Source organism: Populus nigra, chromosome 17 (assembly GCF_951802175.1).
Source record: "Populus nigra chromosome 17, ddPopNigr1.1, whole genome shotgun sequence".
NCBI classification, from domain to species: domain Eukaryota; kingdom Viridiplantae; phylum Streptophyta; class Magnoliopsida; order Malpighiales; family Salicaceae; genus Populus; species Populus nigra.
The window spans coordinates 3,852,984-3,925,072 of NC_084868.1; the positions used below are offsets into that span (position 1 = coordinate 3,852,984).

Here is a 72,089-nt window from a genome sequence, read left to right on the forward strand (position 1 = left end):
CATGAAAGTTCTAGGAAATTGTCTCATCTTTCCAGGGTAAAAATTTGAGATCATTTGGACTTCTAGAACTTGAGATATGGGCTGAAAACTGAACAGTGTCTGGGCTGTAGGACAGATTCGGACTTCTTCTTTGTTGCTACAATTTGGACTTGAAAACGGCCTTATTAAATCTTGGGCTCCACATGAAAGTTGTAGGCCTATGTCTTATCTGTCCATCCATATAAAATGGACCTAAATCCAAGATCTACAGCTCCAGATATGACCCAATTACCGAACTGTATTCCAATTTGGACTGCACCAGCATCTCTTTGGCCATCTTTTTGTCCTTTCAATTTCAGTACTTCAACTCATCAATCAATTCTTTCATTTATTTGATAGGCCTGCATTTAAGATGAACATTTACCATAAATTAAAGGTATCTTATATAATTAGAGATGTTATTATAAAACATGCTTTAGTTAAGGAGTTATTGATACTTCAAGTGCAAAATGATGATATAAAACCTTGATAAAAATGCACTTTTAAGTACTAATCAGGTATGATTGGGCTCATAATTCCATAAATTTTTTTAGGTTAATTCTTATATATATATATATATATATATATATATGAAACCTTTCTTAGCATGCCTTTTCAAATTGTCAGTCTTGTTATTATTGCATTTATTTTTTTAAATTTTTAATTTGAAAGGAAAATGGTAAATTTGGGGGAAGAACCTAAAATAGATTATGGTATGTGATACAGATGTTTTTGAGTAAATGAAAAAAATTAGAATCATGAAATAACTTGATTGACACCTAAATATGCCAAATCACACTTTACTACACTAGTCAAATTGATTTCAACAGTAGTAAAGTAAGTTTTAATAGTTGACACAAATCTAGAACCTAAACCAAACAATGTTGAAATGACCTCAAATTTGATATATAATTTGATTAGACTCCAAATAAACAGAATATCAATTTTTATGTAATTTCAATATTGCTTGATCTAATTTCACCTTATTTTAGTTTCTATAACAGAATCTATAACGTCTTTGTATGAATGACTTTTATCTCTTTTATTTTACTCTTTATGTTACTAATACATGTTGTGACAATAATGAAATAAGATAACACTTATTTTTATTTGAGTAGTTGTTGTCACAAATCAAGAAGAATAGATGAAGATTAGAAATAATGAGTTTCAACACGGAGAATAAGAAAAAAAATAGAAAAGGATATAACCTAAAAAATAGAGCCAAGCTTTATTACCACCTAATGTGAAACTCATGATCAATCACATAACCCACATGCAAGAAAGACAAATCCTGAAAAGCTAAAGAATTAGGTTTGATAGGAGTGTGATATAAAAATTATTTGAACTAAAGCACCATCACTATTAGAATAAATCTCTACCCAATAAATACAAATTCACAAACAGAAAGTATAATGAATATGCCAAAAAAATAGTTATTATTTGATAAGTCAAATTAGTTCTTTAGAGAACCAAAGAATGCGAGAATACCTCTCACATACAAGCACTATTATTTTAAAATCAAAGTTTATAAAAAAAACCCCCTAAATACAAGCTAAATAACCTTATTTATAATAGGTAAAAAAACATCCTAAATAATTATGGAAAAATAATAAAATAGTTCTAAATAAAACAAGAAAAAAAAATCCTAAATCAATAAGGAAACCAATATAAGTTTCATACAGTAGATTCTAGACCTTATTTTAAGACATTTTCAATGTTAGATTGACCTGAAATTCTAACCGTATATAAAATAAAACCTCTAGAAACTTCTGTAAAATTTCAGTTTGATCCAATGATCAGATTAGAAATTATACTTGTTTGCGTAAAATTATGCATTAGAAAAAATAGGTCCAAAACCACCTTTAACTCTCCTAAATAAGCTTGAAATCATTGTAATGGCTGATGCCCCTTAGTTTCCTTGTAGAATATGAAAAATCCTAAAACATTATGCCAAAATATCCTTGTAATGTTAGGATTAATTGTACAAACAAGGTTGTCATCATGATACCAGCCCTAAGCCAATGTTATGGAAGAATTAGACCTTTCTTGCACTTGAATTAGATTGATTATAGGCTGACCCATATGTGTTATAGCCTCTTTAAAGTCATTCTTGTCCTAAATAAGTTGAACAAGCCCATTTAATGTCTCATTTAACTCCTTGACCTTATGATTAGCCCAATTGACACCTCTAATGGATTCTTTGTATTAGTGGACTAGTTCGTATCTTATAGACTCCACTTGTATTTGTTGGGATAGTTGTTGGAGACCTAACAAGATTGGAGTCCCTATGGTAGAGAGATCAATTATTCTCCCTTGTCCTAGAGATTCATTAGTTATGAAAAGTATTTTTCATGAGGAGTGAAGGGAAAGAACTAGTTTTTTATTTTGTTTCCTACATACAGTGCCATTGATAAAGTCTTGAAAAACTTCTCATAAAAAAAAAGATGGGCTACGACTCTATACCAAGATGTGTTGGCTTGAATATAAGCTTGATTATCTTTTAAAAAATAAGTCTTTCTTGGAATGAAGAATTTTTCAATGCTTAACTTAGAAGGTCCATGAGAAAAATAACATACAAGAAGATTAAGAGAAAATTTAAGTGTAAAGAAGTGCTGAGTTTAAGAAAATTATGACTTATAAGAACCTGTCTTATTTATCTGGTGATCCAATGTATTTATAGATTTTGATTATATCATCTCACCTCGAGTGGGTAGCCATTTAAGCCAAGAATGAATGGTTAAAAAAGGTGGGTGCCTATTTGTGCTTTGGCTAAAGTAGCCACATAAAAGGTTAGTGGTTGTTTGGGTCAAAGCCTAAACAACCATTGATATGTTTTTTTACGTCTGACACGTGCACTACACGAGCTAGGTGAATGGACACATTGTCTTTTTTAGATGGCACGTGCAACCCCCTCTAGCTATTTTTGCTTGTCTTCTAAGATGTTTCTGGGATTATCTCGTCAAGTTTTTTCTAATGTTGTTGGTGGTGTAAAAAAGAGAGCTCTAGTTTATCCTTAGTGACTTGTTTTTTTTTTCTTTTTTTTTCTCTCATCTCTCATTTTCCATACCAAGTCAACCTTATGTTGAACATTCAAGCTTCAGGTTCATAATCTTTACTTTCAGCATATATATTTTTCAGAATATTTCTCTCTAAAATATTATTGTCTTTTCTCTTTTAAAATATATTTAATTAAGCATCTGAGAGTCCTTAAATTTATTAAATGAAAATTTTTACATATACTAGCTACAAGTCATTTTGACCTTCTAGGTATAAATATTGACTACTAATTACTTTAACAAGAGAAAATAGATTTGAATAAAGAAAATTAATTAATTATCCAACAAATAAATATAGGGAGAATTGTTGCATAGGTGAAAATGTTTATGCGTCGGTGTGAAAGTGGAGAAGCTACTTGTGATTTTGTTTTCATTTCACTCTCTTTGGAACATGGCCACACATACTGAATTTATATACTGGTTTTTTTTTTAAACATGCACAATAAAGAAGTAACTTTGAGAGTGATGAATCTTATCTCGATTATCAATCTCAAATATTTTGAATCCTTAATCTAATCAAGTTGATAAATTTTTTAATCCTAAGCCTTTTTCGTTCAACATGCTCTTGTGGACTGTCTTGTTTATGAATTCTCAATTTCCTGTGGAAAACTCTTGCAGCCACGGCCTAACCTTTCATTTTCATATATATAGTTGCACATAAATTTCTAATAGCAGGATTTGAAGTACCAAAGCTGAGAAGCTCTTTTAGCCATTTGATTATCTGAATTAGATGTCTCGAAAAGAAATTTTCTAAACATGAAATTGAAAAAGGAAAAAGCAGCAATAAAGATTCATAGAGAACTCAAAATGATCACGAGGATTTGAAGGACACTGTCTCTTATTCGTCATCCAAATAGGTACATATGACCTACGCCTAAGGTAAACAGAAGCAACAATAGAGGACACAGATCCACATGATGTTATTACAAAGAAAGAAGAACATGGATCATATCATAAACTCACACGGCTAACATTGCCCTTCAGTGATCAATTCTAATACTTCCAGGAGGAAGCACTTAAGCGGGGTTGCAGAAAAGCTATCAGTTTATCTCTAGGAGGAAGATTTTCTTTGACGACGCTACAGTTAACATACTCATCAATCCATTTGCAAAGTACGGGAAACCTCTCTTTATTCACCAACTCCATCCCAGTAGCTTCTTGAGCGGCTCCCAACCAGAAGCCTATGAAATTGGCAACAATATCTACCAGCCCTATTGTCTCTCCTCCAAAGAATGTCTTGTCTTTGAGCTCATTTTCCAAAGTTTTCAGGTGCTGAATTGCTTCTTCTATGGCCTTCTCACGTTCATTCTCTTTAGACCACATGATTTGCCATATTGCAGGCATACACTATAGAAAGGGAAATTAAAAACCGAATTTCAGTTGTATTTTTTTCTTCATCCTCCTTTTTTATTTCATGAAGCATGTGGAAAATGAAGTACCGAAGTAACGTAAACAAGTATTTCTGGCGAGGAGGTCAGCTTAATAGTATTTTAATTAAAGAAAAACTGAAGAAATTAATGGTCTTACCTTCTCGTCGATGAATTTAGCCCAGAATCGAGCCATGGCTTTGTCATAAGGATCTTCAGGCAAGATGGGGTTGCTTTTCCAAGTTTCATCTATGTACTCAAGAATAACAAGCGACTCTGCCATTGTTTTTCCGTTGTGGATGAGGACAGGGACTTTCTTGTGAATGGGGTTGTATTTGAGAAGCAAAGGGCTCTTATTAGCTAAATCTTCTTCAATGTATTCATATTCAACACCTTTCAATTTAAGAGCCATCTCCACTCTGCGACTAAAAGGGCTTCCCCATGCTCCAAGCAGCTTCACTTCAGCCATATCACAAGTATTTATCACTTCTGCCTGTTTGCTCTGTTGAATATTTGTAAGCAACTTTAAAGTGCTGTGCTGCTTCCAGGTTCTCTGCATGCCTATTTATCGAGTTATGGGGATCAAGATTACTTAATCAGAAAGGAAGTACCCAATTTCTTACTCTTTGAGTTTTGACATTTTCATGGTATTTGATAATAGTAAACGGTGGTGGGTAGAAGTGCTTTTAATACCTCACTGAATGCATCACTGAATGCATTTTATATTGGTTTTCAAATTCAATAATCTGGCATTTTTGTTTGGTTTTTGTTTCAAATGGAAAAAATTTAGTTTTTTATTTTAAATTAATTTTTTATTTTTAAATTATTTTAATGTACTAATATCAAAAATAAATTAAAAAAATATTATTTTAATATATTTTTAAATAAAAAATACTATAAAAAAACAACCAACATCATTATATTAAACATTATCGATCTTAGTGTTGTAAGCTAATTAATTTGACTGAAGATTAGAAAATTTATTTGACTTATTATTTTATCTTAATTTCCACTCTTTCTCTCTCCTAAGCCAACCTAACCTAGATGTATGTATATTGGAGCTAGTAAATTTCCTTAATCTCCTTTGAGACTAATACATTTTATAAAAGATCCAATTATTGGCCATAAGTTCAGGGATAGATACTTGTCTGCCAAACTTTAGAATTTGATAGTAAAAATACTTCAAAAGGTACTAGAATTCATTAACTATAACTTGTTTTAGTACAATATGAAAATATAGATAAATAAGCTTGGAACAACCTTCCAAGAATAAGAAAAGCCACAATAAACACACCAGCTAAATTCATGACCAAATTTGATGTTTGGAACAAAACTCCAAGTATAGAAAACCCAAGTAGAAAAAAAAATTGAATAAAGAAACTTAGAAAACCTAAACAAAATTAAATGTAAACTTTAAACTAGATTCAATCCATATTAAGGTCTAAATGTTTTAATTTAGCAACAAGATGCAATCAGGTTCATATCCATCATTGGGCTAAAAACATTTTCCATTATGTGATGAATATTCAAAGCTTTTTATACTTAGTTTGAACTCAATCCACCATTATCATTAAATCAGTAAATTGTACGAGGGAGGGAAAGAATGTATAACTAAGAAAGCGAGAGTTTAAAAGTATATTTATTTGAATATTATGTGTAGTTGTGTTCTTGTTACCTGGTAACATAAGGTATTCATATACCTTGATCACATGAAATTACCTCGTGGAGCGTGGAGTAATGATGAAGAACAATTATCTATGCGCATGTAAGGTATTGCAACTATTTTTATATATTGACTAAAAAGTTAAGCATGATTTTTTTCTTGTTTTCTTTTCAACTAAAAACATCGTCTTAAAAATTATTAAAGATCAAAACTCAAGCTATTTGGTGAACTTGTAGTGAACTTGTAAAAAAAAGCATTGCTAAGCAATAAGAGTGGCAACACAACACCAAATCATCAAGACAATATTGGACTAATTAATATTGTTGTGTAGTGATGTATTTTTATTATTATGTTATGTTATATATGCTGTGTTATTTTGTGTTGTCTCATAAAGTATTTTGTTATATGATAAAAGTTGGTGATGATTTATTGTATTGTGTTTATAAATGCAGTAACTAAAATAATGCTAGATTAGATTCAATTGTTGAGCTTCTAAAACTTAAAAATGAATAATAAAGACTAGAACATATTTAAAACATCATAGCATATATATTTTATTTATATCAAATGACTTATAACCTTTTAATATGTCTCATGTATGTATATTTTATTTTATAATTTTTAAATGAAAAATAAATAAAAAAAGTAAAATTGTGTAACATACACACTATTTTAATTAAAAAAATTAAAAACTCAATGCAATCAATGACATAGAAAAAAGATTTAATTTAAAATTGAGTTATGTAAAATACTAGCATCTTTTAGGTGTATACAAGTTTAAAAAAGTAATTAATAAAGAAAATTATCATTGTAATTAGAAAATAAACTCAGATAAATGCTCATGCTTTTCATTAAAAGCAAAGGATATCATATTTTGTTTAAGAACAAGTATTAATTTTTTAAAATGACAACAGTACGAGATGAACACATCATTAGACACTCAAAGCCTATGATACATCATGAAAAAATTAAAAATTATTTTAATGTATTTTTAAACAAAAATTATTTTAAAAAATAATTATTATTATACTTTCAAATACCACCATAATCAAAGCTATAATGTACTAGTTGTGATGGTCCAAATATCCCACAAATTCCCACACTTGTAAATATTAAAAATGAACAGAGGATATATTTATCCCCCAATTATCTCCCAAATCTTCAATTGAAGCCCCCCAAACAAATCACAATCCGACCCTTCATGTAACTAATGTTGCCCAATTAGCCATTAGCTTTAATATTTTTCATTAAAATCATAAAACAAAAGGATTTATTTGCCTTAAAATAACATCACCTTTTTCATTAGTTTTAATGATGGGTTTGAGGCCCAACGTCGATAATTCTTTTTTTAGTAATTTAATTGAAAATCATGCTATGTTAGGGTGTGTTTTTTTTTTCAGAAAATACTTTTTTTTTTTTTTTATTTTTTTGAGTTTTTTTAAATATTTGTAGATTATTTTAAAATATTAATATTAAAAATAAATTTTGTAAAAATAAAAAAATATTATTTTAATATATTTTTAAATAAATTTTTTTTTAAAAGGCATGGTAAAAGTAATTCCTGCCATCTCCGAAGCAACAGAAGTGAGGAAATAGTTTTATGGGCTTAGGGATGTAATCGCGAGAAGTGGTTGGCCTTGCTGAGACCGATCTGATGGCCCAAATTATGCCTACTTCCAGTAACTGCAGTCTAATATTAAGGGAGTATTTGAAAATGACTGCATGTATTTTTAAAAAAATTAATTTTTTTTTTAAAAATAATATTTTTTATATTTTAAATTATTTTAATACATTAATTTTAAAATATTTTAAAAAACAATCACAATCACACACCTCCAAACCGCTCTAAAAATTTACTATTTGCAAATCAGTTGCTGGATTTGACATCAGCATCATATTGCGCAGCTGCTTGCTACTCATTCAAGTCTTACCACCTTGCTTGGCAAACAGACATGATAACGCTTACGAGTGGAAATATTGTTATCATGCATTTACGAGCTTCATACGCAATGGCGAGATGCTGTAGAAATAGCAGTGTCCTTCATGATTATCAAACCCGGTGCAGATTCGGTTAAGGGGTCATTTCTTAAGTTATAGAGGTCGATTTGAATTAATTTTGATCAATTTAAATTAATTCACAAAATTTTTAAAAATATTTAAAATTTTAATATTTTATATAAAAAATAAAGAAACAATTTATATGAAAATAAACTATACATGTTATAAATTATAAAATTTAAAAGATTATTTAATTTTTTTTATCTCACGTTAAACAAATATTATCTTATTATTTTAAGTTGAAGTATTTAAATCAAAAAACATTTTATTGCATATTGAAAACATATAAATTTTTTTCTTGTGAACATAGAATATATATACTAAAAGATTTTAAATCTCACATTAAAAAAATAAAATATTCTTTTAATATTTATATAATAAACTTTGAAATGGATTAATAACCAACTGAAAAATATGAAAAAAATCTATAACTAGGAGAGAAAACACATTTGAAAAAAAAAAAGTCTCTACCAGGTTTTGTCTGATTATTCAGGTTCCGGGTTAACTAGTGAGTCAAATAATTTTCTTTATGCTAATTACTGGCCCGATTTTTGAATGAAACAAACTCGGTTAAAACCTCGGGTCAACTAAGTCCTAAATTGATCTGCTGAGTCAGGCCAGGTCTTATAACTATAGTATCATTTGACCCAAGTCACCTTTCTTATTTACATGAGTTTTAAAAACTATGTAGAAATCTATCGGTTAAATTCAAACATCTCAATTAATTAATTCATAATTAAAATTTAGTTTATTTTTTTAAAATAATATTATTTTAACTTGAAAAAATAAATTAAAACATTAACCAACGTCATGGCCATGTCGGGTTTCATAATAGGAGGTCACATTTCAGGCATTCAAATTTCAAAAACTGGTGGAGCCTCTCATTCACTTCTTTCACGTATTGGGGCAAGTGTACATTGAGTAATGAAGACACAAACGTGTAATGTCCTGCATTTTTTACCAAGCATTTATAGGCAATATTTAGGTACAATATTCCGTTAGAAATGTACCTTTTAAGCCTTGTTCTGCTTTTGAGAGGGACATATTTCAATTAACCAAGTTTTCCAGCATGAGCCAAACATCCGAAAAGTGGGAAAAACATATTCGTTCTCACAGATGGAGCCCAGAATAATTGCATGGGACTCCATTTTTCTACAAGAAGCAGATGGAGCATCCAGATAGGGAAAAGAGACAGACATGGTAGAATAAGCTTTACTAAAAGTGATGGACCATATATTGCTTTACTATAATTAACTCAGAACATCTTGGCATAAAGCCATCCCTTTCCCTCCAAGGTTGTTTTCAAACTAGCAGTCAACATCAGCCGAACAACTCTCTGTAGTAGCTGTTCGAAGGAGCCTTTCTTCACACATTTCAGGTGGAACAACCAGCAATATGACCATGAAAAGTTTAAGAAATGTGAAGGACTTAAAGTCTTGCAAGGAAAGTCACAAAGAAAGAAAGAAAGTGGGGGATATTGCAGAGGCTTTAGAACTAGTTTTCTTTGTGTATGGTGGTGTTTTAATTAGTACATAAGATCTCAACCACAACTCTAATGTCATTTTCGCCATCATTCCTAGCGTTAGTTATAATAGAAATATTCTGATTTGTTTGTTGCTTTTACACCTATATGGTCATATACTTCAAGTGAGTTCTTGTATTGAAATACAAGTTTTTTTTTTCTGAAAGTGTATTTAGGCTAAAAAAGAAAAGAATCAATTTCATGTTTTTTGGATTTTTTTTATTTTATATATGATTTTGATATATTCCTAACAAAACCTTTTAAATATGAAGAATGTAAACTTTATTTCGTAGCCTAACCTGATGAGTTAACTTGATGATCTATTGACTTAAAGCTTGGTTTAGGTTAGACCAATGAAAAAATCAGGGTCTTTTATGAAAAAAAAAGTTGTTTTTAAGCCTTCTTTCTTAAGAAAAAATAAGTCATAAGCTTTTAAAACAAATTATTACCCGAATCATGTCTTATAACTATAAAATAAGGTGATTATTTATTCAAATATTAAAACAAAAAAATTAATAGAAATTAAGGAAAAAATTGTTAAAAACTTAAAGAGTGTCAATATTGTATTACCAAAATACCCTCAAATTACCAAATACCCTAAAAAGGTCCTAGTGCAACTAGAATCGACAAAAACAAATATAAATATAACAGCAATGGCATGCCCTTTAAACCCTATGCCATATAATAAAATGAAAACTCATGTCCAATTTGTTTAAAAACTAACCATATATTTAATAGAAAATTTCAAGACTTACATGTAAATTAGTGAATGTCAATCTCTTAGTGTGGAATGTGTCGTCAATATATTTATACATTGGATAGAAAAGGCCAAGCTGATGCGAACTCGGAAGGTAAAAACCCTTGAAACTACATGCAAGAAAAAGAACAAACCCAAAAAAACTAAAATCTGATTTGGTTAATAAAAGCTTGACATAACAATTACCTAAAATTAAGCATTGGAACTATTAGAATGAAAACCCCCCACCAACAATTATAAAGAATTACGAACGAGAAGTAGTATTATAATTATTAAGAAATTAGCAGCGCCCTTTTTTTTCTGTCTAATTTGACGGGGATGCCGATGAGTTCTTACGTTTTCATGTCTACAACTCAGTTCATCCTATTACTACAGGGATGAACCCAAGCCAGAATAGTAGCCATAAAAGAAAATATATATTAAACCGATCAAGGAATACTAGTTACAATACCTCTTATCTAAAGAGGAATCCTTCCAATAGTATCGGTCATTTATCTCACTTCTCTCCATATTTAATCAAGTGGTCTTGCTAGAGACATGGACAATCATAGATAATTATGTGATGATATCCTTCTAACGAGATAAGATAATTTCTGCTCTTATTTATTATTTTAATACTCTTTTTTCCTTTTTTAATTTATTATTATTATTAATTAAAGAATATTAATTAAATTAATTAATTAGAAAATAAAAGAGCAAGTACAAAAATAAGTAATAAAAGGAAGAATTCCACAAAGACATTTGATCTTTGATAAGTTCAAGAAAAGTTCTTAAAGAATCTAGAAGCATGAGTTTTCCTCTCCAACACATAAATATTTCTGAATAAACCATCTAAAAAGAAAAAAAACCTAATTACAAGCTAAATAACTCTATTTATACTAAAATATCATAAACAAGGTTAAAAAAATATTAAAATATTACTAATCTAATTAGAAAAAATATCATAAATCAACTAAGAAAATATTGTAATCCCCATACAATAGCTTTTGGATCTTATCCAAGACCTTTTCAATGTCCGATTGCTTCAAAATTTTAAACCCATATGACTTGAATAAAATAAGAAACCTTTATTCCAAGCCAAATTTGCCAATAATGGAAAATTGCATTAAATATAAGGAAGTAAGGCACTCATCTAGTGATTGTAGAAGACACAAATTGGTCAACATAATTGAAAGTTAGTATGAGCTAGAACTTTTTAAAGTTCAGGGAAAACTTTGTGAACCTGATGGAGGCTATGAGGTAGATTTGCATACGTATGATGATGATGATGATGGGAAAATCTATGTTTTTAGAAAGATACCGCTAACACCTAAGGTTGCTAAGGATTCATAGTGAAATATGTTATTTTATTCTCGATGCACCATAAATAATAAATAATAATTTGTTTGATCTTGATTATTGATAGGGAAAGCTATGAAAATATTATTTGTAAATATACTACTAATAAATTGAGATTGTTATTAGAACCATATCCTAAACCATACAAAACTAGGTGGATTAAGTTAGTATGAGTGATAATGGTAACCTAAGGCTATAAAGTACCTTTTTCTATTGGAAAGTATAGGGATGCGATTTATTATGACATGGTAGATATGGATTCATACAGTTTGATATTTGGTAGGCTTTGACAATATGATGTAGATGTTAGATACTTAGATACAAATAATTTATATAAGCTTAATAAGGATTATGTGAATTCTACCCTTGTGACTTTGAAAGAGGAATGTAAACCTAAGGCTTCCAAAGTAAAGGGAAAGGTTTTCTTTACCATAGAAAATTCAAAACATGAGATCTAATCAAATGTAAAAGACATTAGACAGATTTATGCATTGGTTATTAAGGTGTTGGTTGATGGGGGGGTAAAAGGGGAAAATGTAGACATTTCTAACGCAATTAAAATTTTTCTTGTTGATTTTAAAAAGATTTTACCTGATAAGTTGTGGGATTAATTACTATTGATGAGATAGATTTGACATTGGATTGATTTGGTGCTAAGATCTAGCTTTTCAAACCTTCCACATTATTGAATGAATCCTAAGGGTGAGATATTGAAGGAAAAGTTTATCATAATTGATTTCAGCTAAAAGTTCAAGAGAACATTAATCTTTGTGCAATTCCAACTTTGTTGACTGCAAAAAATAATCATAGTTGATGTAAATATATGGATAGTTACACTGTCAATAAAATAACAATTGGTTATAAATTTTTTCTTCCTCAATTACATGAGATGCTTGATCAATTATATGAAGTATTAATTTTTACGAAGATTGATTTAAGAAGTGATTATCATCATTTATTTCAACTAAGGGATAAGTTGAAGATGACTTTCAAGACAAGAGAGGGATTATATAAATGGTTGGATATGCCTTTTAGATTGTCTAATGTGCTGGGCACTTTTATAAGATTGATGAATCAGGTTTTATATTTTTTTATAGAAAAAAATTATGGTTGTCTATTTTGATTTATAGAAAATCTAAAATTGACCATGCGAGACATTTGAGAAAAGTGTTTAAGGTTTTATTAGAGAACAAACTATATATGAACCTAAAAAATATAGTTTTATGACTAATAGACTATTGTCTTTAGGCTTTATTATTAATCTAAATAACATACATATTGATGAGAAAAAGGTTAGAGCTATTAGATATTAGCATGTCCCTTAAATAATTTGAGAAGCGTAGTTTCCATGGATTTTCTATATTTTATTGACGAATCATATAAAATTTTAGTAACATAGTTGTATTAATTATTAAATACACAAAGAAAAGGAAGTTCAATTGAGAAGAAAGGTAGAAAGAGCTTTGCTTTTAGCAAATAAAAAATAAGCATTACTCTATTTTTTGTACTTCTAAATTTTAACAAACTATTTGAGGTAAAATGTGATGGTTATGGTGTACTATACTAAGAGAAGAGATTTGTGATGTTCTTTCATGCGAAGTTGAGTGAGTCCATATCAAATTGATCCACATATAAAAAGGAGTTTTATATAATTTTTCAGACTTTGAAGAAGTAGTAGCAATATCTAATAGGTAAGGAATTTATGTTTTATTAAGATTATAAGCCATTGAAATTCTTACAAAGTCAAAAGAAAATTTATAATGACATGCATGCGAAATGAGTAACTTACTTGCAACAATTCTCAATAAGAATTGTGTACAAAACTAGGGTTCATAATAAAACTGTTGATGCTTTGAGTTGAAAGGTAGCCTTATTGGTTACTTTAAAATGAGAGATCACTAATTTAATTGTGTTAAAAGAGATATATGAGCATGATGATGATTTTTGTAAGCTATGAGAGAAGGATTAAAGTCAAAACTTGTCGTTGGTGACTTTTATATTTTTGATGGATTCTTCATAAGAGGTAATCAACTTTGCATTCATTGTTCTTCATTATGAGAGATTGTGATTTAGAATTTGGATGGAGAAGGTTTGGCTAATCATTTAGATTGAAAGGAGACTACTAATGTTATCACTGAAATATAACATTAGTCTTACTTATAAAATATTGGTAAGTTTGTGTAGAAATACTATTTTTGTCAAATTGCCAAAGGGTAAGCATATAATATAGGTTTATATGTACCTTTGTCTATTCCTAAAAATATATAGGAGAACTTTTCTATGAATTTTATACTTGTTTTACATCATACACAATAGAGAGTGAATTTTTTATTTGTTAAATTTGACAGATTCTCAAAGATGGCGTGTTTTATCTCTTGCAAGAAGACGATGCTTTTACAATTGCTTGAATTTTCTTTTGAAAGACGGTTTGTTTGCATGAGGTGATGAAGACAATCATTTCTGATTGAGATAGTAAGTTCTTTAATTATTTTTAGTGAATGTTGTGGAGGATATATGATTCATCATTACAGTTTAGTAGTACAACACATCCATAGATGGATGGGCAAATAGAGTTGCTAAATTGAACAATTAGAAACTTGATTCAAAACATTTGTGTTGATAAGAAAAAGTGGTGGGATTGTTCCCTTACACAAGAAGAATTCACATACAATATTGTTAAGCATAGTGCCACTAATAAATCATCATTCGAGAATGTATATTTGCAATGTCCTAGGTATATGTTAGATTTGGTACCAATTCAGAAAAGTGCTAGATATAACATTGTTGGTGAGAAGATGATTGTAGATGCTCAGTCTAAGATGACGACGTGAGGCAGAACTTGCTGAAAACCAACGCTAAATATAAGGAGACTATTGATCGATATCTTCATGCTAAGATATTCAAAGAAAGAGATAAGGTAATGATATTTCTAAGCAAACAGAGATTCTTGATGGGGATGTATAGAAAGCTGTAGTAAAATAAATATGGTCCTTACATCATAACAAAAAAATTAATAATTAACAATATTGGTATTTCCAAAACCCTTGATGTTTATGATATTTATCTTTATTATGATGATAAGTCCTTATATCCAGAGTTTAGAGATGACTCAAGGTTGAGTCTTTCACTAATAGAGAGAACTGATTTGAAACGTGTTGGGAATATATTTATAAATCGTATAAACAAGGTCAAATCCATAAAGAAGCTAAGATGCGTTAAATATGTAACTTGATAAAAATTATCATAATTTTATTTGACCATTAGATCTAAATAGAATTTTGAGAAAAGATTTTATAGCCTATAGGTTATTATTCATGATTATTTATAATTTTATTATGTATTGAATTTTTTTATTTAGATTAAAACTTTTAATTTAATTAAGATTTTACTAATTAAAATGTTTTTTTTATATGTAAATAATCTTGTAGACTATTTTTTCAGATTGGGTTATTGAATTACAAACTTTTTTTCTATCAATTAAAAACTCTAATTTTTATTCGCGCTATACATCTCGCAATCAGCCTTGAAGGCATAATATATCCGATTTTTTTAACACCATGAAGCTGTGGTTGCCATTAGCGGGCACAAATTTAGTTTTTGTTCGTTTTGGTGCCAACGATGGAGATTTGCAGAGAAAAACTAGCATTCGCAAACTACATTTGCATTAAATAGTTCAATCTTGTGTTGTGCTTGCTTAGAGGAGTCCTGTGTGTTCACTGGGCCATAAGACAGTTCTATATTTGGAAACAAACAATGACTTTGCCTAACGAACAATTTTCACATTTTACAGTGTGGTAATCCACACGTAACATTATAACATCGCCAAGATATACACATGTATTGCTTTCTTCTACAAAATATTCGAGTTCCATTTCTTGAAGTCGTGGTCTTCAGCAAATGGTAAATTAACGATAGCTAAATTAATATTGCTACATATATTCTCTTTCTTGAAAGGATGACGAGCTCGGATTTTTTAACTGAAAGAACGAGAGGATATTCCTGTCCTTGATTACCTAAATTAGGAGACCATCATTGACTGATCCGTTGCTTGCACGGCTCCCATGGCCATACTTTATTATATTTTTCAAACCCAACTGTCGGAATTATTAATGCACTTATCATTTTTAACCCTTGTTCAAGCAAGCCAAAGCCAGGCCAAGACAAGAAGCGTTTTTTATTGTGTTCTTCAAAACAAAAAAAATTGAGTTAAAAATAATGGAATCATCACCATGAAGGATGAGCCTTTTCCTGTCTCTTTCATGTCATGTGTTGGAGCAAGTTTCAGTAATCATAACTAGCTTCACCCCACACAGGACACATAGTTTATATAGGAAGCTCCCTCACATTTCCAAATCAATAACCAAAGATTTTTTTTTTGTTTTTTTGTTTCCATGTTCTAACTTCTGCCCCACTGAAGAAGAAATGGTTAAGACCTTATGGATAGAGCTTTCACCCACCAGAAAGAAAGAGAAACAGCTCACCAACAAGAAGAGCAACATTGTCATTACCGTCTCAAGCTGTGTGCGCCTGTAGTAGTGAAGCTAAGAAGCTCCAATAACCTGAAATCGTTTTCTCTATTGGGCTTCTGGGTCTCAAAATCTCTTAGAAACTTATATTGCAAAGCTAGGTTCTCAAATGGGTGTTGCTTGAAAAGACTACAGTTTAATGGTATGGTAGTGAACAACTCTGCTTTTTGTGATTCACCTGGGGTGGTTCAGAAAGAAGAGAAAGGAGAAATGGAGGGTTTGATTGAGAAGAGTAATGAATGTAACAGAGAGAAAGATACGAACTTTGGTGAAAAGAAAGGTGAAGTCCAGACATTTGGCGATTTGATTGAAGACAAGGGCAGAGAAAGCAGTTCAAGTTCTGAATTTTTAACTTCTGAGAACACAGGGCATGGGGAGCATAGTCATAGCAGCTCTGAAGAGGACTCATCTTCTCCTCGTACATTGGGTTGGCCTGTACAGAAAGATGAAGTATCTGACTGCACAAGTACCAATAGTGCAACTGATGATGAAGAAAAATCCCATTTCGATGATAGGAAGTTGGAGAAACAAGGGTCTTCAATTTCAGGTATTGATTGGTTTTTTCTTCCTCTTCTATATTTACTCTTTGAAGTTCGTGATAACGTGTTTAATGTTATGAGTATGGTTTACGGTGTGATAGAGACTGAGATGATGAAGGAAAGGTTTTCAAAGTTGCTACTCGGAGAAGATATGTCTGGTTGTGGAAATGGGGTTTGCACAGCTTTGGCTATATCAAATGCCATTACTAATCTATGTGGTAAGTTTTTTGAGCGTGTGTGTGGTTATTTTGGTATTATTGATCAGTTTACTTTCTTACAGTACGCATTGGCTTTTATTTTGATGGTTATTGCCCTTTCTCTCCTCAATTTTGCAGCTACCTTGTTCGGGCAACTATGGAGGTTGGAGCCTCTAGCACCAGAGAAGAAAGCAATGTGGCGAAGAGAGATGGAATGGTTTCTTTGTGTGAGTGATCACGTTGTGGAGTTGATGCCTTCTTGGCAGACATTTCCAGATGGGAGCAAGCTCGAGGTATAACTGTGAATGTGTGTGGTTGTATTTTTATTTTTCTGAATAGACACATTTCCTAGTCCATTTCATTTGTTACGGACCCTGGTTAATGTGGCCAGCCATGAATTTCTTTCAATTTTCTCTTTTGTGCAATGCTGCAAGTCTTTGCAAATCTGACAAATTCGAATATTGAGCATCTGTTTTGAATTAGACTGTTGGTTTAACAGATTGATAATTGTTCAGAATGGAATTCATTATGGTTTGTTGGGAAACTATAACCAATAGAAGCAAACTTCAAAAGAATAGATTTGAGTAATTAAGGCTATACCATTAATTGCAGTAATGTTCTAATGACCCCATATTTTGTTTTTCCTGGTGATTAATGGACTTGTAATTTGAATCCTATTGTCAAACATGGAAAAATCTCATTCCCATGGATGCTTAAAAGTGAACAGCTCCTTGGGACAATAGAACGAGTGACAAATTTTTTTTATTGTTATTGGGGGCAAAAGGCTGGAGAGAGGAATTCTCTTTAGAGCTCAAATGGTTAAGTGATTTCTGGTATTTGTTCTCTCGGTTTTTTTATTAATGCTGTGAACTTGTGATCCAGGTTATGACCTGCAGGCCTAGATCGGATCTTTACATAAATCTTCCAGCTCTGCGCAAATTGGATAACATGCTTCTTGTAAGATTCATCAACACTAGTTAGTTCATAAATGCTAGTATTTTCACGAGTTCATTCTGAATGTGAATTTCTTATGCAGGATATCTTAGATAGTTTTGACAATACTGAGTTCTGGTACATAGACCAAGGGATCCTGGCCCCTGATGCTGATGGATCAGCTTCTTTCCGAAGAACCCTGCAGCGCCAAGAAGAGAAGTGGTGGCTACCTGTGCCTAGGGTGCCTCCTGGAGGCCTCCATGAAAATTCAAGAAAGCAGTTGCAGCACAAACGTGATTCTACAAACCAAATATTGAAAGCTGCTATGGCTATCAACAGCATCACTATATCTGATATGGAAATCCCTGAATCATATATGGATGCTCTTCCAAAGGTATAATCACCTTAGATCAATGAATCAATTTTTGACATCAGAAAGACATTTTTCTTAAAAATTGTTACCCCAAACTTTGTTTCAGAATGGAAAATCCAGTTTAGGAGACCTCATCTATCGATGTATCTCTTCGGATCAATTTTATCCAGAATGTCTCCTTGATTGCCTAGATTTGTCTTCCGAACATTTAGCTATAGAACTTGCGAACCGAGTGGAAGCCTCAATCTACATGTGGCGCAAAAAGACCAACTCTAAACCTGTCAATAGTACAAATCGCTCCAGTTCAAAGTCATCCTGGGAATTGATGAAGGAGCTGATGATTGATGTAGACAAGAGGGATTTGCTTGCTGATCGAGCAGAAAGCCTCCTGCTTTGCCTGAAGCAGCGATTCCCTGGTCTTCCACAGACAACTTTAGATATGAGCAAAATCCAATACAACAAGGTTTTGATTTCTTAGCCCAATAAAACATTTTTATCATCGTGAATGTCTGTTAATATCAATTTCATAATCAGTTCACTTGGTTTCTTAGGATGTTGGGAAATCCATTTTGGAGAGCTACTCAAGAGTTCTGGAGAGCTTGGCATTTAATATTGTGGCACGAATTGATGACCTGCTCTACGTGGATGATTTGACAAAACATTCGGATCATTTCTCTTCAATCTCTAAAGTCAGTGTGATTGCTCACAAAAGTGTAACAATTCCATACTCAGTCCCAGCCTCAAACAGTCCATATAAAACAGCTTTCACCACACCAAGCTTTTCACCTGGGCAACGAATAAGCCCTGTAAAGGGAGACCGATCACCCTTCATGACCAGTGGAAAAATTCCTCAGCATGGTTTAGGCGTGAAAAAGGTCTTGACAGATTATCTCAGTATTGATACAAAAGGCAGGGATGGTGGCATTACAATCGAGGGAACAGACAATGTGATTCGAAACACCCCAGCTTCTCAAATTGGAATTGAATCTTTTGGGTCTATATTAGAAACAATCAGCACACCCGAGAACAGATTTTCTGATATCTGTTAAAATCAGTTGCTGCTAGCTCTTTTGTGCATGTCTTCTTCTTCTTCTTTTTTTTTTCCCATAGATGGTGTTATTTAAATCTTAGTAGCAACGAGATCTCTGTATTGATAATGAGTTGAGTGCTTCATTCATGCTGCTCAAGCCTTGTGATGAACTTCTTGTTTGTTGTTGAACTTTCCTTCATTGACCCAGCCCCAACTGAGCAGCACATTTACTGGTCCGGAACACGCACAAAAAAAAAAGGCAAATTTTAATTGATTTAAAAGAGTGGTTCAGGGGCATTCCGAGAATTGAACTCGGGACCTCTCGCACCCTAAGCGAGAATCATACCACTAGACCAAATGCCCTACATGTTTTTCTTTGTGAATTACCTTACTTTTAAAGTGCTGTTGTTTTACTGAAGAACTTCAAAATTAATGTGCCCATCCATGCTTTTAAAGATTTTAATTTTTTTTTATATTGTTGCCGATATTAAAAGAAATATTATTTTAATTTAAAAAAAAAATAATATTTTAAAAAATAATTTATACTACCATCTCAATCTCAAATATTATTTAAAAAGTTGGACAGAATACTCAATAATATATTTTTTCTGTTTGGTACATAATTTGATCCACGCTAATAAAAAATCTTAAATCTCCAGCCTTTCTACTCCGCAAACTAGAAAACCAATCCCTTAATCTTGTAGTAATTGCATGGAACTCAACGATCAAATACACGGCAAAAATCCAAGCATAAGTCCTGGAATAGAATTAAATTCTCTGTATGGTTAAAATTGTAAGGGTAATCTTTCACCTCCTTTCCCCCTATTTAAATTATTTTCCTTCTCAACTATAATGTATTAAATAATTTAATGCATTATTAATACATTATAGTTTGAGAAGGAGAATAATTGAGATCGAGTAACATTTAACCTCAAGGAAGGGTCAAGTGTTATCTCCCAGCCGTGGAGGGTATTAAATTATTTTTTTGTTTTTAACATTTATTTATATATGTGTACTCCATCTTATATCATTTTTAATCCTATTTTTAATTCTTAATGGGTCCACTTTAAGGTGTGGGATCCTTTATATTATTTATGGATATAATTTATTAAATGTGAGTACCACTCTTTCTCATGATTTTTAAATTAATAATAATATAGTGTTTGATATTGTGGTAATAGTTATTTTTTAAAGTGTTTTTTATTTGGAAATGCAATAAAATAATTTATTTATTTATTTTTTAAATTTATTTTTAATATCGGCACATTAAATAAATTTAAAATTAAAAAAATAATTTAAATAAAAAAATTAATTTTTTTAAAAAAGCACAACATAATTGCAAAGAGTAAGGAAACTAAATATTATAACACTTCACCCTTTAACCCCTTTTAAACGCTTAAAACTTCACCCCCTTCGCCAAACATGAACTTAACATTTCTCCTTCATTAATTTTTTAACCTCCTATATAACAAGTGCAACCTAAGGTCTAATATTATTTTTTTCCCTTTTAAACATTATGTATCAACTTGTATATTGTAATTGCAATTCAGTATTTGGTTAAATCTTTAAAATAAAAATTCCTAGCAATTTTTTCTAATTATATTTGATTCATCATTGAAAAGATTCACGAGACAAATGAGCAGGTTTACTATTTTGCTTTTAAATAGTATCTAATTTGACAATATATAAGATATATACACACGTATTATCTTTGTTTAAAACTAACATGTTGAAATCAATAATAAATTTAATTTATAAGATTCTATTACCAAGTCAAATAACATATCTTCTAACAAATTAAATAACAAACATATTGGTTATCTAAAGAAAATACACATAATCTAAACTATTTGTTTTATTATTGAGAAAAACAAGGTTATATGTTGGTGTTTATACCAGTAAGAATAATTATTGTTTATATAAAAAATAAACATTTACATGTTAGCCAAATAAAAACAATAATTATTCATATTTAAATATGAAAACAAAAGTTAAAATCGATCATGAGCATTGAAACCAACCAAGCTTAAAGAGTTTTGATCGACCAAGAAAACTAGATCATAGTAAACTAGACGATTAAAAGAGAGTTCTGATTGACCAAGAAAACTATATCATAGTAAACTAGACGATTAAAAGTCATGATCAACCAAGAAAAAATGATCAACCATAGGAGTTTGTGCTCATGCCAATTACCAGAAGGCTCATTCGTACTTAGAGAAGGAATGCCAAATTAAACTAACAAAGTTATTTAGTTTAATTAGGACTTCATATGATCATCAACAAAGGAGAAGTTTAGCTTACGTCATAATTTTATACAATACTAAAAAAATTTCATGATCAACCAAGAAAAAATGATCAACCGTACGAGTTTGTGTTTATACAAATAACTAGAAGGGTCTACTCAGAGTGGGAATGACAAATTAAACTAACAAAGTGATTTAGCTTAACTAGGACTTCACATGATTATCAACAAATGAGAAGTTTAGTTTACATTAGGATTTTGTACAATATCAGAAAATTATCAAATACAAACAAAAATACCGACGAAAAAAAACTTGTCAATAAATTACTGTGACATTTACCGATTGAATATTTCCTCGCTATTTTCATTTGTATTCATCGATTAAATTTTCTTTCAATGAATAATAAGGGAATTACAGTTGGAAATGAAGGAACGAAAAAAATGACGTGTCATTATTACAAATAGAATTACTGAGAAAATATGCATGTTGCTAATATCCATCGGTGAATCTGTCTTTAATATTTAATTTATAACATGACAAACTACCCCTCTCTCCCCTCCCCCATTTCTTCTTCTTCTTCTTCTTTATTCTGCAGAAAATAGCACATAACACCCCCGTATTTTGTCACAAATTAAGCTTTTATAATCACAAATTCGGCCACCCTAACACTAAGTCTGTTAACAACCCTATTCTGTGTTTTTTTTTTTAAATATTCATCACATCAAATAAGCAAAACTACCTTTTTTTTGTTGTATCCCATTTTCAAAATGTTAATTTTTTTTTTGTATTTTTATGTAGTATATGTAGTTTGTTTGTGTGTTTACTTGTTTTATAGCTTTTTTCTATAGAAATTTGTTGTATGAATATATGATTTTTTACATGTTAGTGTTTGTTTGAAATTTTGAAAAATTGTATTTGTTTGTCATTTGATGAAATTTAGTTTAATTTTGTCACTTAGGTGTTTTTTAATGAAATAAATAGTGACTTATTCAATGTATATGTTTCACATTTTATCAATTTTAGTGTTAAGTTGAAAATTTCAGTCAATTTGGAGAAAATTGATAATGATTTAAAGGTACTATTAAAAGTAGATTGAATAAGTTTATTACAAATTATGAATTAATATTTCTTTTCATCAATATTCCATGTAGGTTTCATATAAGTAATGAATGATCATTCTAAGATGTATTGAGTTTCACCCAAAAGGTTGTGCATGATGGATTATTGTAATGGAGTTAAGGGTTTTTATTAATTATGTACTATCTAATCTAATTTTTTTTTAATAGAGGCAACATTAGACGTCCATGTAAGAGGTGTAAAAATAGAATGTTTTTCGATCCAGATGTTGTTATAATACTTTTTCTACAAAAAAGGTTCATGGAAAAATATTTGTGTTGTTTTGCGCACGGAGAACTATATGTACCTTAAGAGATTATTGTAGAAAGGATGGTTGGGTCAACTTCTAGTTCTAGCAATGTGCATAAAGTTCTAGATGATAATAGTAAAGGTTATAGGAGTATGATTATAAATGCAATAGGAATTAATCAGAGAGTTGGAGATGGATGTTTAATCGTGGATGAGGAACCAAATGCAAATGCAACAGGTTTTTTTGATCTTTCAAAAAATTTCGATGAACCATTATAGGATGGGTGTACAAATCACTGTAAATTATCGGTTGTTGCACATGTGTTCACCATTAAGTTAGATCATAGGCTGAGTGAGGTTGGTTATGAAAGAGTTATCGAATATGCAAGAAGCATATTACTCGGAGGGAATAAGTTGAAAGGGAAATTATATACTACTAAATGCAGTATGACATTCCTTGGTCTAGGATACTAGAAAATTAACACTTGTGTCCAAACTTTACATACTGTACTATCTAAAAAAATACAAATTTGACAGAGTATAGAACTTGTGGGCATTCTTGGTATAAACCTAGAACTGGCAGGAGAAGAACTTTTGTTACATATAGAAAACTTTGATATTTTCCAATTACTCCTAAACTGCAAAGGTTATTCATGTCTCCAAAAACTACTACGAATAGACATGGCACCATTCACTTAATACATTGGATGGAGTAATGGCGTACCTTTTTGATGTTGAAGCTTGGAAGCAGTTTAATAGGGTGAATCCTTAGTATTCAATGGAACCACGAATTGTATAGACATATTCAATCCATTTAGGTCTTTCAAGCTAGGAAGACATGGTTGTGGGAAGGGATTTTAGACCTCTGCACATCTTAGAGCTTATCTAAGAAGCTTATATCTAGCACGTGATGTTTGAAAATTTTGTATAGCAGTTGCAGTCTAGTGCAAAGAACCAAAACATGGAGATTCATGATTGAATTACCATACACACTAATGGATCCATTTTATTCGTTTCACATGCGAAGCGGATAGTAAGATTATGTTTTATCACATACATATTTTTTAAAAAAAGTATATGAAAATGTATAACTAACAATAACTTCATTTTTTAGTTTACGATTCTTAGACACAATCCAAATCAATGGAGCTTTTTGTAGAAACTCATATGTGAAATGAGGACCGTCAAAAAATGTGCAGTAGCTTATAGATAGCCAAGCTTAAAAGTTCTTGGTGAGTTGGATTTCAATAAATTTTTTCTTAAGTTATTATTATTTTTTAAAAAAATTTACTAATTATTTTTTTTATGAAACATATAACACACAATTACAGGAAAAATACAGGGACGATCATTTGACCCATCCGTGAATTGATCCGAATTTGTGGTTCGATCATTCAGTGGAGCTTATAAAAATCAGATTTACCGTATCTCAAATACTATGGTTGAGGATATGCGTATAAGATGTAGTATATCAACTATTGGTTCCTCGTCATTGGGTTCAAGCTCTCAATCTTCGGCCATACAATCAATTATGTGAGAATAAGTTGAAACTCAGACAACCTAACTTAGCATTGAGATGGCCCAGCTTTAGGTCTGAGATGAGTGAACTTAAGCGATTATACAAGGAGTTGTTGTCAAATCTTGGTGGTACATGTTGTCTACCTCATCGTCCACTAGGTCTCGACTAAAAATCCGGCTCCTCCTCCTCCTCCTCCTCCTCATTTAGCTCTTATCTTCTAGATAAGTTGTATTAAAGTTGATATTTTTAAAAATTAATAATAAATATTTTGTTTTTTTTATTTTAGTTTCTTTTCTTTTAATTTTTTTTTATGTTTTGTTTATTTTAATTTTTTTTTCTATTTTGTTTAGTTTATCTTTTAATAAAATATGAAATACAATATTGATGAAATTACTGATTGAATGTTAATCATATATGGAATGACAGACAAAATAAGCCCATCAGAAAGTTTTAGAGAGTTGGAAAACATTACTAGAATTTCCATTAAAAATATTTAAATCACTGGCGAGTTAATTCTATCGGTAATATGAATTCAATCACCAATAAAATTACAAATAGTCTTTTCTATCGGTGATATGTCATACTCACTGATGAAATTACTGATGAAATGATGTCGATAAATTTTTTTGACACGCTTTTTTCATCTGTAACTCCATCGGTAATTATATTACCGACAGAATGATCGACATAATAGAAATGATAGATGATAAGTTTTTTCAACAACCAATTAGTAAATGTTTTTTTTTAATAGAATTAGTGTTTAAATATTGATGGAGTATTCTGTCGGTTTTATGGAAAATAGTTGTTGTTGATATAGGTTATTTGTATAATATTATAAGATTAAAATTAAATATTTAGATTGAATTCAAACATTATATCGATATAAACAGGTTATTCGGTAGTTGAAATTTATTTTTTCAATTTGTATTTCTTTTTTTTTTCTCAATTTACCTTTGCTTACAACTTTATTTATACCTTTATTTATCTTCTTTCTTTTAATTTCTTCTTATTTTATTTTCTTCTTAAATGGTGTTTCTTGGGATAGATATACCTTTAATTTTAAAATTTTGAAATCTTGGAACACCCATATTTTGTTTGATTTTGAGAAGCTATTACTTGCATCAGTATAGAATTAAATTCTCAGATGTAATTTCTCCTTGTCGAGATGATGAAATGAAGAACCGATAGCATAATCAATCAGAAGATTGATAATTATTCGAAATAATTATTCGAAAAATCAATGCATGATTATATGTCGGATCAATAAACAATCAATTTAATGTAAAAAATTAAGGGGTACTTAAGTAAATAATAATAATAATAATAATAATAATAATAATAATAATAATAATGAATGCCTTACCATCTAAAATTCCCTATTTTTAGAAGACTCACATTCCAAGCTTCATGAATAATCTAATGTTCAATGACATCTGATATTTTAAATAATTCAAGAATTCTCAACAATACAAGAATCTTTGGCATCTCAAGATATTTTTCCTAAGTAAGCTCTAATATCCTCGTACAAAACATCCTTTAAGGTATTTATTAGGTCGAAAATAGTTATGTCTTATTAATCTTCATGTGCATTGGTGAGTATTTCGGCCTTCCAGGCAGGTGACCCTGGTTCGTCCCCCAGCAACGGCGTCAGTTTTAATTTTAATTTTTTTTAAGTTTTCTTGATTCTTGGCGCATGCTTTTGGGTGGAAGGAACGCGGTGTTGCGAAAGGTAATGGCCATTAATATATTGGCCAACATAATGGCATGTCTGTGTTGCGGTAGTTGGCTCAAAGGGGAGCTTTGTGGTGGTGGTAATATTGGAGTTCTAGCCTTCTAGAGACCCACTGAGATGGCTGGATAATGAGCTTTGAAGGTTTTGCGCTGCATTAAAATGGTAACATCTGGATATATGCAATGGAATGGGATGATATGGCACCCAAATCACCAACCTTTGATTGGACTGGAAAGAACTATAATTTACAACACTAATTTTCTAAAGCCAAGTGCTGCAATAATATCAATTAGTCTCTTGTTGTAGTGCTAGCCCCATTTTGATTAGTGGACTGGGCATCGAGTTGAGGTTCATCTTGCAGTATAAAAGCTGTCCATAGGAGTAGGAGCATTGCATTCCCATACAGCTAGAAAATCAATTTGTTCATATATATAGTTGAGATCCAGAAATATGGAGGCTCCTCTTAAATTCATCGGTCTTCTGGGATTGCTTGTGCTTTTGAGTGTTGCTGGAGGGGTTGAGGCTGCGGGGGAATGTGGAAAATCTTCCCCAGACAATGAAGCAATGAAGCTGGCTCCTTGTGCAGAAGCAGCACAAGATGAGAAAGCTGCTGTGTCAGACAGTTGCTGCCTTCAGGTGAAGAGAATGGGCCAGAAACCAAGTTGTCTTTGTGCTGTAATGCTTTCAGACACTGCTAAGGCATCTGGAGTCAAGATTGAAACTGCCATTACCATCCCCAAACGTTGCAACATTGCCAACCGTCCAGTGGGATACAAGTGTGGAGGTTAGTCAGCTCATTCCTAGATGTAAACATTTGATTTCTTCGTTATTTTCTTGCCTCTTTAAGTTATAAGCATCCACTCGTTACTCACTCATCGTAAGGTAAACATTGCTGTTCTTGTAGGTTATACACTTCCATGATGGGATAGCACATCAGAATTGAAGACCATAGCTAGCGACCATGAACTTAAAAGTACTTAAAAGCTGGTAGCTACTTCTGTAACTAGCAACTACGTAGCTTTACTTCTCCTTCCAATGAATAAAAGCTAGCAGGTGGAATGTATCTAATCTAAATAATGTATGCAGAATCAGTATATGTTATGCTTTGAACATTGGCTGACTTGTGTTTTGTTTTTTTCCTTCTTTATTCTTCCCTCAAAAAACTAGCAACAAGTTGCCAAGAACACAGCGCTCCAAATTAACCCCAATTGATTGAATATGTATGGGCAAAAAGGAAATGACAGAAAAATGTGGGTCTTCCGAGACCCTAGATTCCACATCATATTCAGATTTCATTAATACCAAAATGTGGCTGTAGGATCTGTCCTCAGCTTAGAAAATCTTGTTCACAACCATAACTTTAACGAACCTTTGGAAAGATATGGCCCCCGTAAACTTGAGTTTTTTTCCACATTACCACTGTGGAAAAAAAAATAATTTCCCGGAAAAATAATTTACATTTTTAGTACACAAACAATGGTTTTGCATATACTACATGTGCCATATATTAAATGCACAAACTTATAAGTAGTGCATTTACTATATGCGTAACCTATTAAAATACCAACTGCTCTCGATCTCAACCATTTCAGCTCCGTGCCAAGCAAAAACACAATTTTACATAGTCACAAAAACAACAACAATAGTTCAAGCCAACATTTCACATAATCACAAAAACAATAATAATAGCCAACAACCAACAAAATCACTTAATTTTCATAATAGATAAATTTATAAATAAAAAAAATTAATCTTAACATCAAAATAATTCATTATAATAAAAAAATATCAATTCAATTACAAATTAATTAAATTACATCGTTAAACATCTAACAAATTAACCTGTTGATAGGCATGCACCATTAGAAGCACGAGCATGTTATTGTCGTGCATGATAAACACGATCATCCTCTTTTATTGCATTATCCAAATGCTGAGCCTCCCCAAACTCTTCAAGTGAATAACAACACGATGAGAAGCAAGTATTGAAAGCACCACACATGATATCGTTGGTAGCATAACAAATTGCGACCATAGCTCTCCGACCCTCGCGTATTAAAAAATTCACATAATATATTAGAGAAGATTATATTATTATTTTTAAGATATAAATAAGAATTTTATTACATGTTAAAAAAACTAATTCATACATACCAATATATTACATCTTGATGCACGAGGCTCATAATTATCTAGATTACGTGTTGGCTGATACAGAGTGTCATGTGGATGTCTCGTAACACATTTCTATGAAGGTGTTATGAATCACCTTATTATGTTCATTTACTAAGACATGTAAAGATGTAACTCAATAGCCAGATACAACTTTGTAAATATACGATATCTTTACATGCCTCAAATTGACAAATTGTGCATGAACCATTGACTAATAATCTTTTCCTTTACCTCAATGAATAACATCATTTAGGTCATCAAGTGTGTCAAAATCATCAGGTATGTATTGATGAAATCCAAACTAACACATTATGTAAGGCCTGACCTAAGGTTATGTACCAACTAATTTAATATGCCCTGACTCTAAACATTTTTTTCTTGATATGGGATGTTACACATTACCTGATCAGGGCAATGTACTTTAATTATGACAAAATAATACATAGGGATCACTAATAGCTAGGGGTGTTCACGGTCCGGTCCGGTCCGGTTCGGTTTGAACTTAAAAATTCAACCGAACCGGAAAATAATATTCCTTATCAATATGACCCGAACCGAACCGAGAACCGGTTCAGACCGAACTAATTTTGTGCGGTTCGGGTCGGTTTTTTACTATTAAAAGCAGGAAAAACCGGAAACCAATTAAATAGGCTTTTTCTTTTACAGCTGTTGTTATACCAAAGCCTTGTAATTCCTTCATTTCACAATGAATCAAAGATCAAATAGATGCTTAGATCTGCAAATGCATGTGGAGCCATTATAACCACCAAAAAAGGTGCAATCCCTGCTCTTCCAACACTAGATAAAGTTCACAAACACAAATTTCTATTACTTTCCACTCAATAAAATAGGACTCCATTCAGATGAAAAGATCTAGATGAAGCTTGAAAAACTGAAACCGGTTCTTGATGTGTTGGTTGTTGTCGGTGGTTGTTGATTGGAGAAAAGTGAAGGTTGTGGACGACACTGCTATATGGAAGACGATCTAGATCGGGCCTGAAAAACTGAAACCGGTTCTTGATGTGTGGGTTGTTGTCTGTGGTTAATGATAAGAGTAAAGTGAAGGTTTTGGATGACGCTACCATATGGAAGACCAGAGAGTGATGGTAGGAGGAGGTGAGAAGCTCTGGTGTAAAACTTTCAAAAAGAGGATTTAATGTTAGGTTAACAGGAGAGAAAATGAGAGAGAGGAGAAGAGAGGAGAAGAGAGGAGAGGGAGGCGGCTGGAAAGTGATGAAATGAATTAGGGTTAGGGATGTTTGCTTTTATACCTTGTTTTTTAAGTTTTTCAGATTCAATTGAACCGGTCCGGTTCGGTCCGGTTCAATCGGCTTAAGTTTTTTGAAACCGAAACCGAACCGGACCGAGTGGTTTTGAGTATTTTTTAATCGGTTTATTCGGTTTTTTCTATCGGTTCGGTATTTTCGGTTAATTTTTTCTCGGTTTTTTCGGTTTAATCGGTTGGTCGGTTTTTTTGAACACCCCTACTAATAGCCATAAATCACTTCCTTCGATGCATAAAAATGATATATATATAATTTCAAGCGAGCCTACCTATGAGTAGTTTTAGCATGAAGTTGTCGTTCTTGTATTTCTAACACAAATAGATGCATGTTGTCTACGCCATGACGATCACCAAAACATCAAATAAAAAATTGAACTTCGATTAAATTAGAGAAGATAACTTGTAGAATTTAGTACTCATACTCACGCATTAATTTTCATATCACATATTACATGCTTATAATAATTTTTTTATTTTTTAACTAAATAGTAAGGGTTTTTCCAAATTAGTTTTTTCAAATTGAGATTTATTTTTTTCTAATCAATTATGTATTCAAATTTAAATTATCAAAATATTTCTTTAAAAAATTACTTTCATATGGTTTATTCTAATATTTTTTATCCTAGATAATAATATAACATTAAATTCACTTATCAATCGAAACTAAACATGCTTGAACTAAACATTCAAGCTAGCATACTTTATAAGGACATGGAAGAATTGAGTTTACTTATGTAGAATATGACTAGATCAATTACCAATTAGTTAAAGATGTGAATAGGGATGGCAATGGGTATCTACATGTTGGGTTTTGTTATATTCATACAATATTCATCGGGTTTCAAGTATCCATGTAATGACCTGGCTTTTTCAGAGCCAAAATCAATGGAATTTTTTTTTCCGTCTGGTTCTAGAATTTTTCACCATATCATTCTGCAAATTTATAATTGCATTTCATTCATTAACAAGGCACAATCCACATAGGATAATGTAAATTAACATTTTCATAAAACATATTCTCAATACATATGCCTATAATATTTCATTTTCATACTCGTAGGTTTACATTATATCATATAAATTTACATTCCTGTTCTAGTCTCGTTATCATCACAAGTTCATACGAGAGTGCCGAACAACAAGTTACACAACTAGTACTTTTGTTATCCTGACCTTATGTAATTTCACAACATGACATTCTCATAAGAAGAATACCACATATGTATATGCATACACATCATATCTACATGATCGCACATTCACATCCGTGTTCCATTTCATTTTGTCATTACAAGTCTTTACAAAAGGGGTTGGATAAATAATTGAGCGATTTATATGTCTGTTCATACAGAACTCATATTACCCATAACATGCGAATATATAATTCTTTTCAAATGAGTGAGGCATGAAATGGATTTCCATACGCACCATGTTGGTATGATGTCCCTGTTACAACACAAGGCAATTTCAGGCATTATAGGCAATTTAGAAAAAAAACTTAATAAAGCAATTTAATGTTACATTTCACTTATGAACCAAAAAAGCATAATTCTTTCATTTCTCCTTACTTATGTAAATACCACCCTTAATGATTCGTCAATTACTGAGGCTAATTACAATACTCAAACCTGGTCATCCATCTCGAAAATCGTTAACCGAACTAATTTTATTCTTTGTTTAAAGCATAACAATCGTAATTCTTTGATATACTTGGTATATACAAAACATAGTACCCACGAACGCATCAACTCTTGAAACTAACTTATAACTCTCAAATCCGGCAATCCACTTATGATGTCATTAGCCGAAGCTAATCATTTGTTCATCCAGGTCATCTACTTAGGATGCCATGAGCCGAAGCTATTTATTTATCAAACCCGGTCATCCACTTAGGATGTCATTAGCCGAAACTAATCATTTGTCAGTCCTGGTCATCTAATTAGGATGCCATTAGCCGAAGTTAATCATTTTTCAATCCTGATCATCCACTTAGGATATCAATAGCCGAAGTTAATCATTAACTCATCAAACATTTCAGAGGCAGTTTATGTAATCACTATAACAAGATATTATATCCTTTTGTAATACACCAACAAACATTCCATAACAGTTTAGCATTCAGTATAACACAACAATAAACCCTTTATATTTTTCATCCAACCACTCATGACGGTTAATGTTTAATACAATAAAACAATATATCCCTCGTCATACCCATACAAAAATTCATCACAATTATATTCAATAAAATACAATGGTAGAGCCTTCATAATACTCATACAATCATTCGTCACAATTACATTCCATAAAAATACAACAGTAGATTCTTCGTAATACTCATATAACTATTCGTCACAATTACTTTCAATAAACTACAATAGTAGATCCTTCGTAATACTCAAACAATCATTCATCAGCAACCCAAATTCATAATAGTCCAATCAACATGTCATAGTCGGTTTAATATTCATCGCCACACGAAAATATATCCACCTTGAACAGGTCATTTCAGAACATTAACATTTTTTTCATTGTTTCAACATTCATCAAGAACTCGATCGACATTTCATAGTCATTTCGACAATCATTCAGAATTCAATCAAACACTTCATTGTCGTTTCATCATTTATCAAGGATTTAATAATATATCATTATAAGTAAATCATTTCAAAACACAAACATCATATGAGAAAAAGGTGGGAACCACCTACCTATTCCATCTATGGTTTATCCTTGTCCTGATAATGGTCCGATCCCAGCCGCACCACCTAAGACATCAATGCCACAAATCAGTATTTTCGCATCCTTAAATCACAATCATCACCATACTTATTTCAAGAATCCATATGTTCACATTCAAATGTCCCACATCTTACACTATCATATAATGAAATTGTTGCAAGCATTTAAGTCATTTCTGATCGGGAAGTCTATTATAGAAAATCGACAACGAAAACTGGTTCGCTGCTAGTCACACAATTTGACAGCGAAATTGATTTGCTACAAGCCACAAAATTCGACAGCGAAAATTGTTTCGCTGTAGGCATTTCAATTTCGGCAGTGAATGCTACTTCACTGAAGCCAACACACTTTCAACAATGAATGCTAATTCGCAGTAGGCAACTCAATTTCGACAGCAAATCACAATTTCTCTATAGTCAATACACTTTCGGCTGCAAATGCTAATTCATTGCAGCCAACATACTCTTGGCAGCAAGTGCTAATTCATAGCAAACAACTCAATTTGGCAGCGAACGCCGATTCAATACAGAAAATTCAGTTTTGGCTGCAAATCACAAATTCGCTAAAGACAACACACTTTCAGCAGCGGACGCTGATTTGCTGCAGCCAATACAATTTCGATAGTGAATGCTAATTCATCGCAGACAACTCAATTTTGGCAATGAATCACAAATTCCCTATAGACAACACACTTTCAGTAGTGAATGCTGATTCGCTGCAGACAACATAACTTCATCAACAAATGTTGATTCGTTGTAGACAACACACTTTCGGTATCGAATGCTAATTCATGGCAAACAACTTAATTTTAGCAATGAATGCTAATTCGTTGCAGACAACTCAATTTTAGCATCGAAAGCTAATCCGCTGCAGACAACTTAATTTTGAAAGCGAATCACAAATTCGCAGCAGAACACACACTTTCAGTAGCAAATGCTAATTTGTTGTAGACAACTTAATTTCGACAGCGAATCAGATATTCGCACCATAACACACACTTTTGGAAGCAAACGCTGATTCGTTTTAGACAACTTAATTTCGACAGTGAATCATATATTCACAGCAGAACACACATTTCAGTAGCGAACACTGATTCACTATAGACACATAATTTCAGCAGCAAGCACAAATTCATTGTAGAAAATGTAATTTCGGCAACGAATGCTGATTCATTGTAGACAACATGATTTGGCAATGAAAACTGATTCGTTGTAAGCAACACCATTTGGTAGCAAAACCTAATTCGCTACAAACAACATAATTCGACAACAAAAATTCCATCACTGTAGATAACACAAATCAACAGCGAATCTAATTCGCTGCAGACCACTTAATTCAGCAGCAAAACTAATTTGCTGCATTCAACACAATTCGACAGCGAAACTGGTTCACTATAGGCAACACAAATCGACAAGGAAACTAATTCTCTGCAAACACTCCAAATCTGTAAACACAAAAACAAGTAAATTAAAGCCGAAAATGACTCCATTGTCACTGCCAATTTCTGAATCAACAGCGACAAAGTTTTTTTAGCTGTTGTTTTCTAAATCGGCATCGGCAAAGCTTTTGGTTGTCAATTTTTGAATCGGCAGCGACGCAATTATTGGATGTCGATTTTTGAGTCAACAGCAACAAAGTTTTTGGATGTCAATGTCTGAATCGGCAGCGCCAAAGTTTTTGGCTGTCGATTTTTTAATCGACAGTGCCACAGTTATTGGCTGCTGATTTCTGAATTGTCAACGACACAATTTGACTATCAATTTCTGATTCGACGACGACACTGTAAAGCCTAACAAAAATTTATGTTGGACTAGCTTATCCTAGGGGAGTATGGGAATAGAAACCAGCCTAAGATAACCCTAAAGAGGGGTAAGTACAGTGTTGGTCAAGTGCCCAAACACCCCAGCACACTTATAAGGGCTATAAATATAAGGAGAGAGAAACGGTGACTCTTCCTCTCCCCTTGAAACAGTTGCAACTGAACCTCTCTCCCCCCCAAGAAAAACCGACCAGACCACCTACATGCAAACCCTCTTGAGTGAAGAATGTGTAGAGAGTTGAGAAGAAGAGAGAAGGTGACCCTTCTCTTCCCAAAACCAACCCTAATAGTTGCAGCAGACCCTTCCCTCTATCTAGAGAAAAACTCACAACCCAATTGCATGTTCACTTCACTACATGTGCAAGCAAAGGGAGAGCTAGAGGGTAGGATGGGGGTGAAATTTATTTTAAAATAAATGGATTTTCAGGCCCCCAATGGCTAATGATATACACGCATAAATATTAGAGAGCTTAGAAGTCAAAGGTTGTGTGTGTGTGTGTGTGTGTGTGTGTATGTGTGTGTAAAAATAAATTTAAAAATAATATTTTTAGTTGTTATCAGTTAAATTAAAATATAACTTTGGTTAAAACTGCAATTGATATTGCAATTAAATAAAAAATAATTAAAAAATATTTTTTTGAGGGGGGCGATAGCTTTTTATGGTAGTGGTTTTAAAAAAATAAATTTAAAAATAATATTTTTAGTTGTTATCTGTTAAATTAAAATATATGTTTGGTTAAAACTGTGATTGAAATTGTAATTAATTAAAAAATAATATATTTCATAATGTAGGGAGAGGGGCTGTGATAGAAAGCTGAACAGAAGAAGAAATGGGAGGAAAACTGAACAAAAAAAGAGGAAAAAAAAACCATTAAATCCTTTCCTAAAACCACTTAAAATCATAAGGTATGAACTAGAACCTTTCTTCTCTTGTTGTTATGAGCTTAGGACCAAAAGGGAGAAGGAAACCCCAAGTAAATAGCCTAGGATTCTTGCACTAGCTATTAAGGAAAAACTAGACTAAGAAGAGGGACGAAAATGGGATTGAATGGGGGTGAAATTTTAGAATACTTAAGAAAGGAAATGAACAAATTTTAAATTCATGAACTTGGAAAGATGACCGGCCATAGTGGGGGGGCTGAACAGAACATATTGTGTGATGAAATGCATGTGTTCATGCTTGAAATTGTGTGATTGTACTAGGTTGTATGAACAAATGTAATGCTGGAACTGAAATGCATGTGTTCATGCTTGAAATTGTGTGATTCAACTGGGTTCTATGAACAAATTTAATGCTGGAATTGAAATTCATGTGTTCATGTTGAATTGTCTGCAGCAAATGAAGATTCATTGCCAAAAATGTGTAGGTTGCAACGAATCAAAGTTCGTTGTTGAAAGGGTGTTGTCTGCAGCGAATCTGTGTTTCGCTGCCAAAATCATATTATCTGCAATGAATTTATGATTCAATACTGAAATTGAGTTGTCTACAACGAATTAACATTCGTTGCACAAAAGTGTGTTTGCTGCAGCGAATTAGCATTCGCTGCTAAAAGTGTGTTCTGCAGCGAATGTGTGATTCGCTGCTGAAATTGAGTTGTTTGCAGTGAATTAGCATTCGCCATTGATTTGTGTTGCCTGCAGTGAACCAGTTTCATTGTCGAATTGTGTTGAATGCAACGAATTAGTTTCGCTGCTGAATTAAATGGTCTGCAGTGATGGAATTTTTCCTGTTGAATTGTGTTGTCTACAGCGAATAAGGTTTTGCTGCCGAATGGTGTTGCCTACAACGAATCAATTTTCATTGCCAAATCATGTTGTCTATAGCGAATCAACATTCGCTGCTAAATTTGCATTGTCTACAGCAAATCCATGTTCGCTGTTGAAAGTGTGTTATGCAGCGAATCTGTGATTCGTTGCTGAAATTATGTGTTATGCACCGAATCTGTGATTCGTTACAAAAGATATACCATTGTATTATACTAAATTTTAATTATCACAAATGGTTGTATGAGTATTACGAGGGATCTATTTTTGTATTGTATTGAACATTAGTTGTCATGAATGGTTGGATGAGTAATATGAATGGTGTATTGTTGTGTTACTGAATGCTAAACTGTTATGGAATGTTTGATTGTGTATTATAAATGATCTGTTATCTTGTTTTCTGAATGTTAAACTATTATGAAACGTCTGTACGAGTATCACGAAGGGTTTGCTATTATATTGCAGTGAATGTCAAGTCGTTATGAATCATTTGAATGGGCAATTCAAAGGATATTACCATGTTATAGTGATTTCATAAACCGCCTCTAGAATGTTTGATTGGTTAATGATTAACTTCAGCTAATGGCATCCGATTGGATGACTGTGATAAATGATTGATTATCTTCAGCTAATAGCATCCGAATGGATGAACGGGATAAATGATTGATTAGTTTCGGCTAATGGCATCCGAATAGATGACCGGGATAAATGATTGATTAGCTTCGGCTAATAACATCCTAAGTGGGTGGTCGAGATGAGTAAATGATTAGCTTCGGTTAATGACATCCTAAGTGGATGACCAAGATGAATAAATGATTAGCTTCAGCTAATAACATCCTAAGTGGATGATCGAGATGAATAAATGATTGGCTTCGGCTAATGGTATCCTAAGAGGATAGCCAGATTTGAGATTTATGAGTTAGTTTCAAGAATTGATGCATTCATGTACACTATGTTTTGTATACTAAGTATTTGAAAGAACTATGATTATTATGCTTTAAACAGAGAATAACGCTAGTTTGGTTAATGGTATTCGAGATGATTGATTGGGTTTGAGTATTGTGATTAGCCTTGGTAATTGATGAATTATCAACGGTGGTATTTACAGAAGTAAAGAGAAATGATAGAATTATGCTCGTTTGGTCCATGAATGAAATGTAACGTTAATATTGTTTTATTATGCTTCCTTAAATTGCCTATAATGCTTGAAATTATCTTGTGCTATAACAGGGACATCATACCAACATGGTGCGTAGGGAAATCCGTTTCGCAACTCACATATTTTGAAAAGAACTATATATTCGCATGTTATGAGTGATATGAGTTCTATTTGAACGGACATGTTAATCACTAAATTAGTTGTCCAACCCCTTTTGTAAAGATTAGTAATGAAAAATTGAAATAGGACAAGGAGGTGAATGTGCGAACAAGTTGATATGATGTGTATAAATATACATATGAGGTATTCATCTAATGAGGATGTCATGTTATGAAATTACATGAGGTTAGGATAATAACAATACTAGTTGTGTAACTTGTTATTCGACACTCTTGTATGATCTCGTGATGTTAACAAGACTAGAACAAGAATGTTAATTTATGAGCATGTCAACATGATGTAATGTAAACCTATGAGTATGGAAATATAATATTATGGACACGTGTATTGAGAATCTGTTTTATGAGAATGTTGATTTACGTTATCCTACATAGATTGTGCCTTGTTAATGAACAAAATGCAATGATAAATCTAAAGAATGATATGGTGAAAAACATTCAGAAACCAGACGATAAAAAAAATTCATCAATTTTGGCCTTGAAAAAGTCGAGTCGTTACAAAATTGGCAGCGAAACTAATTCACTGCAGACAACACCCTTGATATTAAAACTAATTTGTTTTAGGCAACACAATTCGGCAACAAAATTTCCTTCGTTGCAGATAACACAAATCAACAGCGAAACTAATTCTCTACATACCACACAATTTGGCAGCGAACTAATTCACTACAAACAACATAACTCTACACATAACATCATCTTAACATATTATTCTACAATTTCATCAAACACAAGCAGAAATTTATGTCATTAACACCAACATAGTTCCAGCTTTGTTTCAACAGGGTCAAGGTCCCAATGACTACATAATTTTGTACATAACCCTTTCTAACACAAGTTCTTTTATCATACATGCAAGCATCAAGATAATAACACCATCATGCATTCTGTTTTAGTTCAAGTATGTCCTTAAGAGTTCAACAAGATCATAATTTTTGCATTTCTTCATCTCATTCTACATTTCATTCAAGTTCATCAATCATTCCACTTAGATCTTCCATTTAATTATTTTTGAAACTATGAGTGCATGCATATTAAACCTTCTACTTTGGGGTTTTCATCCCTTCCTTGTTCTGAAATCGTGAGGCAACAACCAGCCAAGAAAGAATACTTCTTTTACCTCACATTTTTTACAACTTTTGAGCAGCTTTTGGTGACATGGTTCTTTCCTCAACTTCAGTTTTTCCTTCTCTTCCATCTATGTTGTATAGCGGGTCTGTCACACTCCCTCTCCTCTCATGGTTTCAGTCATTAACGTAATTCCCTAGCTCTCTTCTTCTTCAAACACTCAAGGCATGGGACATACAACTAGTGTAAGTGGGTCTTCTTCTTGGAGAGGGTGGTTGTTGTTGCAATCATAACTGTTGGCCGATTATGAGGAAGGGGTTTGGACTCCTTCTTCTTCCATGGCTTCGGCCACTTTTGTCTTTCCCTTAGTCATCCTTTTTTTCTAGCATTTAAAGGTGGTACATGCAACTGGGTATGCAACTGTTGCAGGCAGATTTTTAGGGAGAGGAAGAAGGCAAGAGCATGCAGCTCGTTTTGGAAAGAGTGCCTCTTTCTCTCTCCTTAATGCATTTATACCCCTCTTAAATGCAAAGAGGTGTTTGGATATTGGACCAAGATTGTCCTTATCCCCCTTTTGGGTTATCCTTGGGTTGGTTTCTATTCCCATTCTCCCCTAGGGTAGGCCGGTCCAACATAATTTTTTTTTTAAGTTTTATAGTGTCGCTGCCGATTTTTAAATCGGCAGCGAGAACTGTGCCACTACCGATTCATAAATCGATAGCCAAACAGTGCCACTATCGATTCAGAAATCAGTAGCCAATAACTACATCGTTTTCGATTCATAAATCGATAGCAAAATTGTGTCGCTACCAATTCAGAAATGGGCAGCCAGTTATGCCGCTGCCGAATCGACAGCCAAAAACTGTTTCACTGTCGATTCAGAAATGGGTAACCAAAAACTTTACCACTGTCAATTCAAAAATTAGCAGCCAATTATGCCGCTACTAAATCAAAAATCGGCAGCCAAAGACATATTTGCACTGTGCCGCTACCGATTTCTAAAATCGGCAGCGATGGTGGAGTCATTTCAACTTTACTTCTCTCTCTTTTTGGATGTTTACAATCCATTATTCAATTATTATTCAATAAAGAATCATATTGCACTAAAGTATCATTAAATTCTCTAACTATAACATGTTTTATAATAACAAGTCTGATAATATAATATATCTTTAATTGATGGTAAATGCTTGTTTTGAATGCAGGTGTGTCTCACAATTCAAAGGATTGATTGATGTGATTAACTATTGAAATTAAGAAGACAAAGAAAGGACTAAGAGAAGAGATGCTGGTTCAAACTTGAACATCATTCTGTTATTGGATCATAACTAGAGTTGTAGACCTTGGATTTAGGTCTGCTTTATATGGATGGAAAGCTAAGACATAAATCTAAAAATTTCATGGGAGTTCAAGAATCAATTCTACCATTTTCAAGTTCAAATCTTAGCAACAACGGAGAAGCCAAAATATGTCCTGCAACTCAGACACTGTTCGGTATTCAGCTCATATCTTGAGTTCTAGAAGTCCAAATGAGCTCTGATTTTTTTTTTGTTAGAAAGCTGAGACAATTGTCCACAACTTTCATAAATACAATGGGCTCTAATTCTGATGTTAGCAATGATGTTTTGGCCAGCCAACAATATCAATAACCAGTAGCCAACAATGTCAAAAACCAGCTACCAAATCAATGGTTGGCCACCAACTAAATAGTTTGTCAACCAATCAATAGTTCCAAATTTTAACCTATAAAAGTAAGCATTTGCCATTTATTTAGTCATCCTATTTTTCAGATCAAAAACATCTTCTTGCTTTCTCTCTTTGTAATGTTCAAGTTTTCTTTCTTGCTATATTAATTTCTTATTTATGCTTTTTTCATTTCCTTTTCTATACTTAGTTAACTTATATCATGTATATGTTCTTATATTGTTTATTTATGTTTTTCTTCTTCATTATTTTTAGCTAAGTTAATTATGTCAAGGTGAAAAGGTTTCACTAGTGGTGTTAGATTAGGTATAATATAAACTCAACATGGATTTTAATGTTTATATCCAAGAAAGATTGTTATTAACATGTTTTATCTTTTTATCTTACTAATTCTTAATACCTTGCTTGTTAAATGGTTAGTCTAGATTTATGTTGTATAATACTTAGTACATCAAATGCTTCATCCTTCATAGTCTTCGGCCGATATCGTTATTATGATCGGAACTTGATTTGTTATTAACATAAGCTAACAACATGAATGCCTGATGATATTTATAAGTATGGTGTTACTTAGATAAGATGATTAATATGATCATGTTAATAATTTATAATGAGCTAATAACGATAAATCATCCGATTGGAATCTCCTTTGTGTGTGGTTTCTAGTTGAGTAATAAAAAGAGTTTATATTATATTTATTTGAAATATCATTAATGAATCCTCTAACCTTGACATCTATTTTATCATTGTTTAATCCTTACACCAATATCACATCCCAAAACTCTCTTCAACTCCTTTTCTGTTATTATTCTCTTCAAATCTTTCTCTTTATTTGTAATTTATATAGTTGACCTCCTGCGGTTCGACCCCGGTCTTGCCGGGTTATTTATTACTTTGACACTCCTGTATTTGAGATACGACATCAACTCTTTGATCATGTCACTACTCATATGGTTAATTAGATAAAAACAATATCAGTTATCAGTTACCACTAATGTCATTAGTCTCCACATCATGAAAGATTAATCAAACAATATCAATTATTAGCAACCCTTTTGTCTAGGACTTTATGCCTATAAAAAAAACTTGTAATTCAGCATTATTAATAAGCATAAAAATAGAGAGAATACCTAAGAGAGCTTAGAGAGAAACACTTAATAAAAATATACCTTCCTCTCAATCTTCTTCTTATTATTGAGTTCTTGACCTTTCATTGTTGTGTTGATCTTATTCCACACCTATACCTCTTCCAACAAATGGTATCAGAGTTTAAGTTTGATTATTTGACAAAGTCAATCCAAACTTTCTACTCAATGTCCTAGGTTGACAAAAGACAACTATGAAACTTGGTGTATTCTAGTAAAAACTTGGCTAAGTTCCCAAGATGCATGAGAGATAGTTGAAAAAGGCTTTGAGGAGCCTATAGATGGAGCAATGTTGACTTTAGCCTAAAAAAGACCATGCAAAATGCATAAAGAAAAGATCAACAAGCACTAAAATCATCCAACAATGTTTGGATGATACCACTTTCAAGATAGTGGCCAATGTAACCACCTGCCAAGCAAGCATGAGAAGTTTTGTAAGAATCAAACCAAGGAGCTGACAATGTGAGAAAGGTATATCTACAGAAGCTATGTGGTTACTTTAAAAAGTTACAAATGCTTGAATCAGAGAATTTTTCAAAATACTTTGCAAGAGTAATGGTCATATACAATAAAATAAAGAGATATGGAGAGAAGATAAAAGAGACACATGTGGTAAAGAAGATCCTATGCTCAATGCAAAAGAAGTTTCATTATATGGTTGTATGATAGAGGAATCGTGAAATATGGATGTCCTTTTAATACAAGGTCTCATAAGAAAATTATAAGCCCATGAGAAAATAGTCAATGAGATTCAAGAGGATATGAGTGCACAAGCACTTTTTTCAAAGCAAAATAGTTTTGGATATTCCCATAGGGGTAGAGGACATGGACAAAGTAAAGGAAGAGGAGCAAGAGACAGATTTAGAAGAGGAGGCCAAGTAGCCTCAACAGGTAAACCGGTCAACCACATGAAGCAAATTGGTCGACCGATTATCCTAACAGTAGCAATTTGATATCTAGGTTTGACAAATCAAAAGTTAAATGCTATAATTGTCAAAAGACAAGTCATTATTCTATGGATTATTGGATTTCAACCATGAAGGTTGAGGAGAATGCAAATCTTATGATAGAAAAGGAGAAGGAAGCTACCTTACTAAGGTCATAGAGAGAATGCAAGACAAAGAGAACATGTGATATCTAGATAATGGAGCCAAAACCACATGTGTGGAGATAAAGACAAGTTCATAGAACTTGATGAAGCAATTAAAGGTAATGTCACCAAGGTTGTTAAAATTGCGAGTTAACTCGTAAAATTGTATGATTTTATGAGTCAGTATATGTTTAACGTGTGAAATTGTTTTAAAAACTCAAAAATGGTTAAAATCAGGTGAAATCGTGTAAAAAAACAATTTAAAGATTGTTTTAACGATTTCAACAAAAAAAATAAACTGCAGTTATTGTTTCCTCCAGGCTCTAATTTTCCAATTGCTATTGGTTATTAGGTAAATGTTCTTCACTTCTTTTTATTAGCTAATACACACACACATAGAGAGAACATAAGTTATAGAACATTTACCCTAAATCCCTAATCTCTTTCTCTATTAACAGCTCATAGCTTCCTCTTCAATCTTCATCAATAATAGTAGGCTGCAACGCTCTCCTTTTTTCCCATCATTAACGGCTCGCGGCTTCCTCTTCATCAACAGCGGCAATGCTCTCTTTTTTTCCCCATCATCAATGGCTCATGACTTCCTCTTTATCAACAGCGACAAAATGTCTATTGAGTCAAAATGTGAAAATAAAGAGTCATGGTACTGAAGATTGAATTATCTATGAATCTATAGAATATTGATGGATAGTGGTTTTCTCTTAATTCAACTGCCTAATTATATGTGAATCTATAGAATATTGCTAGATTTGTTTTGTTCAATAAAGGGGGCTATATTTAACTTGATGGGCTGAATTTGATGTTCTGCATCATAGGTGGTGTTCTCCATATCTTTAGTTACTGCTTATCTGGTTCTGCTATGTGAATAAGTTATAATTGATGGAACTGAATTTGCAGTTTATGGCTAATTGGCTTTGTGGATAGTTTATTGCTTAAACTATAGTCTAAGTGTTAAATTATATTGTTTATAGTTGAGCTTATTGACTGGAGAGGATATCTTCTTTTTCTTGCCTAGATGTTGGTGGTGCAACAAACTTTAATTCAATGAGATAGCTCATATGGGATGTTTAATGTCTAGATGCACTCTGCTTAAGGGATTTATATTCCTGGTCATGATTATAGTTTTCTAAATTGTCACTACAATTTTCATAATTGTCTTCGAATTCAAATGGTTTTGGAAATTGTTGAAGTTGTATATGGATAAAAATGTTGATTCTCTATGATTTAAAGTTTATTTGTTTTAACCTTACAAATGTCCCCATTACTGGCTGCATTATTGTTCTAACACATGTATTATGGTACTTCTTTTTTAACAAAAATTTAATTACAATCATAAAATATTTGGATTGATTACAGGGATGATTTGAGTTGATTCTTAAATTGTTGAACTTATGGCATCTAGAAAAAATTCTTCTAGTAATAGGCTTGATGTGGGATGGCAATATAGTATAGATATTGATAAGAATTCTAGAAAAGTTCAATGCAAGTATTGCAAAAACAATTATCAGTTGAGGTATTTTTCGTTTCAAACAATATTTGGTTTGCACTCATAAGGATGTTGAGCCATGTCAACAAGTACCAGAAAATGTTAAACAGATGATTTTGGGTGTTTTGGTGAAAAATCTAGAAGCAACTGAAAAGAGGCTCATCAATATATTGGAAATGATAATGATGATGAAATAAAAGAAATTAGCTCCAAAGACAAAGGAAAGAGAGCAGCTAGTGGTAGTGGAAGTACACAAACAACCCTAAATCAATTGCTAAAAAAGGATATTAGAAAAGAAGCATGTCGATAATTTGCAAGGTTTTTCTACACTAGTGCAATTCCATTTAATTGTGTAAAAAACCTTGAGTTTCTTAAGGCACTTAAATTGGTTGCAAAGTATAGGCCAGGTTTCAAGCCTCCATCCTACCATGATATTAAAGAGAAGTATTTGAAGCAAGAAGTGGATCAAACAATGAACTTGCTTAAGGAGTACAAGCTATAATGGAAAAAAAAAATAGATTGTTCAATAATGTCTAATGGATTGGCAGATAAAAAAAGACATTGTATTTGTAACTTTTTGGTTAATAATCCTAAAGGACAATTTTTTTGTCATCGGTGGATACTTCTAATATGTCCAACACTGCTGATAAGGTATTTGAGATGTTAGATGCCATTGTGGAAAGGATTAGGGAGGAAAATGTTGTCCTAGTCACCGATAATGCTGTAAATTATAAGGCAATAGGACAATTATTGATGGAAAAAAGAAAGAGTTTGTTTTGGACACCATATGTTGCCTATTATATTGACTTGATATTGGAAGATTTTGAGAAGAAGTTAGAGGTGCATCAAGTAACTATTGCTAAGGGGAGGAGAATCACCTGTTATTGCATATTTGACTCTAGGATGTTTGAATGATCATAAAATATAGTTGATGACTATGTTTACTTCCAAACAGTGGAGTTCATGTAGGTTTGCAAAAATAGAAGAAGGGAAACGAATTCAAAATTATATTTTGGACAACAGGTTTTCACATGATGTCACTATATGTATTAAGGCAGCATATCCTTTAATTAAAGTTCTTCGATTAGTTGATTCAGATGAGAAATCAGCTATGGATTTTATATATAAAGCAATTGATCAAGCAAAAGAGAAGATACAAGTGAATTTTGGTTCTGTGAAAAAAAAAGGTATATGTTTTGCTAATTTTGTATTTCAAATGTTGTCATCTAGTAATATGAATGTCTTTAGAGATACTTCCAATTGAGATATTCCTCGATTGTAATAATATTTTTATTGTTTTTTTTTATAGTTATATACCTATATGGAATATTGTTGATATAAGATGGGAACTTCAACTCCACAGACCTTTACATGCAGCAACTTATTATTTGAATCCTTATTATCATTATAATCCCAATTTTAAGGTTAATGCCAACATTAAAATTGGATTATATTAATGCTTAGAAAGGATGGTGTCTGATGCAATTGAAAGGTGCAAAATCGACCAACAACTTGAATCATTCAAGGATGCAAATGGGTTGTTTGGCATTGAAACTGCCAAGACAACAAGATATAAAAAAAAAACCTCCAGCTCAATGGTGGGATTCTTATGGGGATGAATGTCCAGAATTACAAAGGTTTGCAATCTGAGTTCTAAGCTTGACTTGTACTTCATCTAGATGTGAGCGTAACTGGAGTACATTTGAAATGGTGAGTTTTTTTATTTTTTTATTTTAAATGTTGAAATATTTGATAAAAATCTTATAAATTTGAATTGTTTATTTAAGTTCATATAAACCGAAGCAATTGTTTGGATCATAGAAAAATGAATGACTTGGTATTTGTAATGTGCAATCTGAAATTGAATGATAACCAAGTCAAAAGGCAAGTTGATGATTTTGGTGTAGTAGATGCTCTTTCATTTGATGATTATTGGATAATCGAAGAAAAAAAACATTCAAACTTTGATTTGCTTGGTGCTATTAACAGTGCAACATGAAGAAAAAATGGTAAAGAAGATGAAAGTGATGAAGAAGAAATTCCTAATGATGCTAAAATGGAGAATAATGATACTTAAGATGATTTGGAGATTCAAATTGATGACAATTTAGAGAATTCAAGGGGTTTTAAGTTAAATAACATTGATAATATTTGTATTGGTACTAGTAGTAGCACTAATGTTCATAATATTGGTGTTGGTGTACTAGTAGTGACACTAATAATCCTCTTGATGATAATGATATTGATGAATGTCTGAGGAATAATGAGCAAGATGAAGGCAATGAAGCTAATTTTCGTTTACATGACACGCCAGCATATTGTTTGTTTTAAGTTTGTTACTTGTTAGTTAATGAAAAGTTACTTAAATTATGTATGAATTTTTATTTGAACCATGTATTTTAAGATGTTTGAACTATGTATAAATTTTTATTTGAAGCATGTATTTTAAGGTGCTTGAACTATGTATGAAAAAAAAATTCTTTATGATTTTATGATTTTACGATCCATTTTTACAATCCGAGTTTATTTTACATTTTCCGTGCCGTGTCAAAAATACGTTTTTGACAACCTTGAATGTCACCTTTACAGATCATTCAAAGGTTGCCATCAAAAGAAAAGGTACGATTTTGATGAAACTAAAAGATGGACATCATCAATTTATTGGTGATGTCTATTATATACCAACGATAAAAAAAAAAAACAACATATTGAGTTTAGGACAATTGTTAGAAAAGAGGTATGAGATTAAGATGAAAAATCATACTTTGACATTACTTGACACTAAAGAAGTTATAATTGCAAAAGTAGCCATAACAAAGAATAAATGTTCTTGCTAAACATAGAGATGGATGTGCCTAAATGCATGTGTGAATGATGAAACTTAGCTTTGGCATATGAGATTTGGGCATATAAACTTTGATAGATTGAATATGATAACATAAAAGGATATGTTGAAGGGTCTACCATCCATTATACATCTAAATTAGTTGTGTGAAAGATTTTTAGTGGGCAAACAATTTTGCAAGAGCTTTTTGAAGGAGTCTACATCAAGAGCAAGTCAACCCCTATAAGAAATACATGTTGATGTTTATGTTCCTATCAAATCATGTTTGTTTGGTAAAAATCTATATTTTCTACTTTTTATTGATGATTATAGTAGAAAAAATTGGGTATGGTTCTTAAAAGAAAAATCTAACGTATTTAGTTACTTTAAGAAATTTAAGGCATTAGTTGAAAAAAAAGTGATGATTCTATAAAATCACTTAGGACGGATAAAGGGGTGAATTTTGTTCTAATGGTTTTAATGAGCTTTGGTGAAGATCATGGTATAACGAGACTCCTAACGATGTTTACATCCCCATAACAAAATGGGATGGTGGAGAGAAAAAATATAATCATCCTTAATATGGCAAAAAGCATGCTTGAAACCAAGAAGATACCTAAAGAGTTTTGGGCCAAATTTGTAGATTATGCTATCTACTGGTTAAATAGATGTCCTATCAAAGGCTTTGATAACATAACTCCACAAGAAGCATAGAGTAAAATAAAGTTATGTGTTTCTTACTTGAAAGTTTTTTAGAGCATTGGCTATGTGCATATAGATTATCAAGTAAGGAGCAAGCTAGATGACAAGAGCAAAAAGATGATCTTTTTGGGCTATGATCAAAAGTCCAAATGATACAAACTTTACAACCCTAACGAAGAAAAAATAGTGATTAATAGAGATGTTGAGTTTAATGAAGAAGGAGCATGGGATTGGAAGCTAAATGATGGTGAGAAATATTACTTCCTATTAGTTCTTAATGAAGAGGAAGAAAGATATGAAGATCATCAAGAACCTATAGTTACACCTTCATCTATACTAATGAGCTTAACTTCTCATTCTCTTTCTCCTTCTCTTTCTCCTTCTTCTTCTTCTAGTGAAAGGTTAAGTAGTGGCACTCCATCAAGTCCACCAAAAAAGATGAGGAGCCTTGATGAATTATATGAGGTAACTAATCCTATTGATAATGTAACATTATATTGTCACTTTACTACATGTGATCTTATAGTGTTTGAAGAAGCAATAAAAAATGCAAAATAAAGAATTGTTATGGATGAGAAGATTGCATCAATTGAGAAGAATGACACATGAAAATTGGTTTCTAAACCAAATGGAAAGAAGCCAAGAGGTGTCAAGTGGATCTATAAATAAAATAAGAATGCTAAAAGAAAAAAGCAAATAGGTGTCAAAAGCATATGATTGACTATGATGAGGTTTTTGCTCCCGTTGCTAGATTAGAGACCATTCAATTAATAATTGTCATTATTGCCTAATATAGATGAAGAATCTATCAAATGGATATCAAATTAGCCTTTCTTAATGGTTTTCTTGAGGAAGAGGTCTGCATTGAGCAACTTATGGGTTATGAAGTAAAAAGACATAAAGACAAGGTTTTAAACTTGAATAAAGTCTTGTATGGATTGAAACAAGCCCCAAGGGCTTGGTATAATTGCATTAATGGCTATTTCTTAGAAAATTAATTTGTTAAATCCTTTCATGAATATGTTATCTATATAAAGATCAAAAAGAGTAGTGATACTCTCATTGTATGTTTGTATATGGAAGACTTAATCTTTATAAGAAATAATCCAAAGATGTCTGAAGACTTCATGCAAGCAATGACCAAGGAGTTCAAGATTACGGATATTGGTCTCATGTCCTACTACTTAGGGATTAAGATCATACAAGGAGAAGATGGAATCTTTGTGAATCAAGAGAAGTTTATAAAGGGGTTCTCAAGAAGTTCAAGATTAATGATTACTCAAAAGTGAATACTCCAATTAAGTGTGGAGTGAAGATGTCTAAGAATGATAAAGGGGAGAGAATAAACTCTACAACATTTAAGAGATTAGTTGTAAGTTTGAGATATTTTTTATACACTCGTCTGAATATTCCTTTTAGAGTGGAACTTGTGAGTAGATTTATGGAGACACCTACTATGACCCACTTCAAAGTTTTAAAGCGAATTATTCGGCATATCAAAGGTACTATTGATTTTGGCTTATTTTATTGTTGTTCTAATAGCTTTGAATTTTTGGGTTATAGTGATAGTGATTAGGTTAAAGAAATGGATGATAGAAAGAGCACTACAGGTTTTGTTTTCTATATGGGAGACAAAACATTCATATGGAGTTCAAAGAAGCAATCTATATATATTCACTTTTTCAACATATGAAGCTGAATATGTAGCTACAATATCATGTGTTTGTCATTCCATATGGCTAAGGAGATTATTGAAGGAATTGTGAATACCACAAGAGAAGTCTACTGAAATATATATGGAAAACTCATCAGTCATTGCATTATCAAAGAATCCAGTATTTCATGATACAAGTAGGTATATTCACACAGGATTTCATTACTTGTAAGACTGCATTACAAAAAAGAAGTTAAAAGTCAAGTATGTAAAGACACAAGACCAAGTCACAGATATATTCGTAAAGCCACTCAAATATGATTTTTTTTTAATCAAAATGAGAGATGTGTTGGGAGTTATGAAAAAATAAAGTTTAAGGGGGGGTTTGAAAATAAATCAGATTTTAGATTCTAAAAAATCAGAAATGATCGACCGATTTAGTCGACATAATACAATTCTTGTTTAGATGAGGATTACCTTATATTAGTTTAATTCCTTAATTATTTAGAACTTTATGCTTATAAAAATACTTGTAATTCAGAATTATTAATAAACATAAAAATAAAGAGAGTAGCTAAGAAAACTTAGAGAGAAACACTTAATAAAAGTATATCTTCCTCTCAATCTGTTTTTTAGTCTTGAATTCTTAACCTTGCATTGTTGTGTTGATCTTATACCATATTTGTCTTACTTCCAACACTTCCAACAGGATTCAAATTATATTATGTCTTGAGTGAAGCTAAGCATAAAAATTCTATGTAGTCTTTAATATGTCTGTCGACCAAATCAAGCTTGTCATGTTAGGATCATTTTATGAAGCTAGAACTTGGCCAAGCTGGAAGCTGAACGCCTCTACTTTGTTACAGTATTTTAAAATGCAAAATTTTATGTATAATCGATCGAGTATGACTAAATATATCTACAACAACCGCTAAGAAGAGAAGCACAAGGAAATCACGGATTAGTGTAGTCTATATCTTCCAGGGAAGGCATTGGAGATCATGGCATGAACCCGTCCAAGTAGTTGCGCATTCAGGTCCTGTTGAATCACAGCACTTGCAAACAACTCCCAGCGTCGGAAAAATCTTGGAATATTCTACAAATCGCATGCTCATGGTAAGTAAGAGAACAATCGATCAATTTATAATCAACGTTTGAGAGACATGATCTTAAGTGTAAAATTGCGATATATATGTACGTACTTACTTTGTTGAGGTAGGGATGAAAGTGCCCTTGCTTCTATGGTTCTTTGTTTCTGGGATGCAGATGCAGTGACTATTAGCAGAAACAGAAGCAAAAATGGCTTAGGCATACCCATGTTTGATCCTTTTGTTTTCCGACAGCTAAACATGGACTTATATATAAACACACATACCCGCGCATGAATCATGGAGTTGAGAAGTTCAGCTGTATTTTCCGACCTCCAGAAATAATAATCACAGAGGCAAGTGGGGTGGCTTCAATTTGAAAGAAACGTCATCATGTCATATTATATAGACAGAATGAGCGATCGTGGATTGGTTTAATAATTGTGGAAAAATTGATCCAAGTTGGTAAGTTTTGTCTAGAAGCTGGGCTGGCTCTTTCTGTTTGAATTTGTTTACATGGGATTTAAGTGGGCTTCTAGATCAAACACTAGGATCGTGCCACACGTTTCCAAATTGCTTAATTTTCCACACAAGGGCCAAGGAATTGGGTGGAAACTTCCACCTTCATGTCACGGTTTAATTGATATTGACATTTAATAGACCTTCAATATTTGACATATCTGGGCCTTTGTCTGGTTTTATTGCTTGTCTGTGATTTTAATTTAAACTTTTAAAGAGGTCTATATCAGATCACACAGTGAAATCAGCCTTTACCGTCTACAATCTCTGCACTAAAAAGCTTTTTTCTATGTAGACTTTGTCGTGTGGTTCGGAATCTTGATCCAGAAAATGTCTCACGAGCATAGAATGGTAGCTAGGCTAGAAGTTGTTCGAGTTGTGTGTGACTTTGACGTGAGGTCTCAAAATTAATCTTATATACACTTAATTATCATAATCTTATATTACACAGGGTCTATGAGCATATCTGATATGAATGTCTTCTATACGCATCAGGTAATATCATACCAGTTTCCAAGCTTATTAACAAGTCTCATTGATTCCCAGATCATTGATGAAACTGTAAATCTTTTTAACTAAAGTAGATAGCTATAACAATGGATCTGCTAATAGAAGCATTCCTAAAGTATTGAGTTGCCTTTTTTTTTGGGCAAGGGACAGAGCATTATCGTAGGACATGTCTAGCTATCGTACAAAAATAGGAATAGATCCAGTTGATTTTGCCTACAAGTTAATGTACTCGTATTTATCTTCATGACGCATTAAAAACAATTTTGTTTAATGGAATGGTAAACATTTTAGTGTATAGTTGTTTTAGTCAATCAATTAGTTATATATGTTACTGACTTTGTTTATATAAAATAATATTTATTATTATTAAAAGTTTTTTATTTTTAATATTCATTTATATTTGATTATTGAATCTAGAATAAAGATAAAGTAATTGAGATAAAAATATTTTGTAAATAAAATTATAAAGTAGTTATAATTATGATATTAATATTGCATCAAAGTATTGTTTCTAAATATTTATAATCGACACTATATTAAAACTAGACATTAATTAGAGTTGTTGAAACCGATATATATCATGTTCTTTTCCTATATAAATAAAAATAATTATTCTCATAAACTGATGTATAATGGATATCTAAAACTAATATGTTGGATCTTGTCAGATGACATGTACACTAAACTGACCCGTTTGAGGATTGTCTATAGGGAGATCACATGTATCTATAGAAAAATTCATGTGATAGTTATGTAAGTGATTCCTAAACTTGAGATCACTACGTTATCTTATATAAAAAGATAACATTTGGATATGTCTTCGGATAGAAGAGACTAAGATGGTGGAGATAGATGAGACAAAACATAAAAGAGACAAAGATAGAATTATGTGTAGTAGTGGTATACAAGACAAATTAATTATTTTTGTATCATGTATGGTTATGGTGGACAAAATAGAATAAAATATGAAAAACTCTATTTTACCCTTAATCTATATTACTATCAAACATACATATTTTTTTCTTTAGTTTATATTGAGTTGAAATTAATAATATTATAATAACCCTAATTATAAAACCAGAACTGACTTGGCTGGTTGACTCGAAAAACAGCCAACTTAGGGTCTGGATTAGTCCAAGTTTAAGAAAAAATAGAAGAATGATTGACTCAACTTGACTCGATCAAAAACCCAAGTGGTCCTGAGATTAAAAAAAGAACATGTTAAAAACAAGGTTGCTTTAATTATTTAAAAAAAATTAGGGTCAAATGGGTTGACCCTCCCAAACTGTGGCATGAACCTTAGCTCAAGTCGACTCTTGAATCGAGTTTTAAAACGATGATAATAATCATTTTTATCTATAAGTTGACTCAGGTCAACTTAGGTTAACCCTCTCGACCCGTAAACCAAGCCTTGCCCTTGTTGACCTCCGAGTCAGGTTTTAAAACTATGATAATTATAACATTTATCCTTATATTTACCCGAGCCAACTAGGGTTGACCCTCCCCGTAACACCCCGTACTTTAAATATGATTTTCATCTTTCTAAATTATCCTACACGTGAAAATTAGGGATATTGTTTTTATACAACCATAAGAACTACTTTAACTCCACATCTAAAAATTTCATTAAAAAATACACGATTACTTTCCAATTTATTTACATGAGATTTATTTACAAATATTCATTAGATAATACTAGAACATATTCAATTTATAAAGAATAATTAACTCGATAATATTTCATGAGGAGTCGGGATATCCTAAAAATACTTGTAAAATATACAAAATTATAAAACTCATAATGAATATTTGTTTCATCAGGATTATCAACAATTATCAACGATACAAGTAAAAGCAATTTCACTAACTTTGTTTAATACATTTCCATCAATCATTGATGAACTTTATTTCATCATAGTATTCATTTAACAATCACAGTCACATCATAATAACTCTTGTTCACAACATGTTTGACTCATACTTTGATTCACTTTCTCAAATACACTTAACTTGTACTATTGTATATATACCTTTCTAGTTCACACTATTATTTCAATCCCTAATACATTTACTTTATGACATTTTTTGTTTTACAAACATATTTATGTTCTTTTGGCTTTTCAAGTATTCAATTTGTTACAACCAATACTCATGTTATTTTAACTCATTATATATCATTCTAGCTTCCTCTTATGATTCATTTCAAATATACATTCATTTCTCTTAACACATAATTTGTCATTTGAACTTTTTGTGCGATTATTTGCCTAGTTCAATCTCATGCAGTCCGTATTCCTCATCATCATGGTTCATCATTTCATTTCCTTTTCACATAGACCATGCTATTATCTTTCACATTATTTTTGACTTATTTTTCAAAAAGATTTAAGGCTTGCACTTTACCTCGACTTATTACTTTCAAATATAAACTTTCTCAATTTAATGAAATTTTAAGCCTTTGACAGTGTCTCCCCTAAAAATTAAGTGATCCCAAATGTCAACATCAACAATCCACAAACATTCCAAACAAATCTATGGTCCTTCCATCCTGGACCTCTACCATTATATTACTAATCTTGAATAGAATTGAGCAATAATATAACAAACCATATACTCTGCTATTTTATTTCATTAAACCACAATTAACACTTTAACACAAATACATCATTTTATTTTATTAGCCAGCTACGTTATTCCTTCTAATAACCCACTAATAACCTGCCAATACAATTGTATTGATGCCACCAACTTCATTCTGAGCAACTTAGTCAATCAAGTATCTTGAGAATCAATACCAATGACACCACTAGCTCAACTTCGGACAGTTAGTCAATTAAATACATTGGTCATCAACCTTGCTGATGCCACGACCCTCAAACCAGTCAACTAGTCAAATTCAATATGTTGGTCATTAACCTTGTTGGTGCCACCAGCCTAAAACAGGTCATCTAGTCAAATCAAATATGTTGGTCATTAACCTTGTTGATGTCACTATCCACAAACAGGTCAACTAGTCAAGTTCAATATGTTGGTCATCAACCTCGTTGATGCCACTTCCAAATAGGCTGGCTAGTTAAGTTTAATATGTCGATCATTAACCTTGTTGATTTAACTAGCTCTAAACTTGTCATCTAGTCAAATTAAACATGCTGGTCATCAACCTTGTTAATACCACCAGCCCAAAACAGGTCGGCTAGTCAAATTAAATATGTCGGCCATCAACCTAGTTGATGCCACTAACCCCAAACAGGTCGACTATTCAAATTAAATATTTATTCAATTAATTTTAATTTACATAGAGATATCCATTATTATGATTGATCACAAATCATCTACACACACACACACAAAAAAATTTTCCAGCCTCATATGCATATTCGCATCACAATATTTTTTTTTCCTACTCGTAGTCATATTCACATCACAATATATATTTTTTTCTACTCCTAGAAAATATTCATACAATAATAATATTTTTCTTGCCCGTAGGAAATATTTACATAACAATATTTATCATGCCCGTATCATGTTATAGGCAATATTCACATAACAATATTTCTCATGCCCATGAGCAATATTCACATAACAATATCTTTCCTACTTGTAGGCAGCATTCACACGATAACAATAGTTCACTTGCTTGTAAGCAATATTCGTATAACAATATTCATCATGTCATAAGCAATACTCATATAACAATATTTGTCATACTCATAGGCAATAATTTTCTTGATACATAATAATACAAAATATATATAATTTATATTGTATTCTAGCATTTTAAAAATTTAAACATTTAAAAAAGCAAGGGGGAAACCTTTTTCCTTGAAATCCTATTATTCACATTCTTAAGAAGTCAAATCTTAAGTTCAAACGTTTCTCCTACATTCAATAAAACATTCAGAATCAATATTCAAACCTTTCTAGTCCATTAATCACATTTACTAATTCACATTATCAAATACTTTCATAAACAGCTCATGAATATACTATTTTTTTTAATCATTTCAATTCAATTGCATTAGCATCTTCTTACAATGACATTTAATGTCTGAATGACTCTATTTTTCATTGATAATTTTCAAAGTCTAAATGACTCGGTTTTTCATCGATAATTTTTTATGTTCAAATGACTTAGTTTTTCGTTGATAAATTCTACATAATAATTCAAGCCAGGTTCGATATAGTCCATACTACCTTTTTCAAGTTAATCTTTCCTTTTACAATATTCATAATTTTTTCCATGTAAGCTTTTGCCTATTTTAAATTTTTTATCAATTAAATATCTCACTTTAAGCATTATTTAACATACTTATCAACCAACAATACTTAGAGTAAGATATACCCAATAAGTGTTCAATTTTGTTTAAACCCTTTTTAAATTTCATATTATCCACTGACTTGGAATAATGAACCAGCTAATCGAACTGTAACAGTAAATGAGTTGAAACAATGACTAACGAGTTGGAACAATGACTCAACGAGTTGGAATAGTGAATTAGCGAGTCTAGGAGCAGTATATTCAAATAGCTATAACTCAGTGTACACTCAAAGCCAGCACAATCCCAACGGTGAAGTTGTGGACCATCATATCATACACAACATATCCGAAATTCAATTCCATCCAACGATTAAATGACCAAATATAGGCAAAGCTCCAAACTAACCTGGAAAATGACAAGTTACAATTTAAGAAGAACAAGTTTTTGCTAGGATATTTGTTTACAATCTCCACTGACTAGAAGGAAGAAAACACTTAGGGGAACCTCCTCATGCAAATTTCAAGCGAATCCAATGATGGAAAGAGCAAAAACAAGCTGGTGACCGTGATTAAGTCGGTGTGGGTTTTGTAAAATATACTCGCCTATCATATCTCTCAAATGAATGTTGATACTCTCAATCCCTCAAGTACAATTATAGAGGGTAATGATGTGCACACCTTATCTAAAACTTAGTTTAATCCGACGGTGAATAGTGGAGATATGGCTTCCAGAGCGCCAACCCTGTTTTCTTTTCTCTCTAGCCTTCGTTACTCAATATTCTGGTAGTGCATAAAGAGTGAGGGGGTGTTTGTATTTATTTACAAAAATTCTACTAATTAGTTATCTGTTATTTTCTATCTTTTTATCTAAATATTAGTATCTTTTTAAGATTTTATTGAACTCTGATTGACTTAAAATTTTAATTTAAAATAAAATAATAAGCATATAGACTTCTTATAAAATTTCATCTTAATTGATGAATCAGATTAAAAGATATTTTAATATTATAAAATTAAATAGTAAAATGTTTTATACAAAAAATCTGAATTTTGCTAATTAAATGTGTGTGTGTAAATTTATACATCTATATTCAAGTTTCATACCATGGCAAACCAAGCTAACATCCCTAATCCCCCTTTTTTTTTTTCTACCTTGGTCGAATGGCCATTAAAATTGTTCATGGTTGCCTTTTCCAATTTTTTTTTATTTATGTTTCATCTTCAACTTAACACAATTAGTTTCAAAAACACATTTACATTATAATTACAAATATATTTTATATCAATATCCTTCCCCCTTTTATGGCTATTTTGGCCGACTATGTCTAAAAAGGACCATTAGTTTTATTATACTCCAATACCATAAAATCATTACAACGAAGGCTATCAAGTATGACTGAAGTGGGTCACAAACTCACACGTACTATGGAAAGGCAAAGGATTCACCTAGAGAGTGTGGCTCATTCTGATTATCATTAGTGATTTTTTTTTTATATTGTTAGATTTATTTTATTGAAATCTTTTTAATAGTATTAATGGTGTAATAATCAGAGTTTCGATATACCTTTAAGGTCTTTTTTTTTTTTCTTTTTGTCTTTCCTTTCTACTCATTGTAATTTCTCACTTGTTTTTGGATGGAGAGTGCAACTAACTTTCATAACTATTTATGGCCTTTCTTGTTGTCGTTATATTCATCTTATAAAGATTTTTTTAATTATACTGGCAATGTTGTAATCAGAGTTTTAATATGCTTTCAGGGTCTTTTTCTTTTTTTCTTTATTTTTCTCTCTTCTCTCTTCTTATTTTAATTTGTGTGAGTCCATATAAGAATTTCTTTGAAATATCACACTTTCCATTAGCGATATCTTAAGATGTCACGTTTCCAAATTACCACTTGTAACGAAGTTATTATTTTACCAAAACTTTTGTAAACTATGTTATTTTGCTATTTTTTTAAATAGTACTAATTTTAAGAAAAGAAATCTTTATTTTTAATAAAATCTTACATTAGCCCTTTTAAAAGTGAACGCATTCCACTGAGTCGTCATTCATTCAATAACTTGGCCCTATAAATTTGTCCACCCATAAATTCATTCAATAACTTATGGTAATTGGTAGGATATGTTTTAAAATTTATTTATAATTAAAAGAATCCTAAAAGTGGTGGTGAATCATTGTTTATCACTTCACAAAATATTGTGGATTTTAATAGTTTTTGTTTTTAATATTTTCCTGCTATAATCATCGATCTTTTTTATCAATTTCATTCTTCCGCATTTCATTGACTTAGGATTGAACTTCATAATTTTTTTCGAATTGTTTTCTATCAAATTGTCATGGTCTCAAAAAACAATCTCGGTATTGGATTGATGCTTGATTTTGAATGAAAAAATATAGTTTTGTTGCTTATGAAAAAATAAAAATTCAAGGATCAAAATTGTTGATGGAGTAAAAAAGAGTTTTTTCTTTTTGGGTACTATTCATCCAAATTTTTTTTAAGAAAATTGCCTATGGAATTTTTTCAATTTCATTTTTGGTCCTTTAGTTTAGATCTTTTATGTTTTGATCAAAAACTTTATTGTGTTCATATTTCAATTCTTGAATTTAAGAGAGGAGAGAGTCGCCGCGAAATGATGAAGAAGAGAAAAAAGTGATTCTTTACCCACATTTCATGAGGAAAAAAATTAAATTTAGTGTCAATGTGCTTCTTTTGACAAGAGAAGTGTCATTGATGTCTTTTTATGCACTATGAAAAAAAATGTGAATATGATATTAAAATTACTGTTATATTTTTCCATAGTTCGTCAATAATAGTGTAGGTTTTTATTGGAGTGTTAACAATTTTGTTCTATTATTGTGTGCCCAATATATGCAATAAAAAAAATGATTGCTCATGAATATTTAATCAAAATAAAATTACTTTTTAAAATTTTTTGATGAAATGTTTACATTGTTTTATCACATTTATTAGTGTTTTTTCCTTCAATCACATACAAAATATTGAGAAATTGTCTTAATTTTTTTAAAACTAGCTTTTTAAATAATGATATGTTCTTATTCAAAACACAATGCTTACAATTGAAAAAAAAAACGTGCATCCAAACAATCAAAAGATGAATTGATAAGGAAATAAACTTTAAGATGAAGAAATACATTTCTCCTTAATAAGTTTTTCATTGTCTTTCCTATAAATATCTATTTTTATAATTATTTGAATAAAAAAAATAGATTCTGAAAAACATTGTTATTAAACTCAGTTTCATGAATTGAACCGGTTAACCTCGTTCAATCGGAATCACTCCAATACATTATTATTCCAATATTTTTTTATATAAAAAAATAAATCAGTGCTTTAGTTTTTTCAAAAAAAAATCAAATTGAGTTATGACTAGGTGAGTTGTGTTACCAAATCATACTAGATGAACTCTTAAAATCTAGCCTGATTCGTAACCTGAATGAATCATCTTGACCTGATGCACTATAGTACTTTCCAAAGCACAGCAGCCTAACACTGTTAATTTTCGTTCTGAAGCATACATAATCAAAGATCTGTTTTGCTTTAGAAGCAAACAACAAATCCCTTGGCTTTGCTTTGAGCCATTTTATGCACTGAAAATCTGAAATGCTTTCGATAGTTAAGGGAGTTTGGCGAATAAAAATGCTATTCAAGCTTAGCTCTAAAATAACACAAATTTAAATTCAATAGTTAAAAATTAAAAGACTACGACTTAATTAGAAAAACAATAATAAAAAAAAAAGAGTTGAACTTATTTTCAAGAACTGCCACAAATAGACAATCTTATCGAAGCAAACCTCCAAAAGTCAAAGTCACTTTACGTAAAGAAGCCAACATTTACATTTACCCTGTTAATAAACTCTCTTTTAATTAGTGATTTCGCCTTACAATCAGAACACCAGAATATAACGCAGAAAATCACAAGCATTACACAAGAACTTCCAATCAAGTCCTAGAAAGATGATTTGGCATCCAAGTGCAGAAGACAAGCATGTTACCTATATATTGACCAACGCAAATCCGACTAGATTTACAGCCTTAAAAATTCTCCTCCCAATTATTACTTCAGGCATATTTGGTTCCAAATCAATCAATCATTAACCACGGACAAAGGGCAAGCTAAATTGTCATCAGTCTTTACATGGTGGAACGTGCTACAAGGTCAAGCACAGTTGTTGAGAACAGGGAAGAATACTAGATATTCTGGCTCATTTCAGTGGCAAAGTTTTACTAACTAGTTCGACGAAATAAATAAAAATAAATAAATACAAAGAATCACCACTGAAAGGACAAATGTACATGCCAAAATCTCACTTAGTAATATACAAAATGTCATTTGTTCCATGCATAGAAACAGAAAAGTTGGAAGGAAACCCTATCCGCAAGGAGCATATCTTTTATACTACCTATTTTTTTTACCATTTCTCACATCCACACAAACCAAAAAAGAAATGGGACAGGAAGGATAATAAGACAGCCTGGACATGCCTAAATAAAATCAGGATCCCTCCCCATTGGCGAAAGGTCTGGATGAATATTGCTCCCAGGCCTTGGTGGGCCTCTGCAGGACAAATAGAGCAGAAAAATTAGATGCCTGGAGCTAATGTCTGAACATAAACCTTGAATACATTCCAGATGCATAAGCACACGAAATCTATTTGTAGGCATAAGAAACCAAAAACTTGGGCCAACCATAATGAAGACCAGACAAATCTAGAATATAGATTATTTGGGTATGGTTACAAGTTCATAGAAAATTATGTGCAACTTCTGATGTTCTATCTCTGCATGTTTTCTTAATATAGACAAATGCCTGAAGCTAATATCTGCTTGTTTTCTTTCAAACCAAGTAACTACTTTTCGTTCAATTCTTTATTATCTTTATCTATTTATTTATTATTATCACCAAATCACATGCAAATGTGACAAAATGCCCCTCCTCCACCACCCCTCCCCACTCATATAAATTCCTCATTCTGGTTTTTGAACAAATGTTCATTCATATGAACAGGTATCATGCTTACAGAACAGCCACCCTTACAATTCCACTAATTCTTAATACCAAGCTAAGGCTGGCTCCAACATTTGGTTTTTTGTACGAGATGATTTGGACCAGATAGAGTCTATATTAAAATGCCAATATGACTCTTCATACACAAACTACGCATGGAGACAACTATGATCCATTAATCAAGCTCTTTAAAAGAAGGAAAGATACGAGTCAAAGTATGCTAAATCCTCAGAAAGAACTACATCATACAATATCAGTGCTTTGGTAAACTTGAAAGTACCAGAGTTTTTTAGACAAAAATTCAAAATGAAAGCAGAATCAGTAATTTGGGAACCAAGAGCTTAACATCAAGTTTGCAAGAAAAAGTTCAAAAGAAGATCTTGGCATGCAACAGCTCACCAAGACAACAGAAACACATTACTTTGGTCTGTACCAAACACATTGTGAGCAAGGTCCTTACTGTTCAGAACAAAACCAAAACTGGGTTTTTTTTAAAACACACCCAAGCACATGGCGTAAAAGAAATCCAATTTAACTGAATGGTCTTGATTTACTGCAGTAATTCAGTTTTAATCAAATAATGTTACAGACTGTTTTGTTATTCTTAACAAAGATTAAGAAAGTAAATCCCAAATGGGCTTTGGCAGATGTAAAACAATCAATGTACCTTGTAAATCGATTGGGCTCAAAACCAGGTACCCCAGGAGGGCCAAAGGGATCAAACCGAGCACCTGGAGGAACACCCCTGCGTTCATAAATTCACACACTATTAGTTCTGTTGATGATACCATATTATAGCAACATGAGGGAGAGGGAGAGGGAGAGGGAGAGGGAGAGAGGGAGATCTCACGGTCGTCTCCCAAGGAAACCAGGGTCATCACCAAATAAACCAGACCAGCTAGGATCATCAGGCCCTGCAAGCACATGGTAAAAATAAGCAATCCCGAAATAAATGAAACATGCCTGTTTATTGCTTCATTAATTGCAATTAAAAAGTACAAACCTATAAGCATGCCCCCACCTCTGCCAGCCCTGAAAAACAGTACAACAAAATATATCATTAAAATTGAGAACTAAAATGGTGAGACAAATACCAATTAGTGAATACAAACAGCTATTTTAAGATGCATACCCTGTTGGATACATTCCAGCTCCAGCTCCAGGATAAAGATCGCTCATTGGATTTACAGGAACTGGAGGAACTACATATCTGAAAAGCAAATCAGAAAACAGAAAGTGAACCATCATAATAGCAGGGAACTAAATGAAACTGACTGCGCTCCAGCAGGATGTAGGGATTGCAAGTTCTGGAGGGCAGAACATTGTGCATAGCACACACGCAGACAGACTTGTGTATATCCTTTTGAGTTAATAAAAGGTTGGGATTGATTCCTGTAATAACTTGTGTGCTTATTTCTGTTCATATTCATTTGTGTATTCCTCTTGTTCACAACATTGAAAGAGCGGGTAACCTCTTGGGTTTGTGGGACAAACTAGTTGTAAGCAAACATGAGTGAAACGGTGAGCGAAAGGGCTGAGCCTAGCAGGACTGAACTACCGCATAGAGATTGAAAGTTTTGACAAGAAAATTGACCCTGTGACAATTAAAGCTCATCTAGGATACTTGAAAGATAAACATAATTTCTTTAACATATTACAAGATCAAGAATCACGCACAGCATCGATAAATATTGGCTTAATATAGTCATGTCATGAATACAAACACAGCAACACCAACAGAGCAAACAATCTTGAATACATATAGCAATTAAAGTTTTTCATGTATTTTGTGGCATTAACTTTGCTCCTAAAATTATAATTCCTGTATTCAAACATCGTATGAGCAAATTAAAATCTAATTAAGCAAAGTCCCCGACAAGAGGGGAATAATAAACCAAAAGACAACCCAATAGTAGAGGGTTAGAAAAATGTAGAATAAACAATTTTAACAACAATTTTAATTCATCATAAAATGTTTTCAATACATAGAAAACTTGTTCATATAGACACCAAGAAACCATTAATTTAAAACAAAGAGATTTTTTTTTTCAATTTCAATTTCATATAAATTTATTAGGGATTGAGTTTCATAATTTTTTTCAATTTAGTTTTTATGAGGATATCTCAATCTCATGACTCGAACTGTGAATTTGATCAAATGACTCGAGTTTTATTTTCTTTTTCTAATTGACCTTTTTTCTCAATTTCATCATTCAACATTGGGTTGAATGAGAATTAAGATTTGTGATTTGTTTTGTTCTGCTTTATATGAGGTTATTCTCATCTCATACTCGAGTTACGAGTTTAGCAAATTAACCCGAGTTAACTCAAGTTGTATATTATCATTTTTGTAATCAATTTTTCAATTTCAATTACATCCTTCAACATTAGATTTATTAGGGATTAAACTTCATAATTTATTTCAATTTGTTTTCTATTGGGTTATTCTAATCTCATGACCTGGGTTGCGAGTATAGCGGGTTGACTCAGGTTTATTTTTCTTTTTTTAATTGATTTTTTTTACAATTTCATCCTTCAATATTGAGTTTATTGAAAATTGAGCTTCATAATTTCTTTTCATTTGTTTCCTATCAAGTCCTATGACCCAACATGTAGATTGCATATTAACTTGGATTAACCCGAATCAATCGAATATATTTTCATCTAAATATTTATAAAAAAATATCATTTTGAATATTTATTTTGAGTCAAACTATGTTTTTACCAGTTGTCCGAGTTGCCTTTGTACCTGTAAAGTCAATCAGGTCATATTATATAATCCTCACATGATTTAAAATTTCTTTCTACTAGAAAAAACATTAGTAACACCTAGCTATTTTTTTATGTTTAAAAAAAAATCATTTGATCCACAGCGTAGCGCTAGCCAAAGATCTAGTAGTTATCTAAACTAAATAGTAAACATAAATCCTAGTAAAAAATAATCTTTTAACAACAACAACAATATTATATAACTTACCAAATAACTGCAAGACTATATTTACTAAATAAATAGAGTTCCATCTTATCAAACTGAATTCCCTCACTAGGAAGTCATGTTGAGAAAAGAGATGAAAACAAGGAAGAGACTATCACTACCCAAATTAATAATAGGTACTCCATTAGATGCTCCAGAAAATGATGTATTGATAAGTATGGTTAGCTTTCTTCTTGTTTTTTATTAAAAAAATAAAAATAAAAATGGCTGGTGTTGTGGACTTGGTAACATTGGTAACCGAAGGAAACATTCAAGTTGGGCCTTGCCTATGATGACCTCTTAATGCAATTTGAAGCAAGAATGCAAGATGAGTTCAAGTCTTGGTCCCCACCACACCACCAAATAGTGTTTGATAACAAGAATCACACACTCTCTAATGGTGCTTTCAAAAGGAAAAAGCAATTTCAGATGGTATTTTTAGCTATATTATCTTCCCCATAATTTCATAAGCGAAATAATTAACTTGATCCATTATAATAGCTGTTTCTAACTATTCTAGGCACACATGGATCTCACTTATTTTCCATCGACTTAACCTTAATTCTTAAAAATGGCTTCAAAAACCTCCTATTATAACATTTGTGAAACTTCAAAAGGTTAATAGAGAAAATCAAAAGCTAAAAATGGTTGAAATTGACCTCAAACCTTTGGGCAATATACAACATTCATATTACTATATTTTTACTGTAATAAATAATTTTTTGTCATTTTTAACATCTTAAGCACTTTCTACAACAACCAGATACTTTTCTTGCAACAAACATGTCTTCTTTTTTTCAAAGCTCGTAGCAGAAACAAGCCAGTGATATTCGTAGTAGTATTAGCAGGTTTCTATAATCAAGCACATGGAATAGAAAGTTAACAGCAACTTTCCCCTTCTTTATACAACTAATTGATTGCCATAAAGCATCAACTTTAAGGACAAGGTTTCTTATGCATATGAGGAGATTATCAACTTTAAGGACAAGGTTTCTCATGCATATGAGGAGATTACTTGAATGATCGAAGCACTTGCATTATATCATAACAAATGCAAGCCACAAGAAAAATCAAAGTTCGTAAGGACAGTAGTGATCTAATATATCATAGCAAATGAAAGTTGCAAACAAAATTTAAGATCATATGAGCAGCAGTTCCCTATGGGAATGAAAATATCACAGATATAATATGTACCCCAATATGAGAAAGGTACAGTGATGAAAAGAATAGCATACCCCGGAAGAGGAATTTGAGGGCTAGCAGGTTCAGAAAATCCAACACCAGGTTCATTATTCTGTCTTGATCCCTGCCTTGCTTCTCGCCTACAAACACGGCAAATCAATACAGAAAAACCAAGTCAATAGATGGCTACACTTATGAAGAATTTTATCATATAGATGTTTTAGAATATGAGGTAACAGCTAAGAAATAGAATTAATGCAGTCAAAGTAAATATTTAAATGCTAAGATTAAGAACAATAAATTATAAATTCTGCAGCCGAACATTTGAAATTCCAACCAAACGAAGCTAAAGTACAAGGAGAGTGTGGCATGTAAAAGGGAAAAAGGCTAAGCAGTCAAATTAAAACAACAGCAACAAGCATCATAGTTTGTTAAAGGCAATGAATTGCACAAATATACATCCTTAAACAGAATAAGAGAGCTCAATTACCCATTACGGTTGCCTGATGAACTCGCTTTCAAAGAAGAAGTAGAAGAGCCATCCAATTTAGACAAAATTTCTTCATCCAGTTTCTTATAAATCTTGTCCAAGTTCCTATATTGCTCCGAGTAATTTGTACCTTCATTCTCCGCAACATAATCCCCAACACTGCAACAGTAATCAAATTCAGAACCCTAACCCTAGAATACCAAAATAAACAAATAAAAACTAAAAGAAAACCCTACTCGATTTCCAGATTGACCGGCTCTGAAATCCCATCAGATATGGCACTAACCGCCAATTTCCCATTCAAAGCCAAACACTTCAGTATCACCCTCTTTCCTTCTTTATCAGGATTTACATACACAAATGCATATTCTCCATCTACCTCATTCCAATTTTCAGTTCCTACCTCATCTATAACAGAGGCAGAGGGTAAAAATTACACAGAATATATATATATATATATATATATATATATATATATATATTAGTTTTTCGTTTTGTTAATAGCAATTAAACAAGTCGAAGAAAAAAAATTGAGAGCTTACTAGTTGACGGAGCGGAGAGGGCAGCAGATTCGGAGAAGGCGGCAAGACCAGTGGCGGTGAGAGCGTAGCCACTTGCTAGGAAAGCGGCGTGAACAGCGAAAGCGACCTTGTCGTGCTTGTTTTTAAAGGAAGGCCTCGCTGCTCTAATCACAGCCATCACCGATTTCTCGTTCGCCATTGTTGTCTTAAGACTGGAAGACCAAAAGATCGACGGATTGGTTCTGTTGTAGAGAGAGTGAGGGAGGGAGGAAATTTTCAAGATACTGACAGAGGTTTCGCGATTATATACCGGGCGGTGGGCGCGCGTGTCGAGTTGGCTTTGAGGACACGCCAACTTTTATAGATGTACGTATGGTTATCCAACCGGTCCGGGGCTAACCTTTAAGGATATCGAGTTTCGGGTTTCATGAGTTAATTTAAAAAAAAATTATAAAATATTTATATTTTAATATTTTATATAAAAAAATTCATATGAATATAGGCTATACATGTTATAAATAAATAAATTTAAAAGAATATTTTAAAAAAAAATTATCCCACATTAAAAAAACATAACTTTTTTCTTGTGAACATAGAATAGATATACTAAAGGGCTTCAAATCCCACATTAAAAAGATATTATGTTATCCTTTTAAGTTGAAGTATTTAAACCAAAAAACTTTTTATCTCACATTGAAAAAACATAACTTTTTTCTTATAAACATAAAGTATATATACATACGTAAGTGCCTCAAATCCTACATTAAAAAAATAACTTTTTTTCCTTTGGAACATAGAATATATATACTAAAGGGTTTCAAATCTCACATTGAAAAAATAAAACACTTTTCAAATATTTATATAGTGAGTTTTAAAAAGTGTTAATAACCAACTAAAAAAACATGAAAAAAAAGGTATAGGAGCAAAACCATATTTGAAGGAAAAAAAACATCGGGTGTCGCACCCGCCAGGTCGCCTGGGTCATGGATTGACCCGCCAAGTCGATCGGGTTTGGCTGAGTTGTTGCACCGGCCGGTCTTTTGACAAACCCAGATCGGTCCAGCCATCGGGTCCCGCGTCGACTCATCGGGTCGGTCTGGGTTTAATAACTATGGATGTATGTGCCCCTCAATCCTCTTTTAAACATGAATTTTGGGTTATATAAGTTGACTCGAGTTTATTTGAATCAATTCAAAAAAAATTTAAAAATAAAATAAAATTTTAATATTTCATATGAAAAAATTAAGAAACAATTCATGTGAATATATGTTATACATATTATAAATTATTAATTTTTATTACACATATACTACTCATTTAAAAAAAATGAAAAGCACGGTGGAAATACAACCAAATACAAGTCATTTTTTATCCTCACAATTAACAGAAAAATATTTGAAAAAAAAAGGGTTTCAACTAGGTTTTGCCGAGTCGTTCGGGTCATGGGTCAACCTAACGAGTCAATCGGGTTTTGTCAGGTTTTTGCTCATCTCAGTCTTTTTGCCTTATCCGAACCCATCCAGCCATCAGATCGACATGCAAGACCGATCCAAGTTTAATAACTATACTTTTAAGGTTTTATCGTTAAGATTAAACCTTAAAAAGACATAATTTAATATTATCATGCCTGGCCAACATAATTAGCTCCCTCAATATGATTGGGTAAAATAACTAGTGTAGATGGCATTTATTTTATGTTATAACAAAAAAAAATGGTACATTATGACCTAATATCCATCTAATGGTTAATGATTTTTTAACAAGATATATTATCATTATAATCATATCACAATAATACACTAAAACAAATGCAAAAACATGTAGTGATGATGACTAAAAGTATGATGCATTCAACTATTTACTTATTTAGAAGAAGAAAAATTAGGTGTTTAGGCGTTTCCATACATGTCTTGATCTTCTTCTTTTTTGTGTTGCAATGTACATTATGTAATTGTGTTTTATGATTTTATGATTTAAGAAAAATGTTAACGAGGGATTTATGTGGGTTGTTGGGTGTGCCTATTTATGATTTATATATATATAATGAAATTATAAAGAATGAATGTTGTTTGCTTTTATTTCAATGGTTCTTGAAGATATAGCTATTATTTTAAAGAGTCATCTTGCAAACCCCGTATGTTGTAAATACTACACTTATCCATAACTAATGACTGATCATAAATCTATATAAAGAAATTATCCAAGTCTATTTGACATTAAATGAAACAAATTAGCCTATAAAATATACAAGAGAAATATGTCATATTCATTATTATCACTAATCATAAAAGTGAATTTATAAGTGAGTTATTTGAAACATTTAGTAAACAAAAAGGATACCACCATAACTTTTCAACACCTAGAACTCCTTAATAAAATGGGGTTGTGAAAAGAAAAAATTAGTCTCTCCAATAAATGGCAAGAACAATATTAAATGAATTTGATACCCATAAATGCTTTTGGGTGAAAGTTGTATACACATTTTGCTATGTTTTAAATCGTGTTATCTTGAGACCAAAGTTGAAAAGGACTCTTTATGAGCTTTAGAGAGATAAGGAAACTCAACATCTTATATTTTAAAGTTTTTTGTTCAAAATATGTTATTCTTAACACCAAAGATCATTTGGATAAATTGATTCAAAATCTGATGGTGGTATCTTTCTTGGTTATTCCTTCTTTAACAAAGCTTATATAGTATATAATAATAGAACACTTTGTCTTTAGAAATCCATGCATGTCATATTTGAGGAAACTCAAAAACGAAAAAATTATTGAGATTTTAGATAAAATTAATAAAAGTGTTCAACATTTAAGTCTTAATAATAAGACCCCATGGAGGCTGACAATGAAGAAATGGATAAAGATCAACCAAGCACAAACAATTAACAAGAGATTGTAAGTAACTTATTTATGCCACCAAAGGACCTAAGCTATATAAGCTCTCATCCTCCTGAGTTAATTATTGGTAATCCCTCTAAAGAAACTAAGACTAGAACATTTCTTAGAAACATTAATGAGCATTGTGTATTTGTTTCGCATATAGAGCTTAAATCCTTCCTATAAGCAAAAGAGGATGCAAATTGGATCTTAGACATGCAAAATGAGCTAAACTAATTTGAAATGAATGATGTTTAGGGACTAGTCTTTAGACCTAAAAATCAATCCATTATGAGAACAAAATGTGTTCTTAGGGACAAAGTATCATAGGATCATAATTAGAAATAAAGCTAGACTAGTTGTCAAATGTTATAATCAAGAAGAATGTATTAATTATAGAGAAATATTTGCATCGGTGGCTAGACTAGAATCAATAAAAATGCTTTTAGCTTTTACATGTTATGATAATTTTACGCTTTTTCAAAAGTGCATTTTTAAATGGTTTTATTTAAGAAGAGGTGTATGTTGAGAAACCTCAAGGTTATGAAAACTTTCATTTACCCGATCATGTTTTCAAACTTTAAAAGGTTTTATATGGTTTAAAACAAGCAATTAAAGGTATGATGTATTAAAGACTTTTCTCATTAAAATGATCCCTACATTGACAAGATTGACACCATCTTTTTCACAAAGATAAAAGGTAAAGATATCTTACTTGTACAATATACATTAATGATATTATATTTGGTGTTACTAACAAATTTCTTTGTAAGGAATTTGCAAAGTACATGCAAGACAAATTTGAAATGAGCATGATGGGAGAATTGAACTTCTTCCTTGGGTTGCAAATCAAGCAAACTAGAGATGGCATCTTTATCAACTAAAGCCAGTACATCAAGGATATACTAAAGAGATTTGGGATATAACAAGTTAAGGAAGCCGACACACCAATATGGATATCAACAAAGATTGATATGGATGAAAACGGTAATAATGTACACATCACCAAATATCGAGGTGTGATTGGTTCATTGTTATATTTAATTGCAAGTAGACCCGATATTATATTTAGTGTTTGTCTATGTGCACATTTTCAAGCAAGTCCTAAAGAATCTCATCTTAGTGTTGTAATTTTTTTTTTCGATATTTGCATGGTACAATTAATTTAGGGTTGTGGTATCCGAAAGGAAGTGAGTTGCATTTGATAAATTATTCGGATATTGATTTTGTTGGATGTAAAGTTGATTAAAAAAAAGTACCAGTTAAGCAAGTTACTTTTTAGGATCATCATTAATATCATGGGCTAGTAAGAAACAAAACTCAATAGTTCTATCAACAACTGAAGCAAAATATATTATAGCGGGTAGTTGTTGTGCTCATATTTTATAGATGAAACAAACCTTAGAAAAGATTTTAGACTAGATTTTGATCATGTTCCTAGCTATTATATGTAATAACACAAGTGTTATAAATCTATCTAAGAATCCTATACAAAACTCATGTACAAAACATATTGAACTGAGACATCATTTCCTAAGAGATCATATGTCGAAAAGAGACAGTGCACTTGATTTTGTTAGCACATAACATCTACTTGTAGATATTCTTACAAAGCCTTTAGGTGAAGATCACTTTTGCAAAATACAAAGAAATTTAGGTTTTATTCATGCTAATAGCATTTGAGGTTTTATCTTTATGTGTATGCACTATTCGAAATAAGTTGGACATGTTCAAGTGATGAAATGTATATCCTATTCGCATAAAAAATCTGCTTTGCTGCAAAATTCTCTGACAATGCAAATCTGGGATGAACTGGTCAACCAGTTTATCATACCATTTCCAATGGCCGACTAGTTGAAACACAAGAATAGAGAGTTAACCACTAGATGAAATAAAGGATTTAGATTTTAAGAAAACAAGTTGGATGAAATGGTATATGTTAGTATAAAAAAGCATCTGATTTGATCAAAGTAGGAAAAATATGGTTTTCATGTGAACTGGTTAACCAATTCATACATCTGAAACAATTGGCCACTTGATTGAGACAGAAGACGAAACCCTTCGCTACTACCTAAATTTTTAATTTTTAATCTCCTGATTTCTTTCAGTTTTTAACAAAAAAAAATTGCATCAAACGGATCCTTTACAAGTGTATAAGAAGGATCAAAAGAGGAATTTTAGAAATTTCAATGTTTAAGTTAAATCGATCGATTGATTTAACTAATTTAAAGCAACTGGCCAACCCATTGCTTGATGGTATAAAAGGGGTTGTCATTTTCCAGCACAATGTAAAATCCTCAATTCAAGGACCCTAACCTTAAACCAAAAATCCACTCTCAAATCACTCAAATTCCACCATATTAAGCTCAATTCGAGTTACTTTCTTGGAAATTAAAGTTGCATAGCACCTAAAAGATATACTAAAGATGTGGAATCAAGGAGAAAAAAAAGGCAAATGATCCTAATATCCCTCTAAGTGATAATATAGAGAAGTATATGATTTGTTTTGCTAATCGATCTATAGTTGTCGAAAAAGGTTTAAGAAGCATGCTAAGTGATTTTAGGATAAATACAATTTGATTATATAAAATCTTTTTCATTTGAAGAATCTCACCTATCCTAAACTCATTAAAATGTTTTTCTCGAATATGCAAATCAATATGGAGCCTAAAATAGTAAGCCATTTGCAAAATAAGTGAATTGAATTTGATTGTGATACTCTAGGAAATATTTTGGGCATAAGCAATGAAGGTCCTAGGCTTTATAAAGTTAAAATCATACCAACCATTGGAAATTTTATGTATGACGAGGTCGTAGCACAATATATTGATTGATTGGATTTCGCACCATGTGCTAAAATTAAAAGCCACAATTTGCTCTTACGTCCTAGGATTTTTTACCGCATAATAACACATAATATTCTACCCAAAAAAAGGCATTATGACGAGGTCACTTTTATAGATATATGCTTGATAAAATGTAAGATTAGAGGATGTCATATTAATCTTCTTAATATTATGATAAAGAATATCATTATGGCTCATGATCACAAACAAAATTTTTTACAATATGGTCAATGTTTGACTACTGTTTTTTAGTATAAGTATTTTAATAGCTTGCTCACGGATACAGATATGAATCCGTACTCAAAGACAATGGAAATAGACACTAGAATACTTAATAAGATGAGGTATGTCTTGACTAATTATAGTACTTGGATGTCTTCTAAAGACCATATTGGTGCTCTTGCTGAAGAAAAGCATGATGAGGGAGAAATGCATAAAGTCGGTGGTGATGTTGAGTTTGCTGATATGTTTGAGACGCCACCTACAACTTCCTTTTTAGAAGATGTTGTACAAGCTCTTGACAATCAAGGATGGAAGGTCAACTAGAGAATATTAAAGGTGAGGTGCATCACATTCGAGAGAATGTGTGCGATATCAAGGATATGATGACTAGCTTGCTCTCTCGTTATCCACCACCCTAGAAGATTGTACCACAATCATTTAATATTTACACATTTTTATTTATTTTTTATGTTTTTAATACTTTTGACTTCATAATGAGTATTATCTTTTGAACATTCTACA

General features: G+C 31.9%; 4 protein-coding genes, 1 long non-coding RNA gene, 1 other non-coding gene and 1 pseudogene across 6 annotated transcripts; 3 read left to right on the forward strand and 4 right to left on the reverse strand.

The window, feature by feature from the left end:
* Positions 1-3,870: 3,870 nt before the first annotated feature.
* LOC133677113 (glutathione S-transferase U8) lies at positions 3,871-4,991 on the reverse strand. The gene is made up of 2 exons (XM_062098944.1): positions 4,602-4,991; positions 3,871-4,421 (listed from the first exon to the last, which is right to left on the reverse strand). Exons 1-2 carry the CDS (start codon positions 4,908-4,910, stop codon positions 4,068-4,070), a joined length of 663 nt encoding a protein of 220 aa, XP_061954928.1. The 5' UTR covers positions 4,911-4,991; the 3' UTR covers positions 3,871-4,067.
* Positions 4,992-15,932: 10,941 nt separating this feature from the next.
* On the forward strand, positions 15,933-19,566 carry LOC133676754 (rop guanine nucleotide exchange factor 7-like). The gene is made up of 7 exons (XM_062098488.1): positions 15,933-16,852; positions 16,946-17,062; positions 17,180-17,334; positions 17,924-17,998; positions 18,078-18,368; positions 18,454-18,810; positions 18,899-19,566. The coding sequence occupies exons 1-7, from the start codon at positions 16,216-16,218 to the stop codon at positions 19,394-19,396; spliced, it is 2,130 nt and encodes a 709-aa protein (XP_061954472.1). The 5' UTR covers positions 15,933-16,215; the 3' UTR covers positions 19,397-19,566.
* Positions 19,567-19,668: 102 nt separating this feature from the next.
* On the reverse strand, positions 19,669-19,740 carry TRNAP-AGG (transfer RNA proline (anticodon AGG)). Its single transcript has one exon. It is a non-coding gene; the product is annotated as a tRNA-Pro (tRNA).
* Positions 19,741-26,617: 6,877 nt separating this feature from the next.
* LOC133676427 (uncharacterized) lies at positions 26,618-27,356 on the forward strand. The gene is made up of 2 exons (XM_062098071.1): positions 26,618-27,020; positions 27,141-27,356. The coding sequence occupies exons 1-2, from the start codon at positions 26,687-26,689 to the stop codon at positions 27,155-27,157; spliced, it is 351 nt and encodes a 116-aa protein (XP_061954055.1). The 5' UTR covers positions 26,618-26,686; the 3' UTR covers positions 27,158-27,356.
* Positions 27,357-48,508: 21,152 nt separating this feature from the next.
* LOC133677519 (uncharacterized) lies at positions 48,509-49,516 on the forward strand (annotated as a pseudogene).
* Positions 49,517-49,790: 274 nt separating this feature from the next.
* Positions 49,791-50,553, reverse strand: LOC133676484 (uncharacterized). The gene is made up of 2 exons (XR_009835617.1): positions 50,257-50,553; positions 49,791-50,146 (listed from the first exon to the last, which is right to left on the reverse strand). It is a non-coding gene; the product is annotated as an uncharacterized LOC133676484 (long non-coding RNA).
* A 9,166-nt stretch (positions 50,554-59,719) lies between these two features.
* Positions 59,720-65,954, reverse strand: LOC133677698 (probable proteasome inhibitor). The gene is made up of 9 exons (XM_062099827.1): positions 65,644-65,954; positions 65,338-65,509; positions 65,102-65,260; positions 64,665-64,751; positions 61,588-61,665; positions 61,459-61,487; positions 61,306-61,369; positions 61,123-61,200; positions 59,720-60,005 (listed from the first exon to the last, which is right to left on the reverse strand). The coding sequence occupies exons 1-9, from the start codon at positions 65,819-65,821 to the stop codon at positions 59,933-59,935; spliced, it is 918 nt and encodes a 305-aa protein (XP_061955811.1). The 5' UTR covers positions 65,822-65,954; the 3' UTR covers positions 59,720-59,932.
* Positions 65,955-72,089: the final 6,135 nt, after the last annotated feature.

What these genes read in the sequence shown, in the direction of transcription:
- LOC133677113 (XM_062098944.1), bottom strand. Translation starts at nt 4,910, where the DNA reads ATGGCTGAAGTGAAGCTGCTTGGAGCATGGGGAAGCCCTTTTAGTCGC. An exon ending in CTAAATTCATCGACGAGAAG is followed by an intron (nt 4,422 to 4,601) that starts GTAAGACCATTA and finishes CCCTTTCTATAG; the next exon opens with TGTATGCCTGCAATATGGCA.
- LOC133676754 (XM_062098488.1), top strand. Translation starts at nt 16,216, where the DNA reads ATGGATAGAGCTTTCACCCACCAGAAAGAAAGAGAAACAGCTCACCAA. An exon ending in CAGATGGGAGCAAGCTCGAG is followed by an intron (nt 17,335 to 17,923) that starts GTATAACTGTGA and finishes CTTGTGATCCAG; the next exon opens with GTTATGACCTGCAGGCCTAG. An exon ending in ATATGGATGCTCTTCCAAAG is followed by an intron (nt 18,369 to 18,453) that starts GTATAATCACCT and finishes ACTTTGTTTCAG; the next exon opens with AATGGAAAATCCAGTTTAGG.
- LOC133676427 (XM_062098071.1), top strand. Translation starts at nt 26,687, where the DNA reads ATGGAGGCTCCTCTTAAATTCATCGGTCTTCTGGGATTGCTTGTGCTT.
- LOC133677698 (XM_062099827.1), bottom strand. Translation starts at nt 65,821, where the DNA reads ATGGCGAACGAGAAATCGGTGATGGCTGTGATTAGAGCAGCGAGGCCT. An exon ending in GGTTTCCTTGGGAGACGACC is followed by an intron (nt 61,201 to 61,305) that starts GTGAGATCTCCC and finishes TTATGAACGCAG; the next exon opens with GGGTGTTCCTCCAGGTGCTC. An exon ending in GAGCCCAATCGATTTACAAG is followed by an intron (nt 60,006 to 61,122) that starts GTACATTGATTG and finishes TTTGTCCTGCAG; the next exon opens with AGGCCCACCAAGGCCTGGGA.